Source organism: Homo sapiens, chromosome 21 (genome assembly GCF_000001405.40).
Source record: "Homo sapiens chromosome 21, GRCh38.p14 Primary Assembly".
NCBI classification, from domain to species: domain Eukaryota; kingdom Metazoa; phylum Chordata; class Mammalia; order Primates; family Hominidae; genus Homo; species Homo sapiens.
In genome coordinates, this window is record NC_000021.9 from 30186123 (window position 1) to 30258211 (window position 72089).

The 72089-nt window shown below is 36.9% G+C and overlaps 1 protein-coding gene and 1 long non-coding RNA gene across 2 annotated transcripts; both read right to left on the reverse strand.

Moving 5' to 3' along the window:
* Positions 1-23028: 23028 nt before the first annotated feature.
* On the reverse strand, positions 23029-25661 carry LINC00307 (long intergenic non-protein coding RNA 307). The gene is made up of 3 exons (NR_038855.1): positions 25612-25661; positions 23616-23803; positions 23029-23214 (listed from the first exon to the last, which is right to left on the reverse strand). It is a non-coding gene; the product is annotated as a long intergenic non-protein coding RNA 307 (long non-coding RNA).
* Positions 27884-29975, reverse strand: CLDN8 (claudin 8). The gene has a single exon (NM_199328.3). It carries the CDS (start codon positions 29801-29803, stop codon positions 29126-29128), a length of 678 nt encoding a protein of 225 aa, NP_955360.1. The 5' UTR covers positions 29804-29975; the 3' UTR covers positions 27884-29125.

Genomic DNA, 72089 nt, shown 5'->3' on the forward strand with positions numbered 1-72089 from the left:
TGATGTCCACATCCGAATCCCCTTAATATAGAAAAAGAGACTTTGCAGATGTGATTAACTCAAGGACCTTGACATAGGGCTATCATCTTGGATTATCTGAATGGGTCCAATGTAATTACAAGGATTCACGTAAGAGGGAGACAAGAAAGTCAACATTAGGAAAAGGAGGATGACAATAGCAGCAGAGGCTGGAGTGATGCAATTTGAAGATGGAGAAAGGGACCATGAGTCAAGGAATGCTGGTATCCTATGGAAACTGGAAAAAGCAAGGAAGCAGGTTATTCCCTGGAGTGGAGCCCTCAGTAGAGGTGCAGCCCTGCCAACACCACACCTTGATCTTGCCCTGTAAAACTCATTTTGGACTTCCGGCCTCCAGAACTGTAAAAGAATATGTTTATATTGTTTAAAGTTTGTGGTACTTTGTTCAGCACCAATAGGAAACTAATCTACATTAGTTTATATTCTTTCTGAAGGATCATGTGCTATAGAACACTCATGTATGATAAGAAATAAGTATTATAATGTACATGTATGGCTCAGAAAATAGCACGGAGAATTCTATGAAGTAGAGAATAAAGGGACAGAAACATTGTTATAGAGAAATGAGACTTGAGCCAGCTTTGGAAATCTGTGTGCTTTCCAGGCAAACAAGCTCACCAGTAACCTCTCCCAACTTGACATGCCTTCCCTGCTCCCCAAGCCTGAGGTCTAAATGAGGTGTTCCCTCCATAGGCTTTGAAAGCACATCGGGCATCATCAGACTCAGGGCCACCTTGTGCTTTTTGTTACTGTTCTCACAATGGCAGAAATCCTGCCATCCTGGGGTCTGCGTCTGTGTCTCTTGTAGCAAAGGAGCCCCTAGTAAGGAATGGACATGTGGCATTGTTTGCAGAATGAAGGCGGTGTTAGCCAGGCCACAGAGGTGTGAACCCACTGGCATCTTCAGGGAACCAAGCATGACTCCTTTTCACTAGGGCATAGGATGCAAGTCAAGAACAATAGAGATTGAGAAGCTAGAGCTTGCCTGTGGCTCAGTGTCAGCATTGGGCAGCTCTGATCATGTAATTGCCTCCCTCCAAATTTTCCTGTGTTACCATTGCGGTTTAGTGAAGTGACTTCACTTGGCATTTATGGCCTTGGACCCATATTATGTCTTGAAACCACCTTTCTGATCTAATTTGCTCTTATTTCCTTTTATTTGCTCTCAACCAAATTAAACTCACCTTATCTTTTTCCAGCTCTACATTTTGGTCAAAGCTCTTCTCATTCAACGTTACCTGAACATTTCTAACTCCCCATCCAATTGAATCTCCAACTCTTTACCCTCAAAATTTCACCTAAATTTCCATCTCATACATGAAAACCTTACTGTGTTTCTCCTGTACTCACCCCCAGATATGATCTATTTTTTCTCTTTTCAGTAAAAACCAGTAGCACTTTGTCTTTCTATATGACAGTCTGCCCCTTCAAGTAACAGTCATGTACCAATCTGTGCCACCTTTCTTTTGTCCCTGGACTCAATCATCTTCAAGGGCATTTCTCAATTATTCATTTGATGTTGGTTCTTACCACAACACTGAACAAATTTTAAATACTCTGTGACCAATAAGAATATAGGTGCAGCAAACCACCATGGCATATGTATACCTCTGTAACAAACCTGCACATTCAGCACATGTATCCCAGAACTTAAAGTAAAATAAAACAAAAAATAAAATAAAATAAAAATAAGAATATGTCAGATTAATTTTATTTTGAAACTAACACCAATACAAAATGTGATGACTGTTTTAATAGAAATCCAGTGGGTTATCACTTTATTCCTCTGTTGTTATGTCTAAGGCATGTTAAATGATCTTTCTAAAAGGTTATGCCTAAATTTACCAGTCATACACAATTACATCCATAGTCAAAACATGTTTTGTCATCTATCAGAGACAGTCGACTCTACTCCTAAGGCATTTCAAGTTTTGTCCTTTCAAAACAACAGGTGGGTGTTATTCTCCCAGGCAATCCTGTGTTATGCCTAGAAGATAGCAGACAGCCACATAAATCAGCTGTACTTTTTCATATAATCATTAGAGAAATGTAAAAAACTGCGTAGAAAAAAAGCACCTAAAGCTTAAGAGAATTACTGATCACGAAAGGTTTCACCTTATTTAATATTTTAGGTGTGGCCCCCTTGATAAATTGAAATAGCTTTGGGTTTCTTGTTGTTGTTGTTTTGCTTAGTGTGTGTGATCCGTGTCTAAGGCAATAAAATGCCAAACCTTCACTCACCTGAGTGGCAAAGCCTGCAAAATTCAATCAGGCGGTGATCTCTAGAGTATAGCATTTTCAAAGAATATTCAAAAGCTACCAGCTGTAAACATAACACACACACAAAAAAACAGAAAAACCAAACCATGCATCTCTTAGCTGGCTGTAAATGTACTAATCAGTGATTTGGGGGGAAAAAACGGTGTAAACATGGTGGATATATTTTCGACAGTAATCATAATTCTTGTCCAGATGATGTGAAGGGTTATAAAATAAGCCTGTTAGGTTTCCCAAGCACTTGTGTGTCGAGTATATGTAAAATGCTTCATTAAAACATCTTAGACTTTACAGTGGATATTTTGCTGGTATTAAGCTTGTGTTTGTAAATAGAAGTGCTAATTATTTAGGCATGCAATTGCTCACACGAATAGCCTATGGGTCAGAGTAGTTTTAGACTTTACTTTTTTCTATAATTAAACATATAGCATTTAAAGAACATTTTTTTAAAAAACATGAAAACACAGTATTCCCTGGAGCATATCACATGTGAATTTAGAAGCCAGATTATAACGCAATTTTTGCCTGCAAATAAATGAGTTCAACATTAACAATAATTAGAGACATAAGGTCCTCTGAATTCTAAAAAGTTACCCCCAAATCTAAATATTATTTAATAAATTTAATAGTTGCATAATATTGATTTCCCCAAAATCACGGGTAAAAGGTTTTTCTTGAAGCAGTTATAAGCTATATTGTGGCAAAAAATTAGCCAATATACTTAATCAGGATAAAAGAAAAATGAATAATACAATTTTTAAAACTTTTTTTAATTGGCTTTGGGAGAATTTTGAGAATTTGCCACCATTTACAGTGACATAAAAGAGATAATCATATGTTTCTTATACTGTGATGCAGCCAGCCACTCCAGACTGAACAAACTGGTGTCTTTTTGGTATTCCCATTCGGCTCTATCTGTGAACTTGACTATGACCCTGACTCACCACAGCCAAACCTGAAAAAAATAAAACTACCTATCGGGTACTATGCTGATTATCTGGGTGATGAAATAATCTTGACACAAAATTCCCTCAACACACAATTTATCTATATGGCAAACCTGCACATTTACCCTTGAACCTGAAATAAAAGTGAAAAAAATTAAAATTAAAAAAGATAAGATTTAGAGGAAAATAAATCTAGTCAAGACATAGTAGAGATGCTGTTTGGTTGGCTGTTTTTCCCTCCACCTAATACTCTATCATGAACATTTTTTATGTCATTACATATTTGTCTACCTCATTATATTTATGATGATACTGTGTTTCATTGTGTGAATATGCATAAGCATAATTTATGTAATCTACTGATTAAATATCTTTTTTACTTATAGTAGGGAATAAAATAATGTATTTTTGAACTTTTTTTTTTCGGAAGTAAATTATATTTGCTTGCAATTACGCTTGGCTTTATGTAATACACACTCATGCTGCTTATACAAATAAGATGTTTATTTTTCTCTCTTAAAAAAAAATTCTAGAGTTTGGCAGCTCAGGGCTGGTGCAGCTGCTCTGTTAAGTCCTCAAGGACAGAAACTCTGTCTGGAGGCCTGATTCTAGCAACCAAGCATGTACCATTTGTCCTCAGAGTCTCAGAACGGCTGTCACCTGCAGGCAAAGGAAAGGCAAGTGTGTCCATGTTCCTGAGACTGTCTCTATCAGAAAATACAAAACTTTCTAGGGAGACTGACCTAGGAGATTCTCACTTAGGTCTCACAGGCCAGACATGGGTGACGTGGTAATCTCTAGGTCAAGAAAATATTGAGAGGAGAATATTTTTAACAGGGCACGTTTATGCTCTGAAAAATGTCAGTGTTCTCTTAGAAAATAAGAAGGAAAAATGGATACTGGGCAGCCAACTATCAGTGTCTGTCACAGAATTATACATATGCATAAGAGTATCTTACTCAAGGGTAATTAAGTGTCCAGTAATTCTTGGGACGGATCTCTGGGTATAGCAGTAAGTCTTTAAACAGAACTACTGTTACATACAATTTGTAGTTTAGATCCATATATTTGTCAAATATTTGAAATTACAGTTCTATAAACATTTCCCATATGTAATGGTAGAGGCGGGTGGAGAGAAACTCACCTATTTCTTTCTTATATCTTTAATAACACCCAGGCAACACTCTACCCAAGATTCCTTAGAAAAATAATTAATTCAATTGTCCTTGTGCTAAGAGGGACAAAAGCCTAATCTATGATAATAATGAGAGTTTCCAAGAACTGTATCAGTAAACAGCTGAGATTTCCTTATTGCTTTTCCTTAAAAAAGTCAATTCCACCTCACACGTTATCTCATTCATCTTTACAATGTAAGTGTCATTTCCTGTTCCTTCTGGATCGTGTGTTCCCTAATCAGTCAAATCGCGTCTTCCAGCCTCCGTTATGAATATTTCCATCGCTTGTGCGCTCCAGGAAAACCTGGCCACCTACACCCTCCCTGAAAATGTATTTTTGCCTGCAGTGATCTAGAGAAAGGGGAAGGCTATTTTACTGACCCAAATGCTTCAACTAAATTTGATTTCAGCCTTGGAAGCAAAGAGGCATTCTCCTCTTATTCAGCGTCATTGCCAACTTTAAATCAATACCTCTCCCATTGTCCTAAAACCTCCAAATCTAAAGATCTTGCTATCAGATTATATTATATACTTCTATCCCTCTTCTTCACACTTGATATAGTCACTTAAAGACTCCTGCGTCACTTTCTCTCATTCTTTGAACATTTTAGCTTTTGCCTTTCTGTCGCTTTCTCTACCAATATTTTTGTCTTTATTGAAAATGAATTCATGATACATTATGATAATCCGGCTGATGTCCTGGGCCTCTCCATTCCCCACCATCATCTCCAATGATCCTACTTTCTACTTCAGCTCAGCCAGCTACTTGAAAGGCACACAAATCTTAACTGAATATTAGAAGTATATAGGAGAAATTTAAGAAAATACTAACATCTGGGCTCTATCCTCCCAGATGTTGATTTAATTGTTTTGATTTAAATTCTCCAGGTGGGGCTTATATGTAGCCCAAGAGAATGACTGCCTAGACATTTTTATTCTCAATAATTTCACCTCTTATATTCTCAATAATAAGTGAACCCAAAATATCTGAGACGAGTCTCAATCAATTTAGAACGTGTTTTGCCAAGATTAAGGAAGGGTCCGAGGTGGTCGGAGGACAGCTTGCTTTAACACATTTGAGGGAGACATGAGAGACATCAATCAATATGTGTAAGATGTGTACTGGTCTGGCCCAGGAAAGTGGGACAACTCCAAATGGGATTACTCCAATCTAATAGAGCATTTTACTGCTTTCCTATTGCTACTGTAACAAATTACAAACATTTAGTGGCATAAAGAGCACCAACTTATTATGTTACTCTTCTTGGAGTCGGAAGTCCAAAATAGATAGGCAGGGCTATATTCCTTCTAGCAGCACTAGGGGAAAGTCCATTTCTTTGTCTTTTTTCAGCTAGTGGCTTCCTTCATCCTTGGCTCATGGCTCCTTCTTCCATCTTCGCATTCATCAGTGTAGCATTTTCTCTCTCCTCTCTCTCTCTCTCTCTCTCTCTTGCTCTCTCTCTTTCTCCTCTCACATCTCTTCTAACTCTTCCGCTTTCTTCTTTCCCTTATCAGAACTAGTGATTTCACTGGGCCTACCTAGATATTCCCACATAATCTCTTGAAGATTTTTCATCACGTTTTCATTTCAAGATTTTTCATTACATAATCTCTTCATTTCAAGAGTTTTTTTAAAATCACATAATCTCTTCCTTTCAAGATTTTTCATCACATATAAGGATTTTTGCCATGTAAGATAACATATTCACAGGGTCTGGGGATTAAAATGTGGACATCTTAGGTGGGTCATGATTTTACCTATTATTACATAAGCATTCAAACCATGCAATACAGCCAGTCTTTAAAATCAAACAAATGAATACTTTACCTTGAATGGCAACCCCTTCCTACTGCTATTTCTAAGCTCTTTTAAAAATAAAAATCGATAGAATTGCCTCTTCTGTTTTCTTTGATATATTTCCTCCCATTCTCTTTTCAATTATTTTCAAGCGGACTTTGTTCTTCATAACTCCCATAAAAAACTCTTTTTAAAGCCACTGATAATTTCCACATTGTTAAATTTTGCTATGAATTCTTAGTTCTCATCTTACTTAACAGATGAGAAGAAGGTGGTCCATTGACAACTTCCTTATTTGTTCAGTGTTAAGTTCTAGGGATGTCACTTTCTTCTGGTTATTTTCTTACCTCTCTGGTGAATTTTTCACATTCTCTTTGGCGAGATTTTTCTTTTTGCCAACCTCTAAACACTACGTGTTCCAGAGTGACAATATAAATGCTCTGATTTCTGTGTATGTGCTGACAGCTTCCAAATTTTTATCCCTAGCTTGGAGCACTCCCCTGAAATGCAGAGATACATGCAAATGTCAACTCTGCTATTTTCCTTGAAAATCTCCACAGGCATCTCAAATCTAGAATGACGAAGACCAAATTGCCAATTGTTACAAATAACCACGCCAAACTGCTTATACCATCTCAGTGGCAATTCTCTCCTGCAGAGTTTATTCATCCAAAAACATCGGTGCTACCCTCATAGCATCTTTGTATTTCTGTCTTCAGGTTCCACTGATCAGCATGTCAGTTTTGCCTGCAAATATGTCCAGAATCAAATCACTTCTCACCACATCCACCACTATCAGCTGATCCAAGCCACCATCATTTTTTTGTCTTCATTCAGCAGTCTGGTCTCCTAGCCCTTGCACCCCTACAACATATTTTCAATACAGCAACCAGGATAGTCTTTTAAAAATGAAGTCAGATTATGTCATTCCTCTGCTTAAGCCTGAAAAGGCATCTCCTCTTACTCAGAGTAAGAGTCGAACCCCTTACAATGGCTCACTACCTCACTACCTCTCTGAACTCATCTCTGGCAATTGTTTTCCTTGCCTGTATTGCCCAAGAGAAGCTGAAATCCTGGCAGTTACTCAAACTGCATAAGCAGTCTTCCTCTTCAAGGCTGCACTCTCTTTTCTCCACATAGGAAAGACATTCCTTGGATATTCCCATGGCTCAGTTTCTCGCTTTCTTTAGGTCTTTGCTTGAAAAGTTTTGCCTTTCTCCTACACAGGTATTTCTATTCCTTGACCCTCATCTGTTGTTTTCAATAATACTTCTTTCAACTTGTCATATTATTTATATGGAAATAAACAAAGATGAACCAAATGAGGAAAGCAAAGTCTGTTTATACAGAACTTGCCATGGCCAGGGAGTCAGCCACCAATGTTTGCATTTTGGCAAAGTCTCAAAGGCAGGCAGAGGAGTGGAAAAGCTTCATCATGCAGAAAAGGGAAGACCTCAAACACACCTTAATTGAAGAAGTGGGAAGACCTCAGGTACCCTCTAATTGGAGACTTTAACATGGAGAAGCTGCAGGTGGGGTAATGATAGCTGGATATTCCATGTAATTGTTTAGGGTTGCATTTTTGTTTTTTTCTGGTTGGTCCTATATTGAAAGCAGTGACAAAAATGTGAGAAACTGTCAGTTATTAATGAAATTCTGGCCATTTGGGGCTGATTGTTATAGAAATTATTGTTTAGCTTATGGTATCAGTACTAGCAATAGCAGTCTGACTCCCTACAAGTCTGACTTATAGCAGTCTGGCTTTCTGGGATGTTTATTGTAAATAAAGGATTGGTTTTCTGGGCAAGTTCCTGTAGGTTGTTGGTCAGAGTTCTGTTTTTGAACATGACTTGACCATTGTCCACTTATATGTCCAGTTTCTCATATATTTGTTCTTTTAGACGTATAATAGTTGTCTCTTCCTACTCACATGTAAATCTTGGGAAAAAGACAGTGTCAGGTGATTTATTATGTTAGGAACCAAGATTCATGTTTGTGAATTTTCTTATTCCCAGTGCCTTGCAATAGTCCATGATCAATAAATATTTGAGTAAAAGGGGGCCATATATGGTCATGCCTATTTTCTTGAGTGGTTACATGAAAGATATGCCACATCAAATAGACTGAATTACTTAATCTGAGAAGCCAAGATTCAGTAATTTTGTTTGAGTAGATTTTGTTTGTTTGTGTAGGCTCTCTTGCCTGCAAATGACTTGGAAATGACCTTTCAAACTATGGAGTCTCTAAAGAGAGTTTAAAAAAAACCATGTGATACAAGCCATACTGTGTAATATTGGCTTAATAACTAGAAATCGATTTGCATTGCTTTCCCTCTGTTATGGCTCACGTTTGAAAGCCAAAGTAATAGAGAAAAATAAAGCTATGGTCAATTCTAAATATAATCCACAATGATGAGTTGTTCCAAAGGTCTATGTCCTACCATTTATCATGTTTTGATATAAACCTTTCATCTTCTCTATTTACAAGGATGATCCATGCTTGTTTCTTCTGCACAAAGTAGACTAGAGCACCCCCTGGTGTTTGGATGATATCACTACCCTCTTCAGTATACTAGGGTTTCTATGTTTGCATGAAGTGTTAATATGAGAGAAGTTTGTTGTTGTAATGTCTGGCACTTAATACTGAATTCTAGATCCATTAGTTGTGTTATAACCATCTTGATTTTAGGGCATCATTGATCTATTAATTCTCATCTGAGCTCAGAATTCCGAAAGGTTTTCCCTAAATGTTACCATCTTCACCCAAAATATCTAAACATTTATGCATAGTCTTTAAGTGATATACAGTTATCCCCTTACATTTCAAGAAGGACTCTTTGTAATTCAATATTATTGAGAACACCTACACTGTTCTGAGCTGTGGTAAGTGTTTTGCAGGCATCATTATATTGAATCTTCACAAACTAACTTATGAGGTTCTGTTATTATTTCAAATAATAAATATATTTCGAATTTTATTTCAAATAATAAAACTGACACTCTCAGAGGCTTCATAACTCCTAGGTTTTCACAACTAGTGGTTTGCAAAGGTGGGATTTGCAGCCAGTTCTATATAACTTTATGAACTAGAGAGCTTACCTAGTCTACTATATAGTCTCATTCTTACATGTTTTATTTTGAGTTGTTCACACTCTTGTTTTCAAAAATAAACCAGTCCTCCCCACCACAACAACATCTGTATGGATCCCTTACTTTCTAAAAATGACCATGGGGTCCTTTTAATTAGAACCAAAGTTCTAATACTAACAGACACTTCTGATCCTAAACACAATCATGAGACAGATGAAGTATTTAAGTCCAAAGAACCCGGCAATTTCAGTCTAACTCCCTTCGTCACCTATTGTCTTATTTTAGCTTTTCTCATATGCTTCCTGCCAGATGCTTTTTTGAACATTATAGAATACAGCAAGTATCCATCTGAAAATTTAAAAAATATAAAGTATTTTAAGTGTAAAATTCCTTCAAGGTAATCCAGGGCTTCTTAAAAGTCAAGATCTAGAATGTTGTAGACAGTAGGTGTTCATTAATTATTTTTTGAATGAATGAATTATACGTAAATGAAGAATATACCCATAAATTCAGAGTGATCTGTAAAACTCAAGAAATTGTGTGTGTGTGTGTGTGTGAGAGAGAGATGAGATTTCATGACTAAAAGCTAAAAATCATCTCTATTTGTCTGAGCTCTGGATAACTCAGGTTAGATTCCTTAATCCATTTCATCCAGAACAGAGATTTTATTATTTACTAGTTTTTTGACTTTGCATGTAAGGGTCTAACATTTAAATTTGTGAATTTCCTCATGAAGAGACAACTGAAGAGGTTTTTGCAGAACTGACCTGGGGAGTGATGCTGGAGCTCTCCAGACTGGCCCAGGAAGACTGGTGAATCTCTGACTCTGAGCTAAGTGCAGACCATCCAGAAATACTTGCTGAATGAAGGACTAGATCTTCTAAATTGCCAAGCTGGGTAATTTTTAGAGAAATGAAATTTTAGGACATTGATGCTAAGGTTAGGAGGGCCTATCAATGCCAAGACTTGAGAAATAGTAGAGGATTGGAAGGACTTCTCAGACTGAACTGGATTGTGGATGCTTGAAGAAAAACTTCCACCGCTGTTTAGGGAGTGTGTTCTTCATAATTCTGTCCTCTTATGCTATACTTTTTTTCTCCTTTTAAGCAGCAATATATAGGATTCCTCTCCCAGTTCAAATATAGACAGTCTCTAAAGACCATCTCTCTGATCCCAAAAAACAGAAAAAAAAACTAGTTAAATTACAAAATCACCATTTATTCTTTTTAAACCCCAAAAGAAGGGAGAATTACAAAACCATCATTTATCTTTTTAAACCCCAAAGTAAGAGACACTGGGTTTTGCAAAATGCTTTTGCAAAAATATCTTTTTGCTGGCAAATACCCATCTTGGCTTCATATTTTTTACCACTTGTAAATGAAGTCCAATTCTGCTGAAATTCTGAAACGCATTAATGCATTGAGTGATACTGTTTACTGGGAATAAGTAATAATTTTCACATCTCAAGTTAAAACCCTTTAATTTGCCTCCTAAGAAGTGGCCTAGGTTGGAAAACAATAAAAACATCTCAAAGAGAAAGAAGAAAACACTGAGAGTTAGAGAATATTTTACTAAATTTTTAAAGAATGTTAGCTTTGCATTTGTTCTTGGAAGTGAATCAGTAAGTGAATTTGTTTCTGAATATACACATTCACAAAAAAAATCAGTTTTTTCTGTTTCCATTATATAACTATTGAATGAATATTTAAAAGATATTAGTTTAATATGCCAAAATTATCGACGGCCCAGCATACAAACCAGCCTTGTCTGTTTCAGAAATAGAAGAGACACTGGTGTTTGAGAGGCACAGGGCACTGAAAGGGCTTTAGATTTGGATATATCTGCATTTGCGCACTGCTTCTCCACTTACTGTCCATGTAATTTGGGATATGTTCCTTAGCCTTTCTGAACATAACTTTCCTCAGGTAAAAGAGCTTCTTTTCATAGTTTATGTGAGGATTGTGGGCTATTTTTGTAAAGTCCAATCACAGAGTGTATGCCTTATGAAAAGATTGGCTACCACGGCTGCAATGATTAATAATATGTTCATATTTTCCTTTCTGATTATTGACTATGTTTGGGAAGAGTGATCATTTAAAATCAAATATTGACATGTTAATATTGCTTATCTCTTTGAGGCAGGGGTTTTAGATGACTTTTACTTTTGTATGTAATTTTATTTTTAAGTGAAAAGTATTCCACAAGATTTTGTATATTATACAAACATATAATTGGAAACAGAGCTAATGAACAAATCAATTTTGATTATGAAAGAATTAAAATAAAGTTGGGTTGATATCAGTCTGTAGATCAAAGATGCCTCAATGAAAAATTTTGTTCTGGGTTAATCCAAGGCACAACCCTCCTTTATTAAGCAGTTTGTTATGTCATGCACCAGAATTATCCACATTTGAGTTGATGAACAAGTTTCATTCCCTCTTGGTGCTTCATAGTGCTTCAGAGAGAATTCATAGTACTCTGGGTATTTGGGGGGTGTTTTGAAGACATGATAGTCACATATTGATGCTTCTGGATAGTTGCTCAGTTCATTAGGTTCTCCAAAGGCTTACTGTTAAAAGACTATTTCTTAATCCCACTACTGGATATGTAACAAAAGGAAAGGATATCTGTAGGTTGAAGAGATATCTGCCCTCCCATGTCAATTGCAGGACTATACATAATACTAAAATATGGAATCAACCAAAGTGGTCGTCAACAGATGAATGGATTTTTAAAATGTGGTGTTTATGATTCAGCCATAAAAAAGGAACAAAATCCTATTATTCGTGGCAACATAGATGAGCCCAGAGGACATTATGTTAAGTGAATTAAACTAAATACAGCATGTTCTCACTTATGTGGAAGCTAAAAACATTGATCTCATAGAAGTAGAGAGTAGAATAATGGTTACTAGAAACTGGGGGTAGGGTGGAGGTGGGTAGCCAGAAGTAGGGTTTGAGCTTTTTTCCCACATAAATGTCTTTTGAGAAGTGTCTGTTCATATCCTTAATAGCTTACCAACCAAAAAACATCCAGGACCAGGCGGATTCACAGCTGAATTCTACCAGAGGTACAAAGAGGAGCTGATACCATTCCTTATGAAACTACTCCAAACAACAGAAAAAGAGGGAAACCTCTCTAACTCATTTTATGAGACCAGCATCATCCTAATACCAAAACCTGGCAGAGACACAACAAAAAAAGAAAATTTGAGGCCAATATCCCTGATGAACATCGATGCAAAAATCCTCAATAAAATACTGGCAAACCAAATCCAGCAGCACATCAAAAAGCTTATCCACCATGATGAAGTCAGGTTCATCTCTGGGATGCAAGGCTGGTTCAACATATGCAAATCAATAAATGCAATCCATCACATAAACAGAACCAATGACAAAAAACCACATGATTATCTCAATAGATGCAGAAAAGGCCTTCGACAAAATTCAACAGCCCTTTATGCTAAAAACTCTCAATTAACTAGGTATTGATGGAACGTGTCTCAAAATAATTAGAGCTATTTATGACAAACCCACAGCCAATATCATACTGAATGGGCAAAAACTGAAAACATTCCCTTTGAAAACTGGCACAAACATTGATGCCCTCTCTCACCACTCTATTCAACATAGTATTAGAAGTTCTGGCCAGGGCAATCAGTCAGGAGAAAGAAATAAAGGGTATTCAAATTGGAAAAGAGGAAGTCAAATTGTTTGCAGATGACATGATTGTACATTTAGAAAACCCCATCGTCTCAGCCCAAAATCTCCTTCAGCTGATAAGCAACTTCAGCAAAGTGTCAGGATACAAAATCAATGTGCAAAAATCACAAGCATTCCTATACACCAATAACAGACAACAGGGAGCCAAATCATGAGTGAACTCCCCTTCACAATTGCTACAAAGAGAATAAAATACCTAGGAATGCAACTGACAAGGAATGTGAAGGACCTCTTCAAGGAGAACTACAAACCATTGCTCAATGAAATAAAAGAGGACACAAACAAATGGAAGAACATTCCATGCTCATGGATAGGAAGAATCAATATCGTGAAAATGGCCATACTGCCCAAAGTAATTGATAGATTCAATACTATCCCCATCAAGCTACCATTGATTTTCTTCACAGAATTGGAAAAAAACTACTTTAAATTTCATACGGAACCAAAAAAGAGCCGTATAGCCAAGACAATCCTAAGCAAAAATACAAAGCTGGAGGCATCACGCTACCTGACTTCAAACTATACTACAAGGCTACAGTAACCAAACACGGCATGTTCTCACTCATAAGTGGGAGTTGAACAATGAGAACTCATGGACACAGGGAGGGGAACATCACATACGGGGGTGCCTGTCGTGGGCTCAGGGGGCTAGGGACTCAGGATAGCATTAGGAGAAATACCTAATGTAGATGACAGGTTGATGGGTGCAGCAAACCATCATGGCTCGTGTATACCTATATAACAAACCTGCACGTCCTGCACATGTATCCCCAGAACTTAAAGTATAATAGATAAATAATTAATTAAAATAAAATAAAATAAAAAATAAACACCTTCTGAAGGCAAAAAAAAATAATAAGAATTTCATTTTATTTTGCCAACAGCTTTAAACCAAAGGACATTAATGCTGTTTTAGAACTAGAAATTTTCTATGCAGTTTGTTCTCACGTATGCCTTCCCACAATGATAATCTGGAGACTTAAGAAGTTTACTCTAGATTCCCCAAGGCTACAGACAGGCCAAACTAAATACTTGAGAACACACGTACCTCTGGCAACCAATAATAAACTTTTCTGATTGTTTTTCTTTCTCAAGTACCTAGAGAATATTTTCAAGTCTGTGGAGAATATTTACATAAGAGTCAAGTTCATAAATAATAGTAAAAATTGCTGGATTTTGTTCATACAGGTCAAGGAGTGAAGCAGTAAACCCTAGAAGCAACAAACAAGTGTTTATTGAAAACATATTACATAAGCAATAGTCTCTTTTTTGCTTTTTACTTTTAATTTACATATCATTGTATATATTTATGGTATACATTGTGATTATTTTTACTATATTTTAAGTTCTGGGATACACGTGCAGAACATGCAGTTTTGTTACATAGGTATACACGTGCCTTGGTGGTTTGCTGCACCCATCAACCCATGATCTACATTAGGTATTTCTCCTAATGCTATCCCTCCACTATCCCCCCACCCCCTGACAGGCCCCAGTGTGTGATGTTCCCCTCCCTGTGTCCATCTGTTCTCATTGTTCAACTCCCACTTATGAGTGAGAACATGAGGTGTTTCGTTTTCTGTTCTTGTGTTAGTTTGCTGAGAATGATGGTTTCTAGCTTCACCTGTGTCCCTGCAAAGGACATCAACTCATTCTTTTTTATGGCTGCATAGTATTCCATGGTGTATATGTGCCACATTTTCTTTATTCAGTCTATCATTGGTGGGCATTTGGGTTGGTTCCAAGTCTTTGCTATTGTGAACAGTGCCATGATAAACATATGTGTGCATGTGTCTTTATAGTAGAATGATTTATAATCCTTTGTGTATATACCCAGTAACTGGATTGGTAGGTCAAATGGTATTTCTGGTTCTAGATCCTTGAGGAATTGCCACGCTGTCTTCCACAATGATTGAACTAATTTACACTCCCATCAACAGTGTAAAAGCATTCCTGTTTCTCCACATCCTCTCCAGCATCTGTTGTTTCCTGACTTTTTAATGATTGCCATTTTAACTGGCATGAGATGGTATCTCATTGTGGTTTGATTTGAGAAGCGTCTGTTCATGTCCATTGCCCACTTTTTGATGGATTTGTTTGTTTTCTTGTAAATTTGTTTAAGGTCTTTGTAGATTCTGGGTATTAGCCCTTTGTCAGATGGATAGATGGCAAAAATTGTCTCCCATTCTGTAGTTTGCGTGTTCACTCTGATGATAGTTTCTTTTGCTGTGCAGAAGCTCTTTAGTTTAATTAGATCCCACTTGTCAATTTTGGCTTTTGTTGCCATTGCTTTTGGTGTTTTAGTCATTAATTCTTTGCCCATGCCTATGTCGTCAATGGTATTACCTAAGTTTTCTTCTAGGGTTTTTATGGTTTTAGATCTTATGTTTAAGTCTTTAATCCACTTTGAGTTAATTTTTAATAAGTTGTAAGGAAGGGGTTCAGTTTCAGTTTTCTGCATATGGCTAGCCAGTTTTCTCAACACCTTTTATTAAATAGGGAATCATTTCCCCATTGCTTGTTTTTGTCAGGTTTGTCAAAGATGAGATGGTTGTAGACGTGCGGTGTTATTTCTGAGGCCTCTGTTCTGTTCCATTGGTCTATATATCTGTTTTGGTATCAGTATCATGCTGTTTTTGTTACTGTAGCCTTGTAGTATAGTTTGAAGTCAGGTAGTGTGATGCCTCCAGCTTTGTTCTTTTTGTTTAGAATTGTCTTGGCTATACAGGCTCTTTATTGGTGCCATATGAAATTTAAAGTAGTTTTTTCCAGTTCTGTGATGAAAGTCAATGGTAGCTTGATGGGGATAGCATTGAATCTATCAATTATTTTGGGCAGTATGACCATTTTCACAATATTGATTCTTCCTATCCATGGGAATGGAACGTTTTTCCATTTATTTGTGTCCTCCCTTATTTCCTTGAGCAGTGGTTTGTAGTTCTCCTTGAAGAGGTGCTTCACATCCCTTGTCAGTTGTATTCCTGGGTATTTTATTCTCTTTGTAGCAATTGTGAAGGGGAGTTCACTCATGATTTGGCTCTCTGTTTATCTGTTGTTGATGTATAGGAATGCTTGTGATTTTTGCACATTGATTTTGTATCCTGAGACTTTGCTGAAGTTGCTTATCAGCTGAAGGAGATTTTGGGCTGAGACAATGGGGTTTTCTAAATATACAATCATGTCATCTGCAAACAGAGACAATTTGACTTCCTCTTTTCCAATTTGAATACCCTTTATTTCTTTCTCCTGCCTGATTGCCCTGGCCAGAACTTCCAATACTATGTTGAATAGGAGATCCTTATTTTTTACATTTATACATTCTCCCCCAAAATTCATAATTTTGGGAAATACATTGGGTTTTAATGTGCTACCTAGTCCCCCTCAAAAGTCTGTGATTTAGCAATGAGGAAACTGACTCAGGAATTAGTTACATACATTGCTCAAGGATATGCAGTTAATTAAGGAAAATTGAAATACTGGCTTCCTGAGTGAGGTTCTAGTCTTCTTCAATCAACACTAGGCTTGATAGATTTGGGAGGAGAGCTTTCTGATTAAATCTTGATTTATAAAAGCATTCTCCAACGTAATAATGCCAGCTGTGTTCTAAATGCTAAAAGACTGCCTTTATGTCACAGCTTATTTTGAAATTTATAAGAATAGATGGGACAGAGATACTACTGGAGTATGCCTGCCACATTTGCTATAAAAGAAGAAAGAAAAGATTTGATCTGAGCCTCCTCACTATTAATGCAATATTTTCTCCTCAGCTCACGTTCTACAGTGAGTTGGGCAAGCACTCTGTGAAATTATTTCCACTACAAAGTCAGTAGAGTAAGAATGTAAAGTATATTCAAGACAGATATCCCAAAACTTGATGAAACCAGTAGCCTTTAGATCAATTAGTGACGATCTACTTTTAAAAAAATCCAGAGATCAATGAAGCAGAATAAATAGCTCAGAAACAGACAGTGAGATATGTATGCATTTTTACTTGATAAATAAGGCATCAGTAAACTACAGGGAATGGATTATTTAACAAATGGAGCTGAAAATTTTACTACTTAGGAAATTAAAAGTTTATATTCACCTTTTACCATGTTAAAAAAGTAAATTCTCTCTGTGAAATAAGATGGCTTGCTGGTTGAAATGTAAAAATCAAAGAGTGAAATGAAAGCAGAAACTGAATGTATTGTGTTGTGGTTTAAGGATAGAAATCAAAGTGAAACTGATATTTGTTTATATGAATTGTCAACTTATTTTTTTCCCACTTGGATATTTCCAAAACCCTTTAGTTAAATTTAAAATATGAAGCCTTTATCAAACTAGCTCTCAGTCTTCACTTAAGATGAGTAATTTTTCTTGAAGCATGGTAAAACAGCTGTCTTTCAATCATAAATATTTCCACAGATCTAGAAAATATTGCTGGCTGTGTGCAGGGGCTCATGCCTGTAATCCCAACACTTTGGGAGGCTGAGGTGGCAAGATCACTTGTAGCCAGGAGTTTGAGATCAGCCTGGGCAACATAGTGAGACCTCTTCTCTACAAAAATAAAAATAAAAATTAGCTGAGTGTGGTGGTGCATGCCTGTAGTCCCAACTACTTGGGAGGCTGAGTCTTGAACTCAGGAGTTGGAGGATATGGTGGCAAGCTATGATCAAGTTGCTGCACTCCAGCCTGGCGCAACAGAACAAGACCCCTCAAGACTCTCAAAAAAAAGGAAAAGATACAAAAATATTTTTTGATTCTTCCTTTTTTCTCTTGCTCACCTGTCATTTTTTATCCCCCTTTATAACTTCTCATCAATTTCTCATCAGCTTTTCTCATTGTTTGATTACTTTCCTCAGAGTTTAATGGTCTTTCCTCATCCTTTTCCTCCGCAGTCCTGTTTTGATTTTCTGCCAAGTTAAATATCTACTGTTTTTTGTTGCTGTTGTTGTTTGTAGAGATAGGATCTCACTATGTGGCCCAGGTTGGTCTTGAATTCGTGGCCTTAAAGGATTCTTCTATCTCTACCTCTCAACTTATCGCCCAAAATGCTGGGATTATAGGCATGAGCCACCATGCCCAGCTTGTTTTTCATATATTTATATCCTTAAAATATACTCATTTAGCCAGGCATGGCGGCATGCCTCTGTAATCCCAGCTGCTCGAGAGGCTGAAACAGGAGGATCACTTGAGCCCAGAAGTCCAGCCAGAGCAACATGGGAAGGCTCATCTGTTAATAATTAAAAATAAAAAACACTGTATACATTTATTGATTTTCCTCACTATTAAAATATTCAGTCACTAAAAAATGAGAGTAAAAAAATTATTAACAAAATAGTAATCACACTTACTTTTACATTTTCATCTTTTTCTTTTCAGCCATTCTTTTCATGTATACATATGCAAGTGCATTGTTTGTGTATGTGTGAGAGAGACAGAAGGAGAGAGAGAGAGAGGAGAGAGGGAGTTTAAATCATGATAATGGTAATTATGCACTTTAGAACTGTTTTTGTCCTATTTTGATAACATTATAGCATAACATTATATACTGACTCCTCAGTAGCAGGGAAATATGCATTGAATGGATGGATGCACCATCGTTAATTGAACCTTTCTCCCTGTGGAACACATAGACTATTTCCAACTTTCCATCATTATAAATAGTGCTTAGATTAATAGGCATTTACAAAACATTTGTGAACATCTCCGATTATTACTAAGCATAAATTTCTAAATTACAACATTTTATCTCACATGCCTTTTAAAAAAATTTTTGTCTTCCCTTGGGGAAAATGTAACTAAAAACAAAATCTGCCAACTCCAAACACCTCTCCACAAAGGTCACAGAGAAAGAAAACAATCTTATTTATGTTATTTTTTTTAATTTTATTTTTTTTTGAAACAGAGTCTCACTCTGTCTCGCCTAGGCTGGAGTGCAATGGTGCAATCTCAGCTCATCGCAACCTCAGACTCCCAGGCTCATGCAATTCTCCTGCCTCAGCCTCCCGAGTAGCTGGGATTACAGGCATCCGCCACTGCACCCGGCTAATTTTTGTATTTTTAGTAGAGACAGAGTATCACCATGTTGGACAGACTGGTCTTGAACTCCTGACCTCAAGTGATCCTCCCGCCTTGTTCTCCCAAAGTGCTGGGATTACAGGCGTGAGCCACCGCGCCCGGCCTTATTTTTGAATAAGCATTAAACTAGAATGTGGTGCACACCACAAGCAATCTGCTCAGAGATTGAAAAGACAGAAACAAACCTTACCTTTTTGCATAGCCATGCAGAAGCAACCGTTATATACATGTGTTCAAGATAAACAATACCTAGTTCTCAAGTAAGAGAACTTGGCACCATTTGTCACACAAAGTCCATCCTAAATTCACCTGGTAATTGGAGTGACCATCTGTGTCAGCTAATTAGCTTCATCCAGAGGAGAAACAAATTTTCTATGTCTTTATGACATGAGTTATTTTGCAAATTGGAGCAGATGTCCACTGAAGTTAGGCTCCTAGCCTTCCCCAGAAACCGGGAGATAGGGTTAGGGATGCTGTCTCCCTTCACATTTACATTAGGAAGAGATGGCCCAGGTCCTTGAGAAAGATATTCCTGGGTCATAAAACTGACGAAAGGTCTGACTTTTTCTTTTTTTTTTTTTTTTATAAGGAGTCTCTCTCTGTCACCACGCTGGAATGCAGTGGCATGATCTCAGCTCACTGCAACCTCTGCCTCCCGGGTTCAAATGATTCTCCTCCTTCAGCCTCCCGAGTAGCTGGGACTACAGGCACCTGCCACCACATCCAGCTAATTTTTGTATTTTTAGTAGAGATGGGGTTTCACCATCTTGGCCAGGCTGGTCTCGAACTCCTGACCTCAGGTGATCCACCCATCTCGGCCTCCCAAAGTGCTGGGATTACAGGTGTAAGCCACCATGCCTGGCCCAAAACACACCTTTTATATCATGTCTATGTTTCAAGGAATAAGTGTATGTGAAAGAAAAATTTCCCTTTAAGTTGTTTTTGTTGTTGTTGTTGTTGTTTTTTAATACTTTAAGTTTTAGGGTACATGTGCACAACGTGCAGGTTTGTTACATATGTATACATGTGCCATGTTGGTGTGCGGCACCCATTAACTTGTCATTTAACATTAGGTATATCTCCTAATGCTATCCCTCCCCCCTCCCCCCTCCCCCCACCCCACCACAGGCCCCGGTGTGTGATGTTCCCCTTCCTTGTGTTCCCTTTAAGTTCTTAACAACTGTACTGTAAGCCTGGAATGGACCAAAGATGGTTCCAAAATCGTTGGTGGTCTTTCCATTGAGAAGAGGGGCCTGTTTTTCTTCTCCTTGACCTGGGACTGTCTTTGACCAATTGCATATGGTGAAAGTGACTCGTATTTTTCCCCCTTTGGATTCTTAAAGCTCTCAGCTATTCTGCTGACAAACTCCCTTGGTGAAAAGATAAGGTGGAGAGGCCATAAGACCACATATAGGGGAATCATTGCCAAGGCACCAGGCAGTGAGGAAAACTGTTGACACTTTATACACTAGCTACTAACTGAAGAGGATGCTACAGGCCAGCTGAGCCCTGCCTAAATTCCTATCCCATGAAATAATATCTAAAAACAGTCCGTGTTTTGAGTCACCAAGTTTTGAGATTTTGTGTTATACAGCAAGTAAAGATTTCAGCCATTGTGGGTTCATTGGCTCAATGCACAGCAAGTTAATATACTGAGTGAGATACCAGAGATTGCGGCAGACAGAGTCTAATAATCATATGAGAAGGGAGGAAACCTCAAATCCTCCTCTCCAAGGAGTATGGGGCTGGAGGTTTTAAGGAGCTAGGAGTGGGCAGAAATGTGGGATCCGTGATTGGTGGCAGAGTGCAGAATGAAGTCTTGGGGCGGGGAGAGGAAGAAACTGCATTATCATCCTGATTTCATTCTTCTCTGGGGCTCTTCAAACTGGTAGCGTCAGGCTTCTGCTGGCATCCAGGATCTGAAGAACATCTTGAACAATTCTTAAACAAAAGCCTTATGATTCTAACTTTGGAAATCCTATCTATGGAAACAGTGGGCATGCAAATCGTCCGTATCTGGTGCTATGTGGCTTTTAGTTACAAGGAAATGGGCCAAAGGGCAGACTGATGAATGCTTAATTATAACTGTATTTCTGTTCAGAACCTGACATGTAGTTCTTGTTAACCCTGTGAATACAGTATCATAGTCAGAGCAGGGCACAATGCTGAGTCATGTTTTTTTTTCTTTTTTCTTCCTTTAATAAAAGTAAAAGAGCACTGTATTAAGATTCAGGGCGGGCTGCAGTTGAACCAGGAGGATAGGCTTCCTTTTCCTCTGAGGGTTTCTCAGCTTTAAAGCTGGAGAGCAGTTTGATTTCCAAAGTATTTTTTTAACTTTAATATCTAATAAAATACAGTTTCTTTTTCAAAGAGGATCTCCATGTAGCCACGAAAAAATATCTACTTTCATATCAAAAATTAAAAAAGCAACATAAAAAAGTAGCCCAATTCAGAAAAAAAATAGGGGAAAAGATTCATTTGTGATGCTCACACAAATGTATTTCTACCAGGTTGCAGATTAAAAACAAAGGAAAAAGATCTTCAATCACAGACCTCCTTCCGTCTCAGGAGGGTTTCAACAACTCAAGTGCAAAATAGAGAGATCAGTAAAGAGAGAGGCAACCGTAGACAACCAATTTAATAACCATAGAGACTGGTGGGGAGGAGGGGGATGGGTATCAGAAAAACCAAGCAAGAGGGAAAAAGCTGAGTATGGAGATGGATTGGGGTTGTTTGCTCAATGCCTGTGTTAATAAAATTTATTCTATCTTTTAAAAAAAGTTAAATAACAAATGCCAATTATTATTTTATTTTAGCCCACTGGGTAAGAAAGGTTATATAAATTCTTCCCTGAATCAGGAAAATGCTCAACTCTGATATTTTTTATTTTTCTAAAAGGTTCTTTTAGTTTTCAGCATTTTCATATGCACTTTATTGGCATTTGAAAAGGAATCAGCCAGGCACTGTGGCTCATACTGGTAATCCCAGCAGATTGGGAGGCCGAGGCAGGACGATTGCTTTTGAGATTAGCCTGGGCAGCATAGGGAGACCTCATCTCTAAAAAAAAATTAAAAATAGCTGGGCGTGGTGGCTCCAGCCTATAGTCCCAGACACTTGGGAGGCTGAGGTGGAAGGGTTGCTTGAGCCCGAGAGGTTGGGGATGCAGTGAGCTATGATTGCACCAACTGCCCTCCAACCTGGGGGAAAGAAAGAGAAAGGAGGGAAGGAAGGAAGGAATGAAGGAAGGGAGGGAGGGAGGGAAAGAAAGAAAGAAGGAAGGAAAGAGAGAGAGAAAGGAAAGAAAGAAAGAACGAAAGAAAGAAAAAGAAAGAAAGAACGAAAGAAAGAAAGAAAGAAAGAAAGAAAGAAAGAAAGAAAGAAAGAAAGAAAGAAAAGAAGGAGGCAGGCAGTTAGGAAAGGGGCAGGGAGTGGGTTTAGCAATGTGCAATGAGCATCTAATAAATTAGAGTTGCTCTTCAAAGAGGATCCCCATATAGCTATGAAGAGTTAGCTACCCATAGGCGTATATAAGTAGGTGTGGGGGAGATATACAATACATGGTGATTTGAAGGACACGAAGGAAGCTCAGAGAGCAATAGTGTAGGGTAAATCTCTTTCCCAGAAGGAGCGTGGGGTGGTTGACACACTTCTGTCTCACAGCAGGACTGAGCTAACACAGCGTGGTGTGGCACAGGGGAAGATGCGTGGGTGCAGCCAGGAAGAAAGAGGTCAAGCAGAGGCCGGGATTCAACCACCCCGACAATAAAGGATGACAAGGGCATTGCCGGTGATCAAATGCCTGAAGGACAGAATTTCTGAATGGCAAAGAAGTAACATGGAGTCTGACCAGACCAGAATATGGGCACCACAGGGCCCATGACAGAAGACCAGAAGGAAAAAGAAGGCTAGGCCATTCGATGTTTTGTGGTTTTGTTTATCTGGTTTGTTTTCCCATGCTTAAGATGTTGAACTTGTCTGCAGGGCTGGGAAAGAATAGTTCTGAATTTGAGGATCAACTTTGCCATATTGGAAGTAGTTTCCTTCACTTTTTTACTTGCTGGGTCCTATTTGGTGTTCCCTTACATAATTTCAGGATCTTTTCCCCTGTGGAAGTCAAGTTGCTACCATCAGCAATAGCCAATCCTGGAGTGGCAGGAATTCTTGCTGTACGTGGTGACCTAGTGACCTTAAAGTTGCTATCTGACTACTGGGAACCTGGTAAGCAGCCTCCGCACTCCCAGCTGTCCAGTGTCCTCACTCTCTGGTCTTACAGTCTCCAAGGCCCCAGGCTAAGTAGGAACCCAGCCTATGAATAAGTCTCCCAAGGGTTTTCTGGCCCCGAGGTTATCCCCCTGAGACAGGTGAACAAAGCCTTCCCTCCTTCCAGGGTTACTTGTGAAGCAAGGAGGGCCTGAGTTTCTCTCCCACCCTCTCACTCCGAGCAGACATTCAGGCCTGGCCTTGAGCCTCTACACCAGGAATCCCCTCCTTCTTCTTAGACTCACCATTGAACACAATGCTTCTCTTTCTTCCCGGAAGGTGGCAGCGCCTGAAACGTCTCAGAAAGCTTCCAGCCTCTGCCTGCTGGGCCTCGGCAGCAATTTGGCTTTGTTTCAGCAGTTGGATCACAGTTGAGAGGAGGGGGTTGCAGGGATACTGACAGGGAAGTCCTTCTCAGGACAAGGAAGGAGGCCTGGTGAATGGAAATACAAGGCCTACAATTGGAGTCCAAAAAAATAGAATGTTATCCCACAGGAGAAGGTAATAGATGTCAGGCACTAAAAGCAGTAAATCATCTAGAGGTTAAGAGGGGAATGAGAAGGGAGTCAAAATGTAGCAAAGATGGATGAGGAGGTCACTTTAGTGTTCAGGGAGAAAAAATGCTGTGACCAGTGAATCACAGGGAAGACTTGAGACATATATTATACACATATTAATCACAGAGAATATATATATATATAGTCTCCCTAATTCTAATTCAAGGTACATATATATATATATATATATATATATAGTCTCCCTAATTGTAATTCAAGGTACGTATGTGTATATATATATATATATATATATATATATATATATATATATATATATATAGTCTCCCTAATTCTAATTCAAGGTACATATATATATATATATATATATATATATATAGTCTCCCTAATTCTAATTCAAGGTACATATATATATATATATATATATATATATAGTCTCCCTAATTCTAATTCAAGGTACATATATATATATATATATATATATATAGTCTCCCTAATTCTAATTCAAGGTACATATATATATATATATATAGTCTCCCTAATTCTAATTCAAGGTATATATATATATATATATATATATATATATAGTCTCCCTAATTCTAATTCAAGGTACTTAATGTCAATGAGATAATATAAGATATGTGTGTGTATTTATATATGCATGTTACTTCATTGAGACTCTGTGTTCTTATAATTTAATATCTAATTCACAGAATTTTTAAAGGATCAATGAGGTAAAGAAAGAAAAACACCAAAAACATGGGTGGGCATGCAGTTCAGCTACATTCCTCGCTCTTGTCTCTTCTTGTTAGTTGTAAATGCCTTGAAAGCAAAAACTGTCTTGTCCATCCTGGATTCTCTAGCACTTACAGTACTGTAGCTTAATAACTGTTTCACGATGCATGAGACTGCCATTTTGGATACAGAATTAGCAGAAGGGGGGTCATGGTGAGAGCAACAAGTGGTACAGTATGAAAAAGAAGAAAATATTATTATTCTATTTGGTTTGAAAAGTAGCTAGAATAGGCAAGATTGATATCTAATTCATTATTTGCCCAGTATTGTGCTAAGGACTTGATGTATATCAACTCAGTGAATCTTGACAGCAACCCTAGAACTCAGGCACAATTTTGACTCCCATTTTACAGATGAGGACCACGAGACATTAGGAGGTTAAGTAATTTGCCTAAGACCACACAGGAATAAGTGACACAGCTGGGATTTGAACACAGCTGCCTTCCTTCATTCCTGGGCTCCAAATCTCTACAACATACTATTTCTGGATGAAATGGTATTATGCTTATCCAAGACATAAATGTTTTGGCAAGGTTAAAACATTTTGGAAAATGTAATGGGTACTTAACTAATGTTCCTATATGAGAGGAAACAATTATCAAAAGCTAATAGCTTAAGGAATCATCACATTTTTTATTTTTTATTTTTTAAATGGAATCTTCTACACACTAAGGCATACTGTTATTTTTGAGCAGTCAACGAGATAAGTATTTAGAAGCCCTCTAGAACACAACATTTTCAAAACATCTGGAAATTTTGTGTGCTGTAAATAACATTAGTGATTAAAGTTTGGACCAATGGATTAGAAAAATAAATGGAAAATATTTTAAATGCATATCCTAAAACAGTTATCTAAATCTTACTACGAAAAAAAGATATAAGCATACTAATGTTTTTGCTTTCTGTATTAATGGTAAAATTATGAAATTACCTCTTTTCCTTAATTCAGTTGAAGATCCATTTCCCAGGGCTATATAATTAATCATAAAATAACCTGTTGGTAAGATTCACAATGAATACCTGATGTGGAAAAATTATTATTTTAATATTTTATTCTCTATTTTTGCTTATTTTATTGATGTGCATATTTTACACACAACTCCAAGGAATTTTAAGGAGGAATATTATACAAAGAGAAGTGATCCACTATTTCTTCACTCTAGCATTGGGCTAGTTACTTTATATACTTCTTTCCTGCAGTAATCCTACCTTCATTATATGAATGAGAAGAGATTGAGTCTGAGGGGCTAATGAACTTTTCTAAATTCGCTGCTTGGGGGTGTGTATGGAATGATTCTCTCATTTGACTCTTTCAAAAGTTGGTCCTCTTTTTACTATATATATTGCCTTTCATTGTTGCAACACATTTAATGTTCCAAATTCACTAACACAATGAATATTATACCCTATTATAATCCCATCGGACCTTATGGCCTATTATTCTATCTGACAATTGGAAAATAATAGATAATTACAGTGAGATACATTGGATTCTAAAATTTGCTTCAAGTCATAAAACCAACTAGCTACAATGTGAATACTTAACATCACTTCCTGTGCCTCCCCTGTCCTTTCCATCACATGATTTTTTTCCATGCAAATACATTATAAAACTTTCTATTGCATGCAATTTGCCACCAATTGAATCATTTTGTAGTTGTCAATGTATCTCTTTCAGAATATTAAAGAGGCCTGTGCCATGTTAATTACGCTAATTTGGGGACATTAACTTTATAATTGTTATTATACTGGTTATACACTGATGTTAAACTGTCTGATAAAATTTACCTTGAAAATTGTAAGATAATTTTTCCTTCCCGTCAGTTAGCGTATGCGAAGGCATTTGGACTTTCCTTATAGGCAATGGGATGTCCTTACCGAGCTTATGGGCAGGCCGTGATGGGACTTGACTTGCGTTTTAGAAACAACTAAGATAAAAGTATAGATGACAGCTGTTGGGAAAAGACTCTGCAGACAATGACACAAGTCTAGAAGTCTTTTCCAATTATGTAGATAAGAGATGAGCAGATAGTAAAGGTGGAAAGTTGTAGAAAGATTTCAGATACTCGAAGTGATGCCATAATAAAAACTAGATGTGTTATTCTGTTTTAGAGAAAAGAGGAGAGAAATAATAAATTGAGTTTGGGACATTTAAAGGGCTTTCTAGGTAAAAGAAAAAATAGTTGATTAGAGACTGGTATTTAGAAGATGGGGCCTATGGATTTCTTCTCCAAGGTGCTCAGTTATTTTTGCTGTATTTTTCCTTTTACGAATGTTTTGACCTGAAAAAGCAAAATTGCCTAGGATGAATGAGCACTTGGGTATAAGAGAATCACCAATATGGAAAAAAGGAATTGCTGGGGGTGGTGGCACATGCCTGTAATCCCAGCTACACAGGAGGCTGAGGCAGGAGAATCGCTTGAACCCAGGCAGTGGAGGTTGCAGTGAGCCAAGATTGCACCACTGCATTCTGGCCTGGGTGACAGAGTGAGACTCTGTCTCAACTAAAAAAATTTACAAAAAAAAAAGACAACTAAAAGTTTTCCCAACTCATGGTAGTTAAGTGTGTCATTTTAACATATAAAAATTCGTGTTTAAACTAGACATTGCTGAAAAAATAATTCACTTTCCTTGAGAGAAAGAGTGTTGAGCTATGAGTCCAGGCAGCCTTTTTATAAATCTCCTGATTCTATTGAGTAATCAATGAATTGTTCTGAGATAGCCTCATCTTTGAATTGAACTAATAACATTATCAGTCTCATAAAAGATTTAATAACAATTCATATAAGCAGTAGAGGTCCTAGCATGTAATACATGCCCCCAGAACATTAGACAATATTATTTATTATTTCTCAGAAGTAGAAATATATATTTAGCTACAGAAAATTTTTCAAACCTGGCTGTTATATACATAATATTTATAACATATAGATTTGCTTGAATTTATAGTACTATCTTAAATTATAAATATATTATCTGCATTGAATATTGGTATAGGGATCCAATGATTATAAGGTATATTGTTGTTAAATAACATAAATAACATAGAGTACTTTATATTTTCAAAAATTAATGCACTGTTTGTCTTTACAAGGCAAATCTTGACATTCTTTCTCAATTTGGAGAATAAAAAATTATCAGGCTTTTCAACATTCTTCTACAAGTTAATAAAACAGAAACAAAAGGAGACTTGTGAAAGAATGTCAAATAATTAGAAAAATGTACAATTTATTAATATAAATGTATAAAGCAAATAGAACACATTCATTTAAGCTAGACAGACGTCGACACAAACTTTCAAATTGGATTGTCAGTTTCATCAAATTTGGAATAAACAGAAAAATACAGTATTTACAGATTTTAGTAAAACTAAACAGAAATGGTACAAGAAGGAAATTTATTTTTCACAGAACAAAAATGACAATTTTGACTCAGGTACCCACATAGGAGCAGGTGAAGTTCTCAAAGGACAACTTTTTTTGTTGTTGTTTTTTTGGTAAGCAAATGAAAACCAAGACATATTTTTCTGCTCTTTTATTTATATTGATGAAACCTCAAAGTCTGTACTCAAATACTTATTAAAATATATCCATACATATATGATTTCTTGTCAAAATGCATCATTCTTCTTCAAATACAAAAACAAAAATATTTTCACTTTCCTAAAACCATCACTTTTTCTTAGATCACACTTTTATCTTTCTTCTGAGTATAGCCCTGGAAAAGCAGTTTGAATGCAAAGCCCCTTGACAAAATATCTGCTTTTTAAAAATGTTAATTTAATACACAAGAAAAAAAAAGCCTCTGGGAGAAGAGGATAAAGAAGTTAGGATTTCTAACTCCTAGGCTAAAAAACAGCATATCAGAAAGCCATTCAATTTCCTTTACAATGCTGATTAAAGCCTTCATTTTAATCTTCATTATAAATGGAGGACATTAATCCCTAAGCTGTTTTTAAACAATTAATAGTAACCTTCTTCAACCCTATCCATGATTTCCCTGAAAAGCAATAGTTGAGTTCTATTTATTCAGTGTAATGGACTGGCATTTCATTTTAAATAAAACCATATAAGCATGTCTCTATGTGAGATATAAATGTTACACTCATCTATGTACATAATGCTATGTCGTGGAGAAATTACAGTAGTAAAATAATGCAGTCTTTAGCAATGTCATTTTGAAGTAAATGATAAAAAGAGTAGATGCTTGAACCACCTTAGAAAACAAATTACTATACTTTCTAGAACAATCAAAGCATTGGGTTTAATATCTCATTCTGCTGAAATAGCTTATAGAATCATAAATAGCTGATGCACAGTTCCTGTAATTAAGATTAGGCAGTTAAGAACAGTAAATCAAAGTTTCTTTGGGGTCCATTTTGAGAAAGTAATATAGATTTTTGTCATTTGCATGGCTTTATAGTAAAGTTAAAAAAACATACACAACTACACATACTGACTTCTGGAGTAGACGCTCGGTGACTTCTTTCCGGTGTGATAACTTTTTTGGGTTGTGCGATGGGAAGGTATCGAGTATCTGTAGCTACTGCTCTTTTCGTTGCAACAAAAAACGCAGCAGAACAGAGCTCCTCCAACAATCAGCACCAGTGCCGTGGTCCATCCTAAGTAGAGAGCTTCTCCAAGCTCACGTTTTTGGGCAACATTCACTATTGAGTTATAGAAATCTCTGATGATGGCATTGGCAACCCAGCTCACAGGGATGAGCACCACCATGCCCGTGATGATGAAGATGATTCCAGCCGTCAGCAGAATGTGAGCCTTCACCTTCTCATTGTCCCCCGTGCACCTGGTGCATTTCATGCCAAGGATGGCCATCATGAAAGCCAAGAAGGACATCACGGAAGCAGCACACATCAGTCCTCTGGCTGCCTGTAGGTCCGGAGAAAGAGCCAGCAGGGAATCATAGATTTTGCACTGCATCCTGATGTTAGCCTGCCTCACGCAATTCATCCACAGTCCTTCCCAGAAGTTTTCAAAAACCACGATGTTGTTTTCAATGAAGGCCGACACTCTCCACTGAGGCATGACAGTGACAGCCACTGTGCCCACCATTCCAACACCACCAAGAAACAGCCCAGCGATTTCTAAGGCATGGGTTGCCATTATCCTCTGGGATGAGTTTTAGCCAGCTGGACTCCGGAACTGCTACTTCTGCTTTGAAGCAGGGTTCTCTGTGCCACAGAAGAGAACAGTTTTTCCTGTAGTAATGAACTCGGAACCCAGTGGTTTTTCAAATAAGAGCTGCTTTGCTACTTCTGGCCAGATAGTATCCAGTGCTGGCTGGCTGAGATGGCCCTGCTATTGGCTGCAACAGGTAAACTTACAAATCAGGTGTGGCAACTTTCTCAGCCAATAAAAGGTGGATGGTAATCCAGGTGTGTCTAAACCAACACTTGGGTACTTGGAACAGCTAGACCTGCACATAAACATTCTTTATACTTCTCGGTCTTCCAAGAAGACAGCAGTATGTTTACCTGTAGGCATAGTTATAAGTGGTTGCATAAGCATCAAGAAATGAGCCGATCCCTTGTAATGTGAAAGGTGCACCTTGTACAGGCAATTCTGAAACTCTTAATAAGAGCTGCTGGGACCAAGGGATAAAATAAATTATCTGCCGAAGAATTCTGCAACGCTGTTGAAATGCCAAAGTGAAACGAGAGTAGGGGATTGAAAGATTGCTTTTACCTGGGAAGCCACATTCTTTGGGACACATGTGATCCAAGTGATTGATTTAATTTTTCTACAACTTCAAAGCAAGCTCTACTGTGGTGAAATCAGGGAACAGATCATGCCAGAGGACAAAATAAGCTAAAGTAATTAAATACACAAGGCTGTCCTTCTCCTTGGCACTGAAAACATATTGGAGTTCTTTAAGCCAGAAAAAATACTCATTGACACTTTTCTGATAATCTTCACTTATAAAAACATTTTTTGCCAAAATAAAAATCACCAGATGATTATCTTATGTATCCAGCACTATAGCATTAAAATAAGCTTATGAGCTTATTTTGTGGTGTTATTCTTGCTGCTTTGAATTCCTGGGCTGAAGGAACTAGAATTCTGAAGATGACACAAGACCCTTGGGCCTATACAAATGGCTGATATTTCAAAATAAGATATTTACAAGACAAGGGAACTATATTTACCAAACTGTATTATATTAGGTATTAACCAAATATGTTTTCCTACCTTTTAATATTATGTCTGCAGTAGGACATAGAAACCCCTAAACGCAAGACAATTTGAACTTTCTTCTCAAAATAATGATGCTCTAACAGTAGTGCTATACTAAGCATAAATGTTTATCTGAGAAAATTCGACTAGCAATTTTCTTCTGGAGATCACCTTAAGCTCTCTGTCTGATCTTTCCAAAGTTTAAGCTGCCACTTCATTTTCTTTTCTTCTTAACATCATAAAAAATGATTTTCTCTTTACAGTTTTACTTTCTCTCTGTTTCATTGGACTACCTTAAATCCAAATATGGGAGAAAATCGTTTCTGCTCACTGATTAAACTTTGAGAGTTTCATGGTTCAAAAAATCTGAGTCATTTGTGGATATTATTAAAACAAAAACTATATGGTAGAAAGGGCAAAAGGAGGATCAAGTAGACTGTCTTCTAAAAAAGAGGCAGGACAGACGCACAGTAGTATGAGTTGTTATAATTTTGTTAAACAGACGTTATAAACCTTATAAAAAGTTAAAACTTAATATTTACAGAAATATTCTCATTTGTTGACCTGTGAGGTGCCAAACTTCAGGGTGTCCCTTAGGCTGATGCAGAAAATATGCAGCATTTGGCCGGGGCGGTGGCTCACGCCTGTAATCCCAGCACTTTGGGAGGCCGAGACGGGCAGATCAAGAGGTCAAGAGATCGAGACCATCCTGGCTAACACGGTGAAACCCCGTCTCTACTAAAAATACAAAAAATTAGCCTGGCATGGTGGCGGGCGCCTGCAGTCCCAGCTACTCGGGAGGCTGAGGCAGGAGAATGGCATGAACCCAGGAGGCAGATCTTGCAGTGAGCCGAGATCGCGCCACTGCACTCCAGCCTGGGTGACAGAGCAAGACTCTGTCTCAAAAAAAAAAAAAAAAAAGAAAAGAAAATATATGACATTTTCTTCATCAAGTTTCTATCAGTTACAGATTTGTGGTGGAGGGAGACTTAGATTAATCTTGGGAAAATAAGATTTTAAAAGTTGAGATTTTAAACTTTCAAAGTTTAAGAAGTGAGCAGAAAACATTTTCTCCCATATTTGGATTTAAGGTAGCCCGATGAAGCAGAGAGAAAGTAAAATTTCAAAGAAAGGATCATTTTTATGATGTGAAGAAGAAAAGAAAATGAAGTAAAGCTTAAAGATTTTCCTTTTGTGCAATCCACAAAAGGAAAAATGACATATAAACAGAAGATATTTTTCATCTTTAATTGTCAAACTGGGAAAAAGGAGTGATTGACAGAACTGAAAAATGAAAAAGAAATAATATAACTGGTTGAGATAATGACTACGTGAAGCTACATTTTAAGGGATGTCAAGGCATATATTGCTTCATTGAAATTTCTTTTCGAATTCCCGTGTGGCATGTTTCTTAGGAGCTCTGTTTAAATATTGCTGACTATCCACATCAACACAGGAACGCATGAGACAGAAGCAGAAAGCTCTGCCTCTGAGTGCCTCAGCCGTTGTGGGAGCTGCTTCCCAGGTACGCATTCATATTTCTTGGCTTTGTGTATTACCAAACCTCTCTTCCCTTGAGGCTTGAATTTTACCAGGAACTTATTTTACATAAAAATATTTTCCTTATTTCAAAAATATTAGGTACTTTACTATTGAAATTGTTCTAGCCAAAAGATGAGGATCTGAGTGGGAAATTAACACTAGGTTCACATTAGAATTATTGTACAGTTAATTCCCTACTAGGAAGTGGCCCAGGGTTTCCAAATAGGTTCCTTATCAGACAATGATACAGTTAACTCCATAGTATTTATAAATAACCATGTCCTAAAAGACACTGGAATAAAAAGACAGAAAAAAATGGTAATATTGAGTTTGCTAAAGACAAAAGGGGCCTAAATTCAAAGATAAAAGGAAACTGTTATCTACTTTTCTGTCCTGCTGAATTGATTAACTTGGCTACAAAATTCAGATAGCAGTAATAGAGATATAACAGATTGATAACATTTTTACTCTAATTTAGAACTACAGAGCAAAATACATCGATTATTCAATAGTTTGTACTTCCATTTCCATGAAGAACCACAGTACTACCAAGAACCCAGGAGAGAAATGAGAGCTCATGTCAACCCCCTCTCCACCCTCCCTCGGGCTTTTCTGTCTGTCAACATCATCATAAGGCATGATTTAAGTTTAGCAATTAAATTTGCTAAACTGCATTCAGCCCTGATAATAGCATAACACAGGCAAATGCTTTTTCTTCCTAAATGATAACATACAAATCACTATCAGATTGTCTTATGCCCATTAATCCTTAACCTAATTCAACTCCACAGTCTTGGATTTCTATTAATTCTTATCACTGTTTGAAATAATTTTTGCTTCTGCCTATCAAGCAAAGGTCAATTTCTTTTGTTTTCTGGATTTGCTTTGTAGTTTTCTGTTGTGATGACAGTTTTTCAAGGGTGTTTATTTTTAACTATGTTCCACTGTTAATTAACCATACTTGGCCAACCATCTTGTCCTGAGAGAATAAGTGAACATATCAATAGGTCTCTGTGTTGTTCCGAAAATACTGTTGTGCATTGCTGTATGTTCTCTTGAACCATCATCTTGTTTGTTTTTCATGATGGCCAGCTATGCTTCCAGTTCTCTATCCATTAGCAGCCCTCTCTTTTTACCATGTCTCTCTTTTTTCTTTTTCTTTTTTTTTTTTTTTTTGAGATGGAGTCTCACTCTGTCATCCAGGCTAGAGTCCAGTGGCTTGATCTCAGCTCACTGAAACCTCTGCCTTCCAGGTTCAGGCGACTGTCCTGCCTCAGCCTCCCGAGTAGCTGGGATTACAGGTGCACACCACCACAGCTGGTTAATTTTTGTATTTTTAGTAGAGGCGTGGTTTCACCATGTTGGCCAGGCTGGTCTCGAACCCCTGACCTAAAGTGATCTGCCCACCTCAGCCTCCCAAAGTGTTGGGATTACAGGTGTGAGTCACCATGCCCAACCGCTCTTTTCACCACCTCTGTGTGATCTATTTTCAGTTGCTCTGCTTAAAAATGAACTCCTTACTGCATAGAAATTGCCTAGTATCTTAGCCAATTCAAGCTGCTTTAACAAAATACCACAGACCAAGTGGCTTGAACAATGGAAATTTATTTCTCATTCTTCTGAAGTCCCAGATCAGGGTGCCAGTGTCACTGGGTTCCGGTGAGGACCCACTTCTCAGTTTATAGAAAGCTGTCTTTATGAGATGACTTCACATAGCAGGGAGAAAGTGTGAGCTCCAGTCTCATTCTCTTCTTATAAAGACACTAATACCGTCATGAAGATTTCACTTTCATGACCTCCTCTACAACTCTCAAAGTTTCACTCTCAAAGACCTCACTTCCAAATCCCATCACATTGGGGGTTAACATTTCAACATATGAATTTAGTGGGTACACAAATATCCGGTCTGTAACATCTAGCTACTAACAAATTCAAGCAATAAAATTTGCATAATTCTGAAGGGTCTACTGGTGCTTAAGAACTTCACCCATATTATATCACCCATATCAATATTTCATTTTTCCAAGATGAAAAAAGAATGGTGAACATGAATTAAAAAATCAATAATAGAAATAGTGTCATGGACATGTTTTTACCTTTCTTTCGCTTTTCATTGCATTAAAAAAATTAAAACCTAAGTATAGGATGAATTCTGATATATTTTGAAAGACAGGTCTGTGTATTTCATGTGATATATTTGATGTCTCTACTAAAGTACTGGAAATCCAGGGAGATAACTGAAAAAAGCAAAACTGTATACTGTGGAAATTTTCCTATAAATTAATGAGTAATTTATATATGGAGAATTGATGATGTGAAATACCCTAATTCTAATGATTTCAGGAAAAATTTTAAAAAAGAAAGAATTTGCTGGTAATAGCAGCTACTGAGTATTAAATGTTCTCTATACAATACATTCTTTTTATCACTCTACTTTATACTTAAAACATTTTTAGAAAGCAGGGGTCATTACTCTCCTTTTATAATTGAATAAATTAAAACTCAAGAGAGACTGCCTTTTTTAAGGCCACACAGACTTTGCTGGTTGAATCTACAGAAATGGAATTCAGAAGCAGACCTAAAGCCCACATTCTTTTCTGTATTGCCTACCATCTCCTTAAAGAGAACTAGGGAAACAGAATTTCTTACATTGGCATATATGGTCAGAGTTAATTAAGATATAAAATATGTTCAAAACATTTTTCGTCCTTGCTTAGCACATTGTTGTAAAAATTTTGCATGGCCAACCTTCGCAATTTTTAAAACATACCTGCTTCACTGAAATTTGAAATCTACCTCTTTAGATACTCTATTCAAAGGAGTTTCTACTGGGGAAATATTGGCAATTTCAATAAAATTATTCCTTGTTTAGAATTTGAGAGAGTTCCCTGTGCTGAAGGTACCAGTGGCACCCCTTTTTCCTTCACTTCCCATGCTTGTCCCCATCTTCGTGATTCCTTAATTACAGACTAGGTCGTGATACTGAATGACCTAACCACCACTGAACAAGTATTTGGCTAAAGTAAGCATTAAACTATTTCAATGCAATGAAAGTGAACAGTTACATGTGTCTGTGCCCTCAGCTAATTATAATACAGAGAAACTTTCCTTTGTATTTTATAGGGACTTCTTAGTGACCAACAGAGGAATGATTCTATGGTTACCTTCATTAGTCCATTAAAATTGCTTTTTCAGGTGACTCACTAACAACTTTTCTTTTTACCTTTTCCAAACGCTAAAATTAAAAAAAAAAAAACATTTTTAAGTTGTATAAAACTGTTTTCCACATGGTTATTTTTGGAATTGCTTGAAAAACAAATTTTTTAAAAAAATCCCTTAATCTCCCATAATAATCCTTTCTACTGAAATGTAAAGCATATGAAGCATTGAATGAGGAGAACAAACGGTCCATGACAAAAGTTTCTGGCCAGGCAGAGACTGTAATTAGTACTAAAAATGATAACATCAGATAATGAACAGGACCAAAACAGAGCACTTTTCATAATTTTATTTTGAATCCACAGCAATTCACAAGTTTAAGTCATGTTAATTATAAAAAGGAAGAGAAGAGAAAAGGCACATAGGATAATAGATAATATATTTAATATGACTATGCTTAAAATAATATATTTTAATAAATATTACTTAATCCTAGTCATAAGAACTACTTAATAATTACTAAGTTATATGAACAATTAAGATTAAGTGATATCATATTAGTTAACCATATGATTTCAGCCTCCCAACGCCCTTATTAGAAAAGCCCTTTATTATGTCAGTTTTACTAGGAAACTGGAATTTACAAAGTTTAAATAACTGACCCAAATCCTCACAACAAACTGGTAAAAAAAGCCAATATGGGAACTCTATTCTGTCAAACACCTGAGGCTACACTCTTGACCCACTATGTGCTACAAGTCATTATAGACCTACCTGTAAACCTAATTGAAAGCTTGTGTCAATGTGTAGTTTTATCTCTTATAAAGCATATAAGTTTTGGTAGATCAGAAGGAGTTCTCTGAAACAATGTCCTTCACATTGTGAATTTTCAATAGGATTTTGAGCATTATAAGGAGAAATGAAGTGTTTCCATTTTCTGCAGCAACATGCATTGTTTAATATGAGAAATCATAAGATATGAGGGAAATCATAAGATATAAGGGAAAAGTCCACACAAATGGAAAACACATACAAGGGTGCACACACACACACATACACACACACACAAAATGTCCTTATAAGCAAACAATGAATATAGGAGCACAAGAAACAATTTCCCTTGTAAAGTTGAAGTTAACAGGACAGGGAACAGGACAGGGAAAAGTAATTAACTGGGCAAATAGAGCTAAGCCACATTACTGATTAATTTGCAAAACAATTAACTTTCCACTTAAAATTCAAATTAAGATTCTGTCTGCCTTAGGCAACCAGTGTTTGCAAATTTTAATAGGGCTAGACATTAAGTGCCTTACTTAAAACCAACTTTACATGGCACTGGGTGAGAATATTATTGGAACAAGCAGCTCATGGCATTCTTGGGTTTCAGTTATTTTTTTAAGAGAAAATATTACAATCTATAATAATATGCTGGATGCACTAAAATTTTTTCAATGAGAATATGAGTAAAACTAAAAGTTATTCAACTCCTCATCTCAAATATTTATAGAGATTTTGTACTTTCTGTAAAATTTTCAAGACGATGTCTCATAAAACATCTTCTGAACACTTATTTTCCAACCGTTCAACAAGTATACTATGTACCAGGCCCTGTGATAGACTCTGGAAACCAAGAAATATGAGGCATAGTTTCTTTTCTTTGTAATTTTACATCCACAAAACTGAGGGGCTAGTGGAAGAAAGAACTGCTGAGTCAATTAACTCTGTCATTGGTTAAACTTGTTAACCAACTATTCTTTTCAACTTGAAAAAGCATACAAGTAGCCACACAGACAGGTGAGAACAGCCACCCTTCACTCCATTGAAAAAAAAGCAGCTTCCAGGGTTTTGATGTTTTCTAAACAAGATCAAACAATCAATGAAAAGCAATGCCAGGAGTCTATAAACATTCAGCAGAGGTAAGCTGGCTGTCTCACATTTTCACACACCTTTCTGGTTCATGCAGCTCCTATTTCTTGTTCTTATCTTTCTTTTTCTCTGACCTACGTTCCAGATATCTTTAGAGTTGCTGCTATGGGGAGCTGTATGTGATTATCTGACTGGCTTCTGGGCATCTTTTTCATAGTTTTAACTGGACTTTTGATGTCTCACACTGGACAACAACATTCTATTTCATTCTTATGTCACCAAACTGGTTGGTCCCAGCCCACATGGCCTCCTTCCTGGTCACGAGCTTGGAACAGGGAAACACAAGTTACTTTTGTACATGGCAACAGGAGAGAATATTAGACTCAAAACAGATCTAAAAGAACATCTGATGTGCACTTCATTCTGTACATGAGGGGCTCAAAAGCTCCAGGAAGTCAGGAACCACCTCTGTTCTATTCATCTTCGTGTCAAAGTAAAGTACTTGTGTAGTGCCTGGCACATAGAGAGCACTCAGTATTTATCTAATACCACGCAAATCACGCTGAAATCTCTGTGCCCAGTTCTTGATATTTGCTTGGTAACTCGGAAACTATGACACCGTAGACAAGTAAACTGCCTATTGCTTATTTATGTATTTGTCTTTTTAAAAATCTCCTAAAATAGAATATAAATATCATGAGCCACATGATTTTGTCTTGCTCATAAATGTATTTCCAACTACTAAAACATCACCTGGTTCATAGTAAGAGCTCAGGAAATATTCCATAAATAAAAGAAGAATGTTAGTTAAGAAAAATAACCTATGTACCCAGTATTGTAAAAAAAAAAAAAAAAACTCTCCTATATATAAGTTATATAATATTTTCAGTTTATTTTTTCAGGTCGATGCTTAAGCAGAGAAGAGCCTAAAATAAAACTCACCTTTGGCTGTATCAGCCCATCACTATGCCTCTGAATATGCCTTCTTAAGAGGTAAACTTATGTCCCAGTGGGTTCATGAATTTTACTTCAGCTTTCTTTAAGTTTCCTAAGTATGCCCTGTGAACTGACCTTCATTTTCTCATTTATTCTATCTCATTTCTCTCTTCTCAGTATGCAAATCCCATTTTTCCAATGCTTGCTATTATTAATCCAATATCCTTCCAATTACCATGGCAAATATTGATGGACTAAGAGCCTAGGCTACCATTTTTGTTTAATATATAATTTTACTATACCAAGGAATCATTAATTATAATTATTTTTCTCTAAGTATATTAACACAAATACAGACAAATACAATATAGAATAATACATAACTAATAAAAATTAATACACATATACTTTTAAATTTTAGAAAGAACTTACATGTATATTTTATGCAAATAACTTATATGTATGTTTTATGCACTTTCTCATTGAAGTAAGATTTATTTTGCTGTTACTTTTTAGGAGATGTTTGATATCCTAGGGAATTTTAGTGTTTTTTTGACCATCGCTAAATTGGAATTCTTATTAGTTAATGATGTTGCTAGGAATGGAATTTCATTTGGAAGAAGCATTAAGCTACTTAAATAGCAATCTCAACTGTATCAGCCTACCTTTCTCAATTTGCCTTGTGATTTAATGTAAACTCGGAAAAGGGAGAGAACTTCGACTACAAGTAAGTGAATGGTAAGTTCATCAGCTAGCCATTATTGGTGGCTTCTTTGGCTTCCAAAGAAGAAGTTAACTTAAGTATAAACCTTGAATCTGTGACTTAATGTGGAAATAATTAGAAATTTGCATGGATTACCATTGTTCCTGTGTTTCCCTTACTTTTCAATCAAATATTGTTTCAAATTTCATGCTAGCTTGAATAACTATTTTTATAATAAGCAAAACAGAAAAAGCTAACTTAAATATATGTTTATTATATCAAATTTTTGATAATAGCTATCCCCTGGATAGTAACCCAGATGTGTCTATGTGTTTGTGAAAAGAAGCCTATGGGGTATGATGTCATGAAAAATCGCTTTCAGATTTTGCTGCGTATTCTGCTATGTTGGTAGAATTCAGTACATGAGACTATGTTCACATAGTACAAAAATAAATAACATATAGTACAATTTTGCATATAACATCTATCTAAATTCAAATATAGTTCTTATCATTCACACTTGAGATCCAGATTCCATTTAAATAATATTTATTAATCTTCTATCACATGCAGGAAATGTTACATATATTACTGTAACTAAATTAGGTTACTCTTCAACTTGGCAATGAAAAATCCCCTTTGGCATAGACTTTGCTATTAAAAAAGAAGTTGGTGCAAGTTTTACAAAAGAAGGGAAATTTTTCCTGGGGCCATTCATAGTTGACACTCAGAAATTATAGTGGAGGAACACCTAGAATAGAACAGATTAGAAGAACAAGCAGCTGCATTTCCATACCTCCAAGCTCTATTCTCACAGTCTGTAATCTAACTACATTGAACTTCACTCATCTACATGTTTGTTATTTCTACAGCCACACTTTACCATCTTGACTCTAGGGTTGAAATCCCAACTACTATGAGCCTTTTCTTTCAGACACTGGTCATTTTAGAAAATGTAAAATCAATTAACCAAGTTCAATTCTGAAAATCTCTCGAGTGCATTTTCCATGTAGAGAGAGAGTTCTCTGGCATAAATAGGTTCAGTAATTAACAGCTTGACTCAAATGTCATTTTGAAGGATTCATTAATTCACCTCTTCTTTAATTCATCATATGTTGATTACTTAGTAACTACAGGGCAGGCTCTGTTCAAAGTACTGGAGACCAGGGCCGGGCGCTGGCTCACACCTGTAGTCCCAGCACTTTAGGAGGCCGAGGTGGGCGGATCACTGAGGTCAGGAGTTCAAGTTGAGACCAGCCTGGCCAACATGGTGAAACACTGTCTCTACTAAAAAAAAAAAAAAAAAAAAAAAAAAAAAAAAAAAATTAGCCGGGTGTGGAGGTGTGTGCCTGTAGTCCCAGCTACTCAGGATGCTGAGGCAGAAGAATCTCTTGAACCTGGGAGATGGAGGTTGCAGTGAGTCCAGATTGCACTACTGCACTCCAGCCTGGGCGACAGAGTGAGACTCCATCTCAAAAAATAAAAAAAATGTACTGGAGACCAAACCACGAAGAAGGCACAGTTCCTCCCTCAAGGAGCTTGCAGGCTAATCAGGGGAGAACAGTTGCTTCAGGCCTGACTGCCATTTAGAACCAGCCTTTCAGTTGAGCATAAAAATCACAAGATTTGTGACAAGCTGTTCCAAACACAAATGCCTGCAGGGACTAGGGAGGAAAGAGAAAAACGTAAAGCAGGACAGGTAAAAATTGTGTTTGTTCCTCTAAATGAAGCAAAAGCTACACAAATGCAGTTGATTTTGGCCTCATGGGAGTGGACTCTAGTGTTACTGGATCTTTCCATTCTTAACAAGTCAGAAATCTGTATTTTTTTAAACCCTTCTTTGTTTAATGTTGCCACTAGTATGGGGTTTGAACAAAACATGTGGGACAAATTTGGCTCAAGGTTGGCCAGTTTCCATGTGTCAAAAACCAGTGACCTCTAGATATCAATTGCCATCAGGAAAGCTCCTTATTTGAATGGGCACTGAACCCAGCCATGTTTCAGATCCTCAGTCAACAACAGGAGAGCAGAACCTGCTGCTTCCATGGAATGTTATAAGAATTAATGGCCCTGTGAAGGACTTAGATCTCCTTGGATAAAGGAACTGTGCAAGTAAACATTGTAATCAGTAATATTATGTTGTACTGGTTGACCCAAACCATGGCAGGTCAGTTCTGCATGTTACATACAGTGGTGGAGAAATCAGTTAGAGCTATTCACTATCAACTTCTAGAACTTTCCTAAACACCTGTAATTTATCTGTAAATTACCTAGAAGAGTTTGTAAGTCTCTTCAGAAAAATGCAAATCTGATTTCTAAAACCGTCTTAATTTTAAAAGGTAATCTTAATTATTTACCAACTACTCATAAAATTTTTGTGCGGACTTGAAGTGCAGTTAAGTATGAGAAAAGGAGATTAGCTGGTACATGCACACGTTCTGTAACAGAACACAGCCTGTCTGCTGGAGAGATGACAGTGAATGAGTCCCCCATCCTGATTTTCCCACAGCTTAATAACCTCCAAAACAAGGAAGTGGACATAGCGAAACTGGTCTCCATAGATTCACTTTTCCCATAACAGAGATTCTATTTTAATAAGGCTGTTAGTCAGACAAAACCCCTATTGACCTGTGGCAGCACATTGCATGCTTTCTCTTGTTTCCCCGGTTTTACCAGTGCTTAGGAAGCAAGCCAATATCAAGTGTGGGTCAGGCTAGTAGCTGGAGATATGCCCTGTGACTCATCTTTATCTTCAGTGTGCTTCTTTGAATATTGCACAACTGCCCATGACAGAGACACATTTTAAAGGGATCCAGACTACTCAGGCTTGAACAGAAAAGAAAACCTAGCATATGTTGAATGAATAATACAATCCAAACCAGTGATTTTTTAAAAGTCTCCTCTCAAATATTATGTATCAGGGATGTAAATTAATCAAGACTGCCTTTCCCCCATTAAAGGTCTGTGAACAAGTTGGGGATAAATCTGAATAACTACATATGTAGTTACAACAGATTTCTGGGATCTCTGCCCTGATTGGAAACAGTTTTGTCTATGTCCCATGTTATAATATAAATGTAAATAGAAGATGTTGGCCCTTGAGTCAAACATAGGATTCTTGAGCATTTCAATTACAAGCACTTTGCAGCATTGCTCCCTTGTATATACCAACTTGAGAAATAATGGCTCTGCCCCAAGTTTAAAAAATATCAAGCCCTGGGAAGAAATTTGCCCTATAAGAACATATATATGGCTACTTTCACCTTATGATAACAGGATGATGTCAATCACCTATTAAAAATAAGTAGGGTGGACGCAACGGCTCCCACCCATAATCCCAGCACTTTGGGAGGCCAAAGCAGGAGAATTGCTTGGGCCCAAGAGTCTGAGACCAGCCTGGGCAACATGGCGCAACCCTGTCTCCACAAAAGATAGAAAACTTAGTGGGGCATGGGGATGTGCACCTATAGTCCCAGCTACTCAGGAGGCTGAAATGGGTGGATCGCATGAGCCTGGGAAGTCAATGCTGTAGTGAGCTATGGTTGCACCACTGCACTCCAGCCTGGATGACAAAGCAAGACCCTGTCTCTAAAAAAAATAAAAAAGTAAATAAGTAAATAAACTCAGCTAGATAGCAAAAAAAAAAAAAAAAAAAAAAAAAAAACCCAAACCTCATAAGCTCTTTTGCTGGAATTTGTCACGTAGCTGGAGATACAAAGTACCCAGTCTTGGAAAAGATTTAAGAACTATGTTTAAGCTTGCCATCAATGTACAAACATTAAAATAATTAGAAATTCACATGGCAAATTTGAAACTAAACTAATAAAAAGAAATTTCTGGTATTTTCTGCCACAATTAAATTTTAAAATATGGTAAGATTGATATACATAATACTCTCGCTTAGGATCTGGTCTATTCCAAATAGAATTGTTCTCACAATAGCAATGTATTTTATAGTGACCATACAGTCATGATGATCATCAAAGGGACAATAAGAATACACAGATAAAAAGAGTACAATGGGATTAAACAGATTGTGTTTCATAGATTCATTTCTGACTTTCTTGCTAGTAATGGAAAAGTAATGCAGACTTACTTCATTTCCAAAACAGAGACTTAGTTATTTGGTTACAAGCTCATTAAAATACCAGATTTATTATCATGATTAATATATATATATATGTATATATATAGTATATATATAATTATATATAATATGTATCAAATATGTAATTATATATACATATAGAGGATATTATTAAAGTGATTGACAGTTAATATTTGAATTATGTCTCTATGTAAAATTGAGGTTTGAATAACACCTTGATTTGTATCCAGTAATTTGAGTTGTAGAATTTATTCATCTAAGCTCTAGAGAAAAGGCTGCCATCTACTGAAAAATTAGGGTGTCTTCTTGGAGTCCAAGGATAGTCCCGAGAAAACTCTACTACCATTGTGGCCATTACTTTTTCTAAAAGCTACAAAATGAAAAATGAGGTACCATGATTATTCCCCCGGCATTTAAACAAATAAGGAGAGGGATGTATGTGAGACGGAGGGGCAAACACGTTTGGTGTATGGAGGGTTCACCGTAAAGTGAAGGGGTGAGGGTTGGGGAATCACTCAATAACAGTACTTAGAATTACCAAGACCTGAAATCTGGGAAAAAATTGGTTGGTGGACTAAAATATAAACAAGATGAAAACATTGAGATAAATGGGGGGAAAATTAGAAGCTCTGAAAACAGAAACCACAGAAATATAGATGGGAGAGAGAAAGTGAGATAGAAATAGAGGCTAAAAATAGGGAGGCATTAGTAGTTCTGAAGAATGGAGGTATACAGTTTATCTGACACCTTCCAGCCCTGTCTAGCATGTCCTTCTGTACTGCAGAGACTCATGAGTGACATATTTCACACAATGCCTTTCAGGTTATTCTGGATACTATTTTGACTTCAAATATTAGTTACATTTGCAAGAAATTTGTTTTGACCCTGAGTTACATAGAAAGAGAGGATGGTTTCAGCACGTTCATTTCGTTGACCTGGATGGTGACAGAGGAGCCATGTTCCTGGAGCCAGCAGCTTTGTTAATGGTTCTCTGACATGGAAAGAAGCTTCCAGATACTTCAACGTTTACATCATGGTAGAAGCAGTACCTTCTGGGTTGTCCAGTATTGCTTGTGGTTTTGGGGATTATTCCTGAAGGCTGAGGCTAGTCTATTTGTTCACTTTCCCCAATAATTCTATGAACTGTATATTTGTTTGGAAATACTTTTCTGTGGACACTAACTAGAATGGATTCATAGGTCTCAGTAAAAAAAGTTGACTGGTACAGAAGGAAATACACTATGAACTGTATATTTGTTTGGAAATACTTTTCTGTGGACACTAACTAGAGTGGATTCATAGGTCTCAGTAAAAAATGTTGACTAGTACAGAAGGAAATTGTTGAGTTGGTTGGGACAAAAAGAGATCTTTCCATTTTTCATATAGTATTATTGAATAGGGCTGTGAGCTTGTTTCTCACTCAGTTGTGGAATGTTAACTGATTAATCTCACAGGGATTCTTCAGCCTTAAACTCTTATTAGTGGGTTTACTTTGAACATAAAAATATTCATATCCTATTAGCAGACAAATTCATTAGGATTCATCAAGATCCAAAACCTAGTCACATAGGAAACTTGATGAAGTCAAACCAGCATGACAAAACTTCCTGCTTCCAGGTTGACCCTTAACATTGATAACAGCTTTTGCTTTATTTTGTTTCTAAAGATGATTTCAAAAGCAATTTATGGTTTTTACTGGGACTAGAGTTTCATAAAAGAACATGGCTGATAGTGGGTCACCAATCTGAATGCACAGTCAGCTAAAGTAGTAGGGAAAAGCTAAGTGCAGTCAGAAGCAGAAACAATGATTTAGAGCTATATGGGTCATATGAGGCGGAGGAGGTAAGAAAAATGACTTTTCACAATATGACAAGGAATACAAATATGCAGAAGGAAACAGATTCTCTAATAGATGATTAAATAAAATGAATGCAGTATGTGCTATAAAATTTAAGGTAAACAATAATTATTATAGGTCTATTGAAAGAAAAATAAACGGAAAGCTGAGAAATGCATTGAGCTGAAGGACTGAGCAGAGCCAGTCCCAGCAGAGCCAGTAAGCCCAGCAGAGCCCAGCAGAGCCAGTAAGATACAAAAGGCCAGGCATGGTGGCTCATGCCTGTCATTCCAGCACTTTGAGAGGCAGAGGTGGGCAGATCACCAGAGGTCAGGACTTCGAGATCTGCCTGACCAACATGGTGAAACCTTGTCTCTACTAAAAATACAAAAATTAGATGGGCACAGTGGTACGTGCCAGCTACTCAAGAGCCTGAGGCAAGAAAATTGCTTGAACTCAGGAGGCGGAGGTTACAGTGAGCCAAGAGTGCACCGCTGCACTCCAGCCTGAGTGACAGAGTGAGACTCCATCTCCAAAAGAAAAAAAAAAAGTTACAAAAGAAAGATTCTAAGCAAATGCCCATAAAATGCACAAGTGCTTTAAGTTGAAATCAGTATGTTGTTTTCTAAGGCACTGTGCTTTTAGGAAAAGGAAGTGAAAAAAAGGTATCTCCTTGTTAAAATCCACAAGTTTCTTAGAAGTGGCAATTTCATGGAGGCATCACAGTACTCCCCTTCAAACTATACTATAAGGCTACAGTAACCAAAACAGCATGGTACTGGTACAAAAACAGACACATTGACCAACAAAACAGAATGGAGAACCCAGAAATGAAGTCACATGCCTACCACCATTTGATCTTTGACAATGTTGACAAAAATAAGCAACACAGAAAGAACTTCCTATTCAATAAATGGTGTTGAGATAACTGGCTTTGCCATATGCGGAAGAATGAAACTAGACCCCTACCTTTTACCATATACAATCATGAACTCAAGATGGATTAAAGATTTAAATGTAAGATGTCAAACTGTAAGAATCCTGGAAGCAAACTTAGGAAACACCAGTCTAGACATCAGCCTTGGGAAAGAATTTATGACTAAGTACCTAAAAGCAATTGCAATAAAAACAAAAATCAACAAGTGGACTTAACCAAAATAGAGAGATTCTGCACAGCAAAAGAAACTGTCAACAGAGTAAACAAACATTCTACAGAATAGGAGAAAAATATTCACAAACTATGCATCTGACAAAAGTTTAATATTCAGAATCTATAAGAAACTTAATTCATCAAGCAAAAAACAAATAACTCCATTAAAAAGTAGGGAAAAGCCATGAACAGACACTTCTTAAAAGAAGACACGCAAGCAGCCAATAAACATGAAAAAGTGCTCAACATCACTAATCACCAGATGAATGCAAATTAAAACCATAATGGGATACCATCTCACAACAATTAGAATGGCTACTATTAAAAAGTCAGAAGACAACAGATGCTGGCGAGGCTGTGTAGAAAAGGGAACGGTTATACACTGTTGGTGGGAATGTACATTAGTTCAGCCACTGTGAAGAGTTCACTGAAGCACTGCCTACAATAGCAAAGACATGGAATCAACCTAGGTGCCCATTAATGGTGGATTGGATAAATAAAATGTGGTACATATACACCATGGAATATGATGCACCCATTAAAAAAATGAAATCATGTTCTTTGCAGCAACGTGGATGCAGCTAGAGACCATTATCCTCAGCAGGAACAGAAAACTAAATGCTGCATTTTCTCACTCATAAAAGGGGGCTAAACACTGTGTACTCATTGACATAAAGATGGCAATCATAGACACTGAGGACTACTAGAGGAGAGAGGGAGGGGTGCAAGGACTGAAAAACCATTGGGTACTATGCTCACTATCTAGATGGCAGGATCAATCATACCCCAAACCTCAGGATCAAACAATATACTCATGTAACAAATCTGCACAGGTACCCCCTGAATCTAAAATATAAGTTAAATTACAAAGAAAAAAGAAGTAGTATCAGGTTCTCAGTCACTGCATGGAAGATAAAATAGATCTCACATGGGAAATCCAGATCTTGCTGAAGACATCCAAGTCCCTTTATGTTCTATAATTTCAATAACAGCTTCCAATGTGGGAGCTCTTTTACCTCTGGGAACGTTAACCCATAAAAAAATAGAGCAGAAGTGAGACTCCAATCTTTAACCTGACACAGAAACTTCTTGTAAAAGTCAGTAGGCCTTGAAAGAAAGTTAATATGCCACAGAATTTGGCTTTATGGCTTTGATGGTGTGTGAATACATTTAAATGAAAAGAGAGACTGTCAGTGGCGGAGAAGCTGAGGACTAGGAAAAGGACACCATGTTGCCACATTAGTATGTGATGTAATTTTTTCCATCACTATTTTCTTAGACACAATATTAAATTGTAATGTTACTTTTATTTAAGCCAATCAGTATTACATATTGTATGATTTAATGCTGTAATTCAACTCACCTTTCCCAAGAAGATAGTTATTAATGTAATGTTTAAATTGTTATCACTCTGTGTACAATTATAAAGATGATGTTATTCTTATTTTCTAACAGGAGGAAGACTTTTTCCAGCCAAGTTACTTTAGCCATTTCAACCCCTTTCTCCTTAATGGGAAGCAGATGGCTATTGATTGATTCCTGCAGAGAATGTTGAAACATTAGATCCAGTAGAGAATGCCAAAGAGCTGCAGCAATTCATGGGTAAAAGGGAGAGTTTTTCAGAGATATTACAGGGAAGTGTTATTTTTTATCTTCCATCTCTCAATTAATAAAGATTTGAGCAAATACATAAGCCATGACCAAAATTTAACAAGGAGGAGCCTGAGGATAGCAGCAGAAACCCCAAAGTGATTAAGTGAAATGAGAACAGCATGAGATTTAGCAGGGAAAAAGTTTGCTTAATTCTACCAGGTTTAAATTCTTGCCAGTTCCTTGAGAAGGAGGAAATGAAGAAGGATTCAATGTTCCTCTAGGTATCCTTTACAGGGCTGTATTCGATATAAACATGTTTTATTGCAGGCAATAGAGCAAATCACCATTTGATTAGGGTAGAGAGCAGATTCTATGCCATCAGTGCCTTGAACTTTGTTCAGTGCCTTGGACGTTGTTACAAGTACAGATGTGTTGGGTTACCTCTACTTGCTTTATAGAAACAAAATTTTCTCTAACATACCATAGATGTAGGTTGAAAATGTACGGTTATATAGCCCCATCACTCTGAACTCTATGTTTCTATACCTCATCCAATACAATGGCTCAGTTCTCTCCCTGGGTCCCTGCTCTTGATTATGAGAATAGTATGTAATTAATTACCTTTAGGAGAAACATAATGTTTTAATTCACTCTACAAAAAGGATTCTTTGTTAATAAAAACATAGATGCACTTTACTATTACTACTGTTACCACTAGTCAATGTCAATGGCTACTGTTTATTAAGAACTTACTTTGTGACAGTCATTATAATCCATGAGTGTACATTACCATAATTGGTTAACACACCTCCAGGTGGTAAGTATTTTTATTATTAGCTCCACTTACATATAAGGAAACTGCAGCTTAGTGAATTTAAGAAACTTGCTCGAGGCTACACAGTTTGTAAGTGGTGCACATGGTTTGAACCCACTGAATCATCCCTTTCATTGACTACTTTGTTCTTCCAGAGGAAGCAGTAACTTACAAGTAATTCAAAGTATTATTGCTTAATCAATGACTAATCTCCTGAACCAACTTTCAGATATTAAACACAGACAGATATACAGATGTCTTTTCACATAGCTATGTTTTAATCTTGGAAAGAAATATAAATATCCCATTTCGTCCTCATAATAGCTATTGAGGAGGATATGATAGGTTTTATCATGTAAAATTTATCATGGGGTAATTGAAGCTCAAAGATATATAATCTGTCTAAAATTACACAGCTAATATTTGGCAAAGCTTGAGTCTTCCAAATTTAGACATTTTTTTTTTTTTTTGCCAATCCACAAGGTTTACCCAAGATAGTCTTCCAATAAAACTATGCCCATCTGTCTCAATCCCTGATTGCTGACCTCCTGAGATATTTTTAAATCATGAAATGCTTTCAAACTGATTAGCTAGTATTTATAAACTAGTGAGCACTAACCACCTCAGAAAGGAATTTGAGACTTGTCTTAAACACGGAAATGATCAGGTCATTGCCATCAGTGTGGTCCCTATGATGACAGCAGTATTTAGAAAAGTATATTTCAAATGTTTATTAAAGTCATAGAGAAGAATGATGTACTTTACATTGCATCTCATTTGTCAAGAGTGATTATGATCTGAGCTTTGCAAATCAAGATCATTGATGAAATGGAGGAAGTAATCGATGTGAAAAATATTCTGCATGTTTATGTGATCAAACACCAAAGGTTCATGGTTTTACTTTTCAAAATGAGCTTCTGCATATGGGCAGAAGTATACAGTACAGTGGTGTGCTGACAGTAAGGATGAGGGGAGGTGCCAGGGACATATCAGGGACATATGTGTCTGCGGAGTGACAGGAAATACCTTTCTGAATTACCAACTTTCTCAAAAATTGAGGAGAAATAAAACTAAATTACTGAACTGGTGCTATAAGATACTCATTAGAGTATTGAAACAAATACACAACATGTTAGAATGAAAAAATATTGCATCAATTACAACAAAATAAGACATGGGATTTCTAGGAGATTTCATGACTGCAAATGAAGGTGTGGCTAAGGATTCACCTGCCATCTCTCAGGGACATGTCTCTCTTGGCTTTTGGGAGCTATCACTCTGGAACCCGAGAACTAATTTAGGGAAAATCTGGAAAAGATTTTAGTAGAGGAGGAAGCTTTGTTTTTCTTTCAATAAAGTCAGTGAACCAGGACATGGAAATTTCTGGGAAGACTTAATGTGTCAATCTAAAGGAAAAACTGAGGCCAAATTAATATAAGTAGAGAGTTTATTTGGGCCACGTTTGAGGACTGCAACCTGAGAGGATAGATGCAAATTGCCTGGAATATAGACTCTGATTAGAAACAGTTAAAAGTGAGTTTAAAAAATTTTTGTATTTATGTATTTTCTTGAGACAGGGTCTTGCTCTGTCACTCAGGCTGGGGCACAGTGGTGCAATCTTGGCTCACTGCAACCTCCCAGGTTCAAGCAATTCTCTTGCCTCAACCAGGCAAGTAGCTGTGATTACAGGCATGGACCACCTCACCTGGCTAATGTCTGTACTTTTAGTAGAGACAGAGTTTCACCATGCTGGCCAGGCATGTCTTGAACTCCTGGCCTCAAGTGATCCGCCAACCTCAGCCTCCCAAAGTGCAGGGATTACAGGCGTGAGCCACCACACCTGGCCCAAGTACATTTTTAAAAGAAAAGAAGAGGCAGTTCCTAAATGTTTTTTTATTTTTATTTTTATTTTTTTTGAGACGTAGTCTCGCACTGTTGCCCAGGCTGAAGTGCAGTGGTGTGAGCTTGGCTCACTGCAAACTCTGCCTCCCAGGTTCAAGCAATTCTCCTGCCTCAGCCTCCTGAGTAGCTGGGACTACAGGTGCGTGCCACCATGCCCGGCTAATTTTTGTATTTTTAGTAGAGACGGGGTTTCATCACATTGGCCAGGATGGTCTCGATCTCCTGACCTCGTGATCTGCCCGACTCGGCCTCCCAAAGTGCCGGGATTACAGATGTGAGCCACCATGCCCAGCCCCTAAATTGTTTACCAAGAATTTACATGAAAATAACATAAGCTATTGATTGACTATATATTGTTCTTTATCTCACAAATTCCAGGAACATGACAATAATGGACAGGGCAGCCAGTCAGGAACAAAATGACTTTAAACCATTGTCCCTGAGCATGGGTGACGAGGGAGAAAAACCTGACTGAGGTCCCATCCTCATGTCTCTCTGGGCTTAATAAATTTCACATACTTCACAGCCCAGACTGCTCTCAGTGGTTTTGCTTTTCTTGTAAGCATCTCTCTCAGATGAGGGACTTTTTGATGTTACGGTGTTCTCTGAGACTCCCAATGACTCCAAAGTATTTAACCTTTCCAGCTAATATTAAAAGAATCTGAAGAGACAGCATTAAAAACTCAAAGGTAAAAAAAAGAACACTTACCATTGGTTTATTCATTAAGTTCAGATTTTTAGGACCCAACTGGATAGAGCAGATGGCAAATGGAGGTTTCACTCATTTACCACTGCTGAACTACCAGAAGCTGAATGGAGTTATGGCTTATGAAAAACTGCTTAACTATTTTGTGAACCCAAACCTTCAACTTTAGAAAAATTCAGTCTTTAATGCATACATACCTAAGAGCATGTCTAAATTGTGAAGCATCTGTATGACGATATTTCTTTTTCTTTTCTTTTCTTTTCTTTTCTTTTCTTTTCTTTTCTTTTCTTTTCTTTTTTTTTTTTCTGAGACAGAGTCTCGCTCTGTCGGCCAGGCTGAAGATCAGTGGCTTGACCTCAGCTCACTGCAAGCTCCGTTCTGCCTCCTGGGTTCATGCCATTCTCCTGCCTCAGCCTCCTGAGTAGCTGGGACTACAGGCACCCGCCACCACGCCCAGCTAATTTTTTTTTTTTTTTTTTTTTTTTTTTGTATTTTTAGTAGAGACGGGGTTTCACCACGTTAGCCAGGATGGTCTCAATCTCCTGACCTCGTGATCTGCCCACCTTGGCCTCCCAAAGTGCTGGGATTACAGGCGTGAGCCACCGCACCCGGCCCTGTGTGACTATATTTCTAAAGAAACCGAGCAGAGAGAAAATTTTGACCAAGACAAAACATCCACACAAAGTAGAGATATGTAAATTGAATACAAACTTATCTGAAACTTCAGTAAATGCTTTCACTCTAGTTTGCTTCATGAGAATACATTGGCTTTTCTGAAACTACAGGTATGAAAAATGACAATCTCTGTCAGCACTGTGCTTCTCGATTGAACTGACAGGCCTAAGCTGAATGCACTCAAGTTTCTCTAGAATGACTCCAGTAAATAAAAGTTACAGCTCTGACTTGATTAGTAATAAACACTGACTAGAAGGCTCCCTGTTTTTATATAAGTGATGGTGACAATGGCCATATTTGTTTTGGAGCAGATAATGTTTTTAATTTTTTAAAGAAAGCGCTACTCAACCAAATAATAGTCACATGACCTACACAAATAGTTTTCTGATCATGTGACCATTGCTGATCTTAGATACATGTTGTTCTTAGATACAGTTTGTTCATGACCTTGTCTCTGCCAAGAATGGAATTAAATTATGAAGCCCCTACTGTATAATAACAACTTTTCCAAATACTTGTTCAACTAACTATCACACCTATACCAAGATCTAAAGAGTATAATAATCATCAAAAAGGTAAGAAAAATTAACTAAGGTTAAGTAGCCTACGCAAGTTAAAACATCTAGAAAGACGTGATTTAAAATGGGGTTTTTAACTCCTAGTACAGAGTCATCTTTTGGGGGCATCTTCAACTGAAACAGACTTCAAATCTATGATATAATATGAGTTCTGGACAAACCTCTGTTTATCACTTGCAGTCACTTAGCATCACTTTGTTTAATCAAAACTGCATCTAATAGTTTTATTTAACATATGATTTTCTATTACACTCAGTATATGAGTGCTTAATAAGTGTACCTGGCTATGAAAGTTTATTATAAGAAAGTATGAAATGCATAGTTAATGCATATCTTTAAGTAAATTGTAAAGGTTGAATATCCTGTTATGCAAATATTTAGCAGCCTCTTGGTGCTTAAATTCTGTTTCAAATGGGGAAAGTGCAGATGATGCTATGAAGGAATTCTGATAGATGATTACACACTCTTTGAGAACACTAGTTTTTAAATTTGCTGTGCTCCTAATCAGGATCAATTTATCAAAACTCCCTTAACTGCGAAGATAAATAGTGAAACTAACTGCCTTAATAATAGCTAGTTCCTTCTAAACTTCTTGAGGCTACATGCATATTTCCATGTCTTTATTTAATATATACAAAATTTATGTGAAGGACACCTTTATTATCTTGTTGTACTTAATATAATAATAATAATGTATACAGACAAAAAGGAGGTGCCTTAGTTCTGAAAGTGCATTTTTCAAGATCACATACTAAACATGTGTTCAGAAAATAGCTTCAGAGAAATTATGATGATGGTTAAATATTTATATTATTCTCTTCCTGTTTACTATAATACCTTCCACTTTTCCTGTAATTAAGTACTGATGTTTGCCCTGCATAATTATTAAAAAGTTTTTTCTTAATGAAGGTGTTTAATTTTAAGCCACATTAAGAATTATCTCCATACATGCTTTATTATGTGTTACATGACAAATCTTCAAAAATATATTCTATTCCTCATCCTGTTTTTTTTCAGAACAGCAATTCATTTTTCAAACCAAAACATATAAAGATGACTTACAGAAAAAAATACCCTAAAAAAACAGAAGCGAAGACTGTTAGAAAAATGACTGTGTATTTGGTTTAACTAAGTAGGATAATCAAGTTTGTTACAAAAATAATGTCAATAGGAGACACTCTCAGAGTTCCAATGCCTGATAGGTATCCTACTAAGAGTTTATTCATTTGCTTATTCTCTTATCTGCTACCTGCAAAGAAGACAAATTGATATTTTCACTTAAGTGATTCCAGATGAGTAAACCCATTAAAAAGAAAAAAAGTCAATGATTGGCATACGTCTGCAAATTTAGAAATTTTCACACATGCAACTGTTACACTGCACTTCCCACGTTCTTCCAAACTGGAAACAATAATATGTATTATTTTATGTAAATAATTAAAAACTGGAACAAGTAGGCCACAATAATTAATTACTTAACTATTTTCACTTTGCTAAAGCTGTCCTTAACAAGTGGTCTATTACCTTCATTAAAATTGTAATGAATTTTATCTCCCTTGGACCTTTTAGTGGAAATGAAAAATAACATATAAATAAGTAAATATTGAAATTATGCTTGGGATATGTCATATTCAAAAAATTGCAGTTTGCTGGTATATTAAAAAATTCTGTACTTCTTTGAGTGACACCAAATATTTGTTTGCAAATAACCCTATATATTTGGAATGGAAAATATTGTCAGCCATGCTGTCACTTTCCTGCTCCACTGGCACAATTTATTTTCAATTGATTTTTGTTTACTACTCCTAGATTTGGCCTTAGAATTCCTTTCAGAACAATTCTCTAGGGATCAGTGGCTTTGTGTTTTAAAATCTATTTGCCATCACTGATCTAAACTGTAAACGCTAAGAGAGCTGAGAACTACCATTCATGGTGAAATAGTCCAGCCATAGGGAAAAGGTAGAACAAGTGCCTTATAGCTACAGTCCTTGCCGGAGAACTCTTATGGGCTGTTGAGAAGGCTAAAGCAACTTCATCTTGGATGCTAATCGACCATGTGGACTTCTCCTTAACCCCAATTCTGGGAATGCCTCTAAGATTTCTACTTTCATTTATTTAGCAAATCCTGACCTTAGGTCAAAACAAGCTTTTTTTTTTTTTTTCCCCTTGAGATGAGGTCTTGCTCATTTGCTCAGGCTGGAGGGCAGTGGTGCAATCATGGCTCATTACAGCCTCAAGCAGTCCTCTCACCTCAGCTTCCCAAAGTGTTGGGATTATAGGCCTGAGCCACCGCACCCAGCAAGAGCTTTGATGTTATCATAAACGCATACTCACCATAAATCTTGCCCCTAGGCAAATTCTGGATGGTATAGAAGCCTTGAATGTGGAGAGTAACAATGCAGGGATCCCCTATCTTGTCTCTCAGCCGCCTGAAACATGGCTTCTGTTCCTAAGTGTCTATTAATTGTTCTTTCTGAGATACTGGATTTGCCAGCCTCTTTTTTTCTGCCTCTCAGCTTCCTTGGCCTTTAGAGGTAGTTTTGCCTAGACCTGCTCACCAAGGAACGGCTATGATTTGGGAGTAGGTAGATATCAAATAGGGAATTTATTGAGGTATGCACAATAGTTCCAGAGCTTAGCTCTGAAAAGAAGATTGAGTTATATTTAATGAAGAAACCAATCTGTTTGTTTGTTTGTTTGTTTGTTTGTTTTTGTAGAGTCGGCGTCTCGCTCTGTTCCCCAGGCTGGAGTGCAGTGGCGCAATCTTGGCTCACTGCAACCTCCGCCTCCCAGGTTCAAGCAATTCTCCTGCCTCAGCCTCCCGAGTAGCTGGGACTACAGGCACGCACCACCATGCCCGGCTAATTTTTTTAATATTTTAGTAGAGACAGGGTTTCACCGTGTTGCCCAGGCTGGTCTGGTGAGCTCAGGCAATCCGCCCGCCTCGGCCTCCCAAAGTGCTAGAATTACAGGCGTGAGCCACCGCACCTGGCCCCAATCTGTTTTTTAATCTTTACACTGTCCTCAAGATTCTGAACATGACCATGCCTCAAGGCATTGGTATAAGCATTTTCTTGTCATAACTGTTGGTATTTATTCAGTTCCCACTGTGTGGCAGGTAGTGTGTGCCACACAACTATTATCTCTTTAACATTTGCAACAATGCCTCAAGACAGCTCATGTATTATCCTACTTTCATAAATGAAGAAAGGTAGTTGGCATTCCATTCTCTTTTTACTATACCAATCACTTTGCATTGGTGAATAATAAAAAATATTGATAGAAAACACATATCAGGGACCACTAGTTATTCGGATGATTGTTATCTTTAACCTATGTATAGTTTGATCCATTTTGTCAAATTTACATTTTAGAAAATATTGAGCTTAATGGTCAGAGAGTTACAATTCTCACCTCCTAGGGTAAAAGGAGCCATCTGTTTATAGGTCCTCATGTCCTCAACCACAGGGCAGGGGACTGACCCACCAAGGCAAAACTGATCATTCTAAGGAACAGAGAGCTCATAAGGTTAGCACACCTACCCTGCTTAATGTGCCACATTTAAGCATATTAAAACCAAATAAAGAAGCCATGAGCATTAACCCATTTTTAATTAATAGTGTTAAAACTTAAGTTAGCCAAGTTACACTTCTATCAGCTTGTTTCTAGAGCATATTATGTTAAATCATATTTTTAAAATGATAAATTACACTCTGAAGTTGTATAAGAAATAGAGGAAAGTAGGGCAGATGAATTCTAAATATGGTCTTAATTTATAATCTATGATTATTTTACTTAGTTTCTCATGTTCTTACCCACTTGAAAAAAAATTGGTTTTGCCCACAGCAAAAACATTTCATGTTGAAGGAACAAGGACTGTATCTACAGAAGTTTATGAGCAGGAATATGTTGTTTTCCTACTTGTCAACACGAGTCTCCCATAGGAGTCTCTCCTTTTTCCTTTTTAAGCCAAGTACTTAATTATGGCCTTGTAATTACTTATTCTTGTCAATTCACATCAAAACAACATAGCTACAAGGGATTTGTTTCTTGATTTTAGAACTCGATTAAACAGAGTCCATTCATGAGCTCCCAGTCCTGCTGAGTGGTCTTTCACTTCCTGACACATAATTAATATCAAACAATTTTTTCTAACCTGGAATGTGATTTTGGTGCATCTAATCAATCAACATTGCTCATGAAAATAGATGAACAATTAAGACCACTAAAAAATGACTCAGCCTTTAGGGTCTTTAAATGGTTGTGTTTTTCTGAATACATTCATTTTGCAGGTAAGCAGCCAAGGTTAATAACTGAGTGATGTGGAAAGAGCACAGGTCTACAGTATTAGTCTGAGATCTTGCATTGATTATTTTTAGCATTTAATAGGAAGCCATTATGCACTCAGATCTGTCTGGATTGAGTGCTGATGGTACAAGGTAACCTCAAACAAAATAAAACACCTGAGCAGCCACTTAGTATGTTGTGTGAGATTTGTTTTATTTCCTTCATACTTTTATTAAATCTGTGATATATGGGGATGCCGTGGTTTAGGCTGGATGCTGTTATTTATAGACATTTCAATGGCCAGCAGTGGGAAAATTGCCTTATAAATTTCCTAGGACAAAAAATGTGCCTTAAATATTTAAACTGTTTTCCTAAAATTGGTGACTTGAGTCAACTGTTGAGAGTAAATAGCTCCTTTCTTTGTAGAGATTGTGGTGGGGTGAGGATGCAGTAAAGCTTGAATGGGAATTTAGTTAGATAAAAGTAAAACTCATGATCCGCCTGACTTGGCCTCCCAAAGTGCTGGGATTACAGGCCTAAGCCACCAAGTTCGAGACCAGCCTGGCCAATATGGGGAAACCCCATCTCTAAAAACACAAAAATTAGCCGGGCATGGTGGCGCGCCCCTGTAATCCCAGCTACTCGGGGGGCTGAGGCAGGAGAATTGCTTGAACCTGGGAGGCAGAGGTTGCAATAAGCCGAGATTGCGCCACTGCACTCCAGCCTAGGCGACAGAGCAAGACTCCATCTAAAAAAAAGTAAAGACTCTATTGTGAAATTGAGATTCCATAAACAGGAGCAAAATTGCTTCTAAAAATAATGTAAAAAATTATCAATTTTGAAATGAATGAGGTTGTGTTCCAATATTGTGTTTATTTCCTCTTAGAAAAGTGTTAGGGACAAGCTGCCCCAGGAACCCCCCACTCCCTCAATGTAGCTGACCCTTACCCTGAATACTCTGCAGCTGCATTCCTGAACCCTTATCTAGGTGCCACAGCAAGGTAACCAGATTTGCTATGCTGAAGCCCTCCAGGCAGCATGGGGGAGGTCATGAGAAATGTGGGTAAACCTATGTTACACCCTTTTGTAAATTCCTGTTTTCATAATATATTGTAAGCCAGCCACAAGATGATATGTGGTAAAGTTAACCAACAAACAACTCCAGGGCCTCTCTCCCTGGTATAAACCCCTCACTTTGTAAGCTCAGGGCTGCCTCCTCTGACTGTGGTGGAGCAACCCGGCAGGTTAATAAACTTACTCGCCTGACCTTGGGTCTCTCTCTCATCTTTTCTCTCGGCTAACCTTGCAAAAAGCTGTTTTGTTCAGGTCTAAGGTTTAAGGGGAGTTGAGGCTTTACATTGTATAGAAAAGGCATGCTCAGGGTCAGCTCATTATGGGAAAGAGCTGGCTATTACAAAAGAGCTTAGATTGGAGCGGAAAGAAGAAGGCTGAGAGGACCTCTTGAGGCTGGGCATAGTAACTCTAGGACTTGCTGTATTGTTTGTTGGTTTTACTGTTTTGCAATTTCTATCTGATATCCCAATACACACAAACACATTCTGTTCTTAGTTGTGTAGAGGTGGTATTAAAATACTGCTTGTGCTTATAAGGAGGGTGTGTCAAGTTCTATGGGTTTGCTTCTGTTTGAAGAAAGTTGATCCAAGATGATGAAGCTGTATTTAAGAAAATCTGAATTCTCTTCTGAAGCTAGACAGTGGGCAGTGGGATTTGGTATAGACTGGAACTTCTAGAGTCGAGCAGGACTCCAAGACCATTGAAATTTAGGTTTGAAAGAAGTGTCTGATTATTCAAAATTTAATGTAGGCTTATAAATATGAAAACTAAGGTTTAGAGGCAAGAAAGCTAGTAAGTGACACAGAAGTAATATTCCTATTTCAAATCTTAATTGTTAAGTTTGATTCAGATTATGATAAACTAGCTTGCAGCAGAACAATCCTCCCATCAAGAAAAATTTTATCATCTCTATTAGGGAAAACAAAAACAAAAACCCGTTTGAAGGCACAGGAGAGCAACCAAGATAGCTAGGACTTGAGTGGCTAATATCCTACAGAGAAGAGACACTCACTAGAGTGAGCTTAATCTTCTGCAACACATTTCTGCTCAAGTCGTTTGATAGTTTATAAGACAGGTGGATGGAAAGGCAGAGAAGTCAAGCTAAAGCTGACGCTAAAAGGCAAAAATACTGAGAAGAGATTTTGGCAGTCATTGAGATTGGAGACTTCATTCATATTCAGCATTACCAAAGTGGCTAATAATTGAGAATCCAAGATCCTGAAAAGAAAAGTAACATAGAGAAGTGAGCTCAATGGTTGAGCCACTTTCCCCTCAAGGCATTAGTTCATTCAGATGTGGTTCAAACCAAGAGCTGGAGAAGCTTAGTACAACAGCTGCTCCTAAGAGACTGGAAAGCTACACACAACTGTTGGCAGTTTTCAGAACTGGATAAGCATTGGATTTCAGTGTGGAGGGTCTCCAGTAAACAAGCCAGGCTTTCAGCTGGTGCTCCTGAAAAACTACATTCTAAAAGTTGAGACAGAACATATGAGATCTTACAAAGGCTTCAACTCACCCTTAAATCAGCTCAAACACAGAAAGTATTCATACAATATTCATCTACCTGCCTATCAAAAACTAAAAGGAATCATCTAGAGAAAATAACATCAATGAAAACCCTCTACAAAATTTTGTATTAAATCACAAGTGTCAGTGGATTAAAAATGTGACAAAGAAAAAAAGAAAAGAAAAGATAATGGAAACCCTCACAGGTGGTCCATTCAGTAATATGGAAACTGGACAATGCCATTGCAAAAATGTCATTCTCTTATATGAATTTAGATGTACATTTGTTGTTGCTGTTATTTAGAGACAAGGTCTTTAGAGACCCAGACTGGTCCCAAAACTCTTGAGGAGTTGAGGATCAAGTGATCCTTCTGCCTCAGCCTCCTGAGTAGCTGAGAGTGCAGGAATGCACCATTGTGCTGGCTTAGATGTAAATTTTTTTATTTTTTTGAGACAGAGTCTTGCTGTATTGCCCAGGCTGGAGCAAAGTGTCGTAATCATGGCTCACTGCATCCTCAACCTCCTGAGCATAAGGAAGATGTAAATTTTTAAACCAAATGTTAGAAAATTAAAACTTGCAATGTTTGAAAAATTAATGTATCACAAACAAATTGTGTTTATTTGAGGAATGCAAATTTTGTTTAAATATTTTTTAAGATAATTATATTTTCTACATGAAGGAAAAAGGAAGTAGCATAAGATATTCTGAATAGGTACAGTAAACACATTTTGTAAAATTTAACCCTCATTTTCAAAAAAAAGCAAACAAAAAAATAGCAAACTGAAAATAACAGAGAATTATCTTAATCTGATAGAAGATATTTATGAAAAACAGAGCAACCCTTTTTCTCAATGGTGATATACAGAAATCCTTTGCTTTTTAGTCTGAGAAAGAATTAAGAAGTTTAAAATTAGTTCTGCTATTTAATTTTGTACTAGCAGCTCTATCCAGTGTAATAACTCAAGGAGAAAAAAGAGCATAAGAACTTATCAGGAGTAAATAACACAAACATTATTCAAAGCAGTCTGGCTATATATGAAAGTAATCCAAAAAAACCATCCTGTTAACCTATCAGAACTAATAAATAAACTCAAAGAAGTTACTGAATACAGGGCAAGCATGGTTGTTCATGCCTGTATTCAGTAACTCTCAGCGCTTTGGGAGGCCGAGATGGGAGGATTGCTTGAGAACAGAAGTTGACCAGCCTGAGCAATATAGCAAGACCCTGTCTCTACAGAAAAATTAAAACATTAGCTGGGCATGGTGGTGTGTACCTGTAGTCCCAGCTGCTTGAGAGGCTGAGGTGGGAGGATCACTTGAGCCCAAGTGTTTGGGGCTGCACTGAGCTCTGAATAAGTCTTTGCATTCTTGCCTGGGCCACAGAGAGAGACTCTCTGTTGAAAAAAAAAAAATAGAGAAAAAAGGTTACTGAATACAATTAATACAAAATCAATGTCTTCCTTTGTATCAGCAATAAAGTTTAAGAAAACGAAATAAAAAAAGTCTTTACAATTATATTTAAGCAAATATATAACTATGAATTTAATTTTAAAAAAACTAAATAAATGCAGCATGCATTTACCTTGTATGTTGATTAGAAGATGCAATACTGTTAAAATGTCAGTTCTTCCCAACTGATCTATAGATTCAGTACCATCTCAATCGAAATCGCATAAAAATATTTTTTAGAGACTGTCAAGTTGATTCTAAAATTTGTATGCAAATTCAAAAGTCAAAAAATAGCTAAGACAACATGAAGAAGAATCAAGCCAGAATACTTAAAATATAGGATATCAATACTTTTTATAGAGCTGGAGTAATTAGAGTAATGAAGGTATTGGTATAATGGTAGATAAACTGACCAATAAAAAATGAGTCCAGAAGGAACTAACATGTATGAATATTTGATTCATAACAAAGGTTTCACTGCAGAGTAGTCGGGAAAGAATGGTTTTTCAGTAAATGATGTTGGTACAAAGTGCATATTCATAGGGAAAAAATTGGAACTTGTCTCCCTATATTACACTATGCATAAAAGTAAGTTCAGGTGTACTCCAGATTTAAGGACACTAAAACACTAAAACTTCTAGAATACAAAACAGATTAATTTCATGGCTTTAGAGGTAAGCAGCAATTTTTAAAAGACCAAAATAAGAATTAATATAAAGAAAATTAAAATGGACCATCTTATAATTAAGAACTTAAAAATACTAATAAATTAGTGAAAAAGCAAACCTCAGATTACAAAAGTATTTGCAATGTATAAATTATATATAAACATATATATTATGATAAGAGTAAAAAAAATCACACAAAAAATCAGCAGGAACTTGAACAAACACTTCACAAAAGAGAATATCTAAAATAGTCAAAATACTAAAGAAAAAGGCAGTCAACCTCATTGGTGATCATAGAAATGCAAAGTAAAACCAGGTAGACCTACCACAGACACACCAGAATGACTGAAATTAAAGCAAGAAGAAGCCATGTCTAGTGGCACACACCTGTAGTGCCAAATACTCTGGAAGCGGAGGCAGTTCCTCATCTCAAAAAATATTTAAAAATTAAAAAAAATTTTAAAAATAGTGAAAAGAGCAAGTGCTGCTGAGCATGTGATGTGAACAACTAGATCTCTCCTATACTTCCAGGAGTGTATCAATTGACCACAGTCTGCAAAAGTATATGTCAGTATTTACTAAAGCTGAATGTTAGCATGCCCAGTATTTCAGAAATTCTCCTAAGTATATACTCAATAGAAATGTAAACATATATGTACCTAAAGATATATACAATAATGTTCATAACAGCACTATTTGCCATAGTTAAAAAAAAATGGAAACTGCCTAAATGCCCACCATACCAGGGTACATAAATAAAATGGTTATATTAGGTTGGTGCAGAAGTAATTGTGGTTTTTACGATTAACAGTAATGGCAAAAATGCAATTACTTTTGTATCAACTTAATACATACAATAATATGTATAATTCAGCAATGAAAATGATCAAACTACATGCATGAATCTTACTAACATAATTTTGAACGAAACATAGGCATCAATGAGTACATACACTATATGAAGTACAAAAATAGGTACAATTGATGGTAAAAGGCATGGCCATGGTTACCTTTGGAAAGGAGAGACCTATAGTTACTGAGAGGGTGTTTCTGGAGGGCTGACAATGTCCTGTTGCTGACAAGATCTGATTACACAAGTGTGTTTTCCTTTTGGTGATTCGCCAATCTGTAGTGTGCATATTTTCACCTTTCTCTTATTCTCTAATACTCGCATAAAGAAATTTGCTTAAAATAATTAAAACCACAATGTGGTGAGTGCTATAATTCCTTCCACAAAGAGCAATCAGTATGTTCTTTTCCAGTAAAAACCTGCGCCAAGGAACATAGAGACACTGAATTGTGGGGTTAACTCTGCATGAAGGTGTCTGGGAGAGATACGGTTTTGATCTGTGTCCCCAGCAGCTTTTATGTCGAATTCTAACCCCCAGTGTTGGAGGTGATGCTTGGTGGGAGGTGATTGAATCATGGGGTGGAGTGCTCATGAATGGGTTCGCGCCATCCACTGGCGCTACTGAACGGGTTAGCTGGTACTCATGAATGGGTTAGCGCCATCCACTGGTGCTATCTCCCAGTCTCAGGTATTTCTTCATAGCAGTGTGAGAATGAATTAATACCGAAAGACACTTAGATAATGCGTTAGGTAGGATTGTGGAAATAAATAGATATTTTCTTGGCACAAAGAGAGGAGTGTGTAAAGAAACAGCATGCATTAAGAAACTTTCCAAGACTAAAAATTCTGGGAATGCAGCGTCTTCCTGCAACTGCTGAATTAATTGTTAAAGTTTTTGCCACTTGAAGATCTTTCCTCCATTTTATCAATCTACGGAAGAGAAACGCAGTAAAAGATAATCTACTGCTCACGGGGCTTATTATCCATGGCCTCCCTCCTGCTGACCATCGACTAGACATGTGGCTACTCATTATCCCCAGAAAGAGTGCTCAGGGAAGGAAGGGGAAAAAGTCAAATTAGTTAATTAAGCATCTCTGGCCAAAGGTTTGGTAGTGGGAAGAGGTTGAAACTAATGACTAAAATAAATCTGTTAGATTTAATGAAACTCTTAGTTTTGGCTTCCCCTGACTATATGGAGAAATGAGAATTAGGCTTTAATTTGCTTTTTAATAGTGTCCCATCTGACACAAGCTCTTATGCACTTAATTCAGCAATTAAAAGTTTTAATGTATAGAAGATGCTAAGGAAAAGAGTGCCCATTTAAACTTGTCATTGATTCCCTGAACAAATGCAAACTAAGATAACAAAAACCACACTTAGAAGTCATTTTTTTAACAGCAAACTTTATTATTTTACTGAAATGCAATGAAATAATGACATTTGCTTTCTGTAGTCAATGACATTACATTTTTTTAAAACTAAATGTCGCTAATTTTTATTTTCAAATTATAAAACATTTACCAGTTTAAAAAATTATAAACAATGTCTGTTTTCATTGGAATTGTCCCTTGAGTCATTCAACTTTAATGGATGCATTTTACAATGGAGAGCATTTCATTAGATGGGAATGTGGTTCAAAGCTACCCAAGAAAGATATCTTCTGCGTTTGAAAGCCAGTCCATTGATACGTGACTTACTGAGGATTGAAAAGGTTTATTGTAATACAAGTTTTACTGTAACAATCACATAATTAAGATCACACATTACTCATATCAACTGGTCCACCAATTCATCATCAGTGAACAGATTTTTCATTGACTGCTGGAGACTCTGATATGTTGGGATCTACATATGAGTAAGCAAAACATGGAGAAATGGTCAAACAGCAGCAGTCCATGAAGCACAAATTGGAAATATTTGCAATAGCGATTCACAGTGAAGAGATGACAGAGGAAGGATGATAGGATTTATATTGAGATAAGAAAAAGTAACCATGGGGAAAATAGCACTATTAAATAGAAGGCATCTATTTCTGAAATCTGAGAATATCCATTAAAAACCCATAGAAAAAAAGAGACAGTACTGCATACCATGAACAAAAATAGATAGTATCTGTGTGGATCTATGAAGTAGTAAATTATCATAGTAATAGGATGTTAATATATGCTTGATGGAGACTTTGTACTTTGAAGACAGAAGTTTGAGCAAATAATGACTTAGACTTGAATCTGAAATAGCCTTCTAATATGATTTGGCTATGTCCCCATCCAAATCTCATCTTGAATTGTTATTCCCACAATTCCCACGTGTTGTGGGAGGAACCCGGTGGGAGGTAATTGAATTACGGGGGCAGGTCTTTCCTATGCTATTCTTGTGGTTGTGAATAAGTCTCACGAGATCTGATAATTTTATAAATGGGAGTTTCCCTGCACAAACTCTCTTCTCTTGTCTGTCACCATGTGAGAAGTGCCTTTCACCTACTTCCATGATTGTGAGGTCTCTCCAGTCACATGGAACTATGATTCCACTAAAACTGTTTTTCCTTGTAAATTACCCAGTCTCGGGTATGTCTTTATTGGCAGTGTGAAAATAGACTAGTACACCTTCTATCTCTGAACTGAGGAAGTTACTGGTTTGCATCAGTTTGGTACCATCAAGTTTCTGAGTGGCTTATATGGCTAATTAAGGGAAGACCTTTAAAAAAGTGAGATAATAACCCACCTAATTACTATTTTTAAGTGAATTTCCAGGTATGGCATATATGGCTAATGAGCAGTACCATGATCTTGTCACAATTTTCAGGTTTGATATTATCTGATCATGGGAATAATCATTACATGGATTTCTACCTTAGTAATAAGAATAGATTGGAATTGGGAGCACAGATTATTTTCATCTCTGCTATCAACCACTCCAGTGACCCTACGCTTTCAAGATTGTTCAATTATATAGAATCACAGACAAGAAGGATACAGCAATAATTAACCTGGTCTCAGGTGATCCATCCTAGATGAATTAGTCAAGATTTATTTTAAGGAATATTAAAGAATTGGCTTACATGATTGTGAGGACTGGCAAGTCCAAAATCCACACAGAACAGGTTGGCAGCTGGAGACCCAGGGAAGAGTTGATGTTGCAGCGCTAGTCCAAAAGCAGTCTAGAGGAAGAATTCCCTCTTTCTTCAGGGGACCCCAGTCTTTTTCTCTCAAGGCTTTCAATGAATTGGATGAGATCCACTCACATTATGGAGAATAATCTGCTTTACTCCAAGTCTACTGATATAAATGTGAATCTCATCTAAAAAAATTCTTCCACAGAGACATTTAGACTGATATTCTGCCAAATAACTGGTACTATGGCTTCGGCAAGTTGACACGTAAAATTAGCCATCACATTAACATTCGTACTTCCTAATAAAAATAATCTGATTTGGTCAGTTTGCTACTCTCTAATATAAAATACTAAATTGGGAAATGTTTTTCACCAATGTGTTAGAGGATGTTGGCTTCTTTCATGTCCACTGTGTAATACTCTTTATACTTTCACTGATCCCTGGGATCTTTGATTGTGAGTCAGGAATCAGGGGAGGGTTTGGAAGATTCCTATGAATCATGGCAAATGATGCAAAGAGAACTGTTAGGAATCATTTCCTTAGAAATGGGCAGAGAATAAGGCAGGCACTTAGAATTTCAATACTTTCTCTCAAACCTACATCCAAAATGTGTATGTCAATTTGCAATTCTATCAGCAATAAATGTGCACTGAATAGAAAGTTAGAATGATATTAATCCCTTTAAAATTTTCTCATTTCTCTAACAGGTATAAAATGAAATGCCAAATTGTTGTCATTTTCATTTATTTGAATACCAGTGAGGACAAATTTCCCCAAGTGTTTTTTTGTTTTCCCCTTGAGCAAATGTTTATTCATATTATTTATCCATTCATCTGTTAAAATGTTACACTATTCTTTATACATTTGAGTGAGCTTTTTATGTACTGAAGATATTAACCTCTTTATACCTTTATCATGTCGAATATAAGCACTTCACATTTAGAAACTTGTCTCATATTTTAGTTGTATTTATTTTAATTCCAGAAGTATAAAATCGTGTATTTTCAAATCTTTCAATTTGTTCTTTATTACTTTTTTTTTGTTTCAAAATGTATCATTCCTCATTCCTTTACACATCTAAAAAATATTCTCTTTTATTCTTGGCTTATATACATATATATATACATATACATATGTATATATATATGTACACTTATATATACATATACATATGTATATATATATGTACATATATATACACATACATATGTGTATATATATGTACACATATATATCTATATCTATATCTATATATAGATATAAAGTAAGTTTCAAGACTACCTACAGTCTATTTGAGAGAATGGTATCTACTCCATTAAACACTCAATTTTCTTTATTCCTATATACTTGTGAGATTATATATTTGATTAAAAAGTAAGATATATGTGTACAAATATGTACGTAAACATGTATATGCAATTGTATGCATATTTATCTACTAGTACATACATATGTATATATAGAAATGTCTATGTCTATCATTTATTTAAAAAGAAACCTCTTTCTCTTGACAAGGAATTATCCATCTGACAAGGTATTAATAACCAGAATATATAAGGATCTCAAACCACTGAACAGAAAAATAATTTAACAATTCAATTAACAAATGGGCAAAATATCTGAATAGACATTTCTCAAGAAAAGACGTACAAATAGCAAATGAGTATATAAAAAGTTTCTCAACATTATTGATAATCGGTGAAATGCACATCAAAACTACAAGGAGGTATCATCTCACCCCAGTTAAATTGGCTTTTATACAAAAGACAGGCAATAACAAATGCTGGTGAGAATGAGAAGAGAAGGGAACCCTCGTACACTCTTGGTGTGAATGTAAATTAGTACAGCCAAGATGGAGAACAGTATGGATGTCCCTCAAAAAACAAAAATATATTTACCATGTGATCCAGCAATCCCATTGTTAGGTATATACCCAAAAGAAAGGAAATCAGTATATCAAAGAGATATTGCTTTCAATGGCAAAAATTGTAATTACTTTTATACCAACCTAATATATGCACTCCCATTTTTATTGCAGTAGTATTCATAATAGCCAAGATTTGGAAGCAACCTGAGTGTTCATCAACAGATGAATGGATAAAGAAAATGTGGTACATATAAACAGTAGAACACTATTTAGCCATAAAAAAGAATGAGATTTTGTCATTTACAACAACATGGATGGAATTGGAGATGACTAGATTAAGTGAAATATGCCAGGTGTAGAAAGTCAAACTTTGAATGCTCTTGCTAATTTATGGGAACTAAAATTTAAAACAGTTGAACTCATGGAGATAGACAGTAGAATGATGGTTACCAGAAGCTGGGAAGAGTAGGGTACAGGGGAAGTGAGAATAGTTAATGTATACAAAAATATAGTTAGATAGAATGAATAAGATCTAGTATTTAATAACTCAACAATGACTACCACCAACAATAAATTATTATACATGTAAATATAACTAAAAAAGTACAATTGGCTGGGCACGGTGGCTCACGCCTGTAATCTCACCACTTTGGGAGGCTGAGGTGGGCGGATCACATGAGGTCAGGAGTTCAAGACCAGCCTGGCCAACACGGTGACACCCCGTCTCTACTAAAAATATAGAAAATTAGCTGGGCGTGGTGGCGGGCACCTGTAATCCCAGCTACTCAGGAGGCTGAGGCAGGAGAATCCCTTGAACTTGGGAGGCAGAGGTTGCAGTGAGCAGAGATAGTGCCACTGCACTCCAGCCTGAGCAACAAGAACGAAACTCCATCTAAAAAAAAAAAAAAAAGCATAATTGCACTGTTTGTAACAGAAATAGATGATAAATGCTTGAGGGGATGAATACCCCATTTACCCTGATGTGATTATCATGCATTGTATCAAAATATTTCATGTACCCCATAAAAATTTCAAAAAAGAAAAAAAAGAGACAGAAATTTCTCATCAATATCCATTTCAAGGTGCATCATAAGGTTGGAAGTACACCATTTTCTAAACTTACACAATTCCTATTTTGTTCAGGAAAACATATGCTTAGTTATAAATAGTCATCCCTCCTTACTTTCCTGCAATAGGAATAGAGATGCGACCACGCCCTGGTCAATTAGATGTAAATAGAAATCAATGAATGGGGCACCTGAATAGCAATTTAAAGGGAGCCATATTTAGGTGGTCTATTTCTTTAGCTGTTTATCTTTCTCCTTTTCTCCTTTGTCCTATCTAGAATAAGCATCTGATACCTGAAGGTAAAACAGCTCTCTGGGGGAAGTGAGAATAAAAGCCACACACTGGGGTTGGTGTAACAGAAAGCTGGAATTATCTGGGTTTTTAATGGCATCGTGGAGAAGTCTTACCAGCCTTGACTTACCTATGTCTCCCCCAGTTTTGGTATGCAAGAAGAAAGACCTTTGTGTTGTGAAGCCAGGGTAGGCAGTTTTCTGTTTTCTGCAGCTCAATGCAGGCCTAACAAATGCATTTACTTCTATCTAGGACTTGCAAGGCTTTTTATTTATCTATACCACTGAAAATGGCAAATAAATCATGTTTCTTGCTTCTAAAACAATTACCAGTTTTGTCTTTAAACATTGCATAAGATAATATAATGTTTATAGAGACAATTTAATTTTAAAGAAACAGGGAAGTTAAATAAAACAATGCATATTTCATCTCTGTTATAGAAAACACATTGATCTAAGCCATGGGCCCACATCTATAATTAAGCCATAGCCCTTGACACAAAGTGTTCGCATTCTAGTGGGTAAGAAAAATGTATATGGATAGCTGTGACACTGTCTGACAAGTGCAATAAATATAATATTTCCAAAGCTCAATCCAAACCCTTCTCAAAATCATTTTTTCTTTATTTTTTCTTTATTTCTCAAAATCATTTTCCTTTTATCACAGGGCAGCATTATTAACTCAAGTCCCATCACTCACCCAAGACTCAAATTTCAGGATCTTGCTTCTCCTTCATGCTTGCAATCAATCCAATTTCCCTTAAATGTGTACCACATCTATCTCCATTTATGGTACCACTGTTTATATTCAGCAACCACCTAAGAATTATTGCACTAACCAGTTGACTGGCTTCTGTATCCTTCATCTTTTTTAACTCCTTTATGTTTTTATACCTGTTACCACAGTCATAAAAGTTTTTTTCTTTAAAATCTGTTTTTGTTTCCCAACATCTACCAGATAAAACCTAACTCCTTAAGGTGACTGATGTGTTAGTGAGAGTTCTTCAGGGAAACAGAATGAATGGAGTAGTTATAAATAAAGAGATTTATTATGAGAGGTTAACTTATGCCTGTAAGGAAGCTGAGAAGCTCCATGATCTGCTCTCTGCAAGTTGGAGGGACAGGAAAATCAGTGGTATAGTTCCAGCCCAAGTCCAAAGGCCTGACACCTGGGGAAAAAAAGATGTAAGTCCATGTCCAAGTCGAAAGGCCAGAGAACCAAGAGCTCCAGAGGATAAAAGAAGAGAGATGGTCCAGCTCAGCAAAGGAAGTGAATTTGCCTTTCCTCTGCCTGTTTGTTCTATTCAGGCCCTCAACAGATTGGATCATGCCCACCCATGCTGGGGCAAACCATCTTCTTTACTCAGTCTATGGATTCAAATACTAACATGCTTCCAGGCACACCTTCATCGACACACCCAGAAAGTAATGTTTTACCATCTTTATGGGCATCTCTTAGACCTGTCAAGTTGACAAATAAAATTAACCATCACATCTGATAAGGCCTATAACCCAAACTAGGTGCCCACAGCATAAGTGCCAGCCACCGTGGGCAACTGGGAGTTCCCGGAATGTGTCATGCTCTTTCAGGGCCCCTCCGGAATGTGTCATGCTCTTTCAGGGCCCCTCCCTATGCCATGGGAACCCTTCTATTCTCTTCTCTACCTGACTTGTAAGAGTCTTTGTGGAAGCTTTTCTTTTCTTCCCTGGTAACTTTAATTCTCTACCCTCTCCTGGCTCATAGGACTTTCTTCATTTTTTCCTTCCTTGTCCCTCTCTCTGCCTTCCCTTCTTCCGCCTCTTTCTCCTATTCCCTCTTTCTTTTTCTCCATTTTTCCCTTCCTTGCTTTCTTTTTTACTTTCTTCCTTTTCTTTCTTTCTTCCTCTTCTCCCTAATCTTTATACTAGAATAATTTGTTGATATATTTGTGCTTCGTAAAAGTCCATGAGGTCCTTGCAATAGGTCACTTTGTGTTACAAAGAACCTGGTTTTTATTTTTTATTTTTTGATCAAGATGTTAAGATCTAATTTCAAAACATATGGAAATAATTGCATACATTTAACATTACTGTTAAAAAAACTCTCTTAAATCCTTTAGGAAACAATAATATTATTTTTGAGACAGGGTCTCACTCTGTCACCCAGGCTGGAGTGCAGTGGCACGATCATGGCTCACTGCAGCCTTGACCTCCTAGGTTCAAGCAATTCTCTCATGTCAGCTTCCTTAGAAGCTGGGACTACAGGTGCGCCCCGCCATGCCTGGCTTAGTTTTATTTTTGTATTTTTGTAGAGACAGGGACTCACTATGTTGCCCAGATGGGTCTTGAACTCCTGGGCTCAAAAGATCCTCCTGCCTTGGCCTCTCAAAGTGCTGAGATTACAGGCATCAGCCACTGCACCTAGCCAGTATTATTATTAACAGGAGTAATAACTAATACATCAATTACATTACTATGTGACAAGCTTTGTGTTTGAGCAAATATTCAACATGTTTTTGTTTGTGTGTGCACAATCTGGACAATTATATATGTTGATAAATATATAATGTACATGATTATAGGCATTACATGAAAAAACATGAGAAAATATATAATTCGTTTTTTAAATGTGTATAATTTTTTGTTGAATTCAGTGTTAAATTTGTGTAAGTTAAATACATATATATTGTGACTCACTTATATTCTGTCTGGTTTTTCATTGCCCCAAATTTGATTAAAATTTATTCTTCAATCTTTCTGAAATGGGTTTAGTTTATAGAATGAGGAGTAAATCTAATAAAGCTATTCAAGGCCTCATCATATTTTCCCCAGCCTTAAAAAAAAAATCCAGAGAATAAGATCTAATTTCATAACATATGGAAATAATTGCATACCTTTAACATTACTGTTAAAAATCTCTTAAATCCATTAGAAAATAATAATATTGTTTTTGACACAGGGTCTCACTCCGTCACCCAGGCTGGAGTACAGTAGTGAGATCACGGCTCACTGCAGCCTCCAACTTCTCTTCACCAGCAAACAACCCAGGCCTAGATCTCCAAATTCTGAAATACAAAAATGCTGCCCTTTCTCATCTCAGTATTCAGAAGGTGGCAAAAAGCACTCTCCTTTTCAATCTTCAACTCCCTACCCCAATACAGATTTTCATACTGGCCTTGACTCAACAGCAGATCTTCTCTGCGCTCAGCATCCAGGGCTGCCCAACTTACACTCAGAGGGCTAATTAATTCCTGCCCCCTGGTGGTAAAATGTGTTGTCTTTAGGAACGTGAAAGCTTGGCTGCCCTAAGAGAGGTGAGAGACACCTTTTATTCCGTCCTGAAGAGATAATGGCCACAAAACAAGGTCTGATGTAGTTTCTCCATAGGCCACCCTGCTAGTATAACCTCTCAGTTACTCTCTCTGATTTATGTTTCCTCTTTAAATTCTGATTCGGGTATTTTGATGATCTGCTCAAACGGCTCTTGGCTCAAGT

What these genes read in the sequence shown, in the direction of transcription:
- CLDN8 (NM_199328.3), bottom strand. Translation starts at nt 29,803, where the DNA reads ATGGCAACCCATGCCTTAGAAATCGCTGGGCTGTTTCTTGGTGGTGTT.